The following is a 72,089-nucleotide window of genomic DNA, read 5'->3' on the forward strand; positions in this document are numbered from 1 at the left end:
ACTTCGCTGACCCCCAGTATATTTACATTGAGCCTTAGCATTTCCCTTTTCAGATTTTATAGCTTCCCTACCACGTTGAAGCTTCTGACATTCCACGCCCCGACTCGTACAACGTTATCCTTTCGTTGGTTATTCAATCTTTTTCTCATGGTAACCTCTCCCTCGGCAGTCCCCTTCTGGAGATCTGAAGAGGGGACTATTCCGGAATCTTTTCCCAAAGGAGGGATCATCATGACACTTTCTCAAATACAGGCTGCATGTGCTGTGGATACGCACTGTGTGCCTTTAATGCAGTGGTTTCTATTGCCTTCAGGGTCCTCAAGACGTTGATCATTGCAGATTCCTCCGCCTTTAGCGGCAGTTTTCCACCCCAAGGGCAAGAGAGTGCTCTGAAGGTCTGTTAGCTTCTCCGCTCTCTTTACCAGGCTGTTGGCAGAATGAGGGTGACTTCTTATGCCGGAAACTTTGGGCAACCACTGCTGATGATTTTTTATTCAAAGTTTAAGCGGTGGCAAGGTTAAAAAATGGTTCAAATGGCTCTAAGCACTATCTGAGATCATCAGTCCCCTATACTTAGAACTACTTAAACCTAACTAACCTAAGGATATCACACACATCCATGCCTGAGGCAGGATTCAAACCTGCGACCGTAGCAACAGCGCGGTTCCGGACGGAAGCTCCTAGAATCGCTCGTGACAAGGTTCGAGCCCAAAACGAATAACGTTCTGATTAATAATCAAAGACACTTCCCTTAACCACGGGTGAATCCGTTACTACAGAATCAATAAAATAGAGTGAAATTGGTAAAAATGTGTTATGAATAGGAAACGGTTAGTTGTCAAATCGCAAATCGTACGGAAGTCAGCCTGCATCCTGGTTACCAGCTTGACTTTTGTACGATTTGCGGTCTGAAAGTTAACTGTTTTCTACTGGTAACCAGCGTGTTGGTTGGCTTTCGTACGATATGTGATTTACGATTTGACAGATAACTGTTCGCTACTCATCGTCCATATGATATATTTATACGGGGTTGTTACAAATGATTGAAGCGATTTCACAGCTCTACAATAACTTTATTATTTGAGATATTTTCACAATGCTTTGCACACACATACAAAAACTCAAAAAGTTTTTTTAGGCATCCACAAATGTTCGATATGAGCCCCTTTAGTGATTCGGCAGACATCAAGCCGGCAATCAAGATCCTCCCACACTCAGCGCAGCATGTCCCCATCAATGAGTTCGAAAGCATCGTTGATGCGAGCTCGCAGTTCTGGCACGTTTCTTGGTAGAGGAGGTTTAAACACTGAATCTTTCACATAACCCCACAGAAAGAAATCGCATGGGGTTAAGTTGGGAGAGCGTGGAGGCCCTGACATGAATTGTTGATCATGATCTCCACCACGACCGATCCATCGGTTTTCCAATCTCCTGTTTAAGAAATGCCGAACATCATGATGGAAGTGCGGTCGAGCACCATCCTGTTGAAAGATGTCGGTCTCCAGTTGTGGCATGAGCCAATTTTCCAGCATGTCCAGATACACGTGTCCTGTGACGTTTTTTTCGCAGAAGAAAGAGGGGCCGTAAACTTTAAACCGTGAGATTGCACAAAACATGTTAAATTTTGGTGAATTGCGAATTTGCTGCACGAATGCGTGAGGATTCTCTACCGCCCAGATTCGCACATTGTGTCTGTTCACTTCACTATTAAGAAAAAATGTTGCTTCATCACTGAAAACAAGTTTCGCACTGAACGCATCCTCTTCCATGAGCTGTTGCAACCGCGCCGAAAATTCAAAGCGTTTGACTTTGTCATCGGGTGTCAGGGCTTGTAGCAATTGTAAACGGTAAGGCTTCTGCTTTAGCCTTTTCCAAACCGTCGGCTGTGGTACGTTTAGCTCCCTGCTTGCTTTATTCGTCGACTTCCGCGGGCTACGCGTGAAAACTTGCCCGCACGCGTTCAACCGTTTCTTCGCTCACTGCAGGCCGACCCGTTGATTTCCCCTTACAGAGGCATCGAGAAGCTTTAAACTGCGCATACCATCGCCGAATGGAGTTAGCAGTTGGTGGATCTTTGTTGAACTTCGTCCTGAAGTGTCGTTGCACTGTTATGACTGACTGATGTGAGTGCATTTCATGCACGACATACGCTTTCTCGGCTCCTGTCGCCATTTTGTCTCACTTAGACTTGGCCACTGTTTCTATGTTTCGATACTGTGTATCGATACCTGGAACTGTTTCAGTGTTTCGGAACGGCTATGGTTCACTGTTTCGAAACAGTGGTGTTTCATTCCGCCCCTGTCTCGGATCTCGAGCCAGACACAGAAACTGTATCGTTGTTTCAAAATAAGACTGTTTCAGTCCACCTGCGCCTGGAACGGACTAATTGTATCGAAACAGTGATGTTTCATTCCGCTCTGTGTCGGACGAGATTCGGGCTCGGCATAGGTACTGAAACACAACATACCACTTCATGAAACACTTTCAAGAGTGTCGAAATCTTTTGACAAGCAATAGCATGAAGCTTAAGATATCCGAAAATAAAGCTTCGTTTCTTGCTAACTGTCCTATTCCGAAATGGCGTAACATCTGCTTTATAAACACTAACCAAACAATAAAACAACGCATACTATTCGCATTCAAAATAATAAATATGTGAAAATCATTCAGTTAAATTACACTTTTTTTACAACATACGCTTCTCTGTTCATGTACAGTAATCATATTAAGAAACGCAAGTAAGACTACAACATTTTAAATAAATAAAGGCGTAGAGTGACAGTTATTAGACATGTACATAAATTTGATGTAGGTATAATTGCAAGCAATCTGTTTGACATATCACTGATAGTGTAATGGTGAACGGGAAGCATCGTAAATTTATAGTAACGGTTCTAAACACCTTGAAACACAAATTTTTTTTTGTTATATTTTATTATTTGTTGGAATTATTTGGCGTTATTTGTGAGTCTATAGTCACTGTGTCTATTATCCACAATGATTCCCTTTGTGTGCATGGAAATTAGCAGGATGGGTATATTAGCCATACTAATGGAATGTGGGAATCCCAGTAGCATATCCGTTGTTTCTGCAGTTTGCTCCCACCTCCAGTTCCGTTCGTGGTGGTTCTTCTGCCTTCAGCTAAGGCTTTCCTCAGCCAATTGAAAAGTATGAAAGTCACATGACACAAAAGCAGCGCATTTGCTGCAGGAAATACGAAACTGCCAAGACGCCTAAGTGATAGTTTCATACTTTTTGCGATATGATTAGCGCTCTCGCACCTCATTTGTGTTTATATGGACATACTTATACAGTAGACATTCAAGATGATAAAATGTGTAGGTTTATTAGATTACAAAACACTAACTGTTTCGCTGTTTCGAAACACCGTATCGAAACATTACATTGTACTGTTTCATTTGTTTCGAAACATTTACGTGTTTCAGTTTGCCCATCTCTAGTCTCACTGCGCTCTTGAGCGCTCTGGCGGCAGAAACCTGAAGTGCGGCTTCAGCCGAACAAAACTTGATGAGTTTTTCTACGTATCTGTAGTGTGTCGTGACCATATGTCAATGAATGGAGCTACAGTGAATTTATGAAATCGCTTCAATCATTTGTAATAGCCCTGTAGCAATGTCACTCTATTTTAAGGTTTATATAGCAAAGGACACTACCGTCCGATTCTTATTTGGACTTTAGCTCTCCAGTGATTTGAGCCTATTTCTACTGGAGATGCCAGTGTAAGCTGTTGAAACTGGTAAAGTGATTCAAGTAAAGATTTTCTTGTGCAGTTGACGACTGGCTTTTTATCTTTGTTGAAAAAAGAAACACTACACTTTATTTTCTAATCCTCTGCAAGTTGTACAAATTAGGAATCTGGTTTCCTAAATTACACCAGTGAGTGCATGTGCATTACCACCATTATAGATCCCTGAGGTTAAGATACGTACTAGTCTAAGTTCAGGGAAATGTTTCGTATTTTAGTTCGTATGAGGCTGGTGTGATAAGTTTGGTAAATTTCCAGAAAAGAATGAAATATTTTTGTTTTGCCTTCGTGGTTGGTAAGCTTGATTATTCCAAGGATCGTACAAAGAATTTCAACAGCGTTGTTGTCAGCACTCTGAATTTGGCTGTGTGTCGACCGCGCTTGAAAAATGGAGAAAACTGAGTTTCGTGCTGACTGGACTGCCTCATCAATCAAGAAAGAATTGGATTAAATTCACGCGGTCTCTGCATCATCACTGAAGATTATTTGCTTTTTAATTAATGAATTGAAGCGTCGTCGGACAGTCGCTAAAGACGAACGTGCTCAGGCCGTCCAATTGAGGTCACCACAGAGGAAGCCATCAACAAAATCCATGATATGGTAGTGCAATTGCTGAGCCTGTAGGCATCACAACTGAGCGACTATTTAGTGTCCTGCACGGAGGATTGGCTATGAAGTGTGCGGGGTGGGTGGCGCGATTGCTTACATTCGACCAAAAGGGCACTCGGCACAACATTTCAGCACAATGCCTGGCGATCTTTAATCGCAATCCACATGTTTTTTGCGCCAATTTGTGACTGCAGATGAAAACTGCGTCTTTCACCACACACCAGAGTCAGAATGACGGTCAAGATAATGGACAAAGACTGGTGAAAGTTCACCGGATAAGACACAGACTATAATTAGATTTTTACTCTGCAGCGGAGTGTGCGCTGATATGAAACTTCCTGGCAGATTAAAACTGTGTGCCGGACCGAGATTCGAACTCGGGACCTTTGCCTTTCGCAGGCAAGTGCTCTACCAACTGAGCTACCCAAGCACGACTCACGCCCTGTCCTCACAGCTTTACTTCCGCCAGTACCTCGTCTCCTACCTTCCAAACTTTACAGAAGCTCTCCTGCGAACCTTGCAAGCAAAGGTCCCGAGTTCGAGTCTCGGTCCAGCACACAGTTTTAATCTGCCAGGAAGTTTCAAGGCACAGACTATTTTGTCAGCTGGTAAAGTGATGATCACTCCTTTTTTTTGCGGTTCCCAAGGAATGTTATTCATACCTTACTTGGGTAAAAAAAGAACCATAACTGGACCCTATTATGATTCATTGTTGGATAGTTTGAAACTTGCGTTGCGTGAAAAAAGAGCAGGGTTGACACGCAAAGAATCCTCCTTCACCAGGATAATGCACCATCCCACACATCAGGGATAACAATAGTAAAAGTGTCTGAATTAGGCCTTGAACTGCGTCCTCATCCAACCTGTTCACCACATTTAGCCCCAAGTGACTTCTACCAGTTCCCTAACTTGAAACATTGGCTTGCTAGCAAGAAATTTTTATCAAATGAGGAAAAGATAGTTGCCGTCAATGAGTATTTTGCATAGTCTGACAGAACATATTTTACCGATGGGAGCTGAAGGCCACTGAACCAAGTGTATATCCCTCAAAGGAGACTAAGTATGTCGAGAAGTAAGGTGAGTTGTCTACCAGACAAAGATTTTTTCTTGGTTTTTTTTCCTTTTTTTACTGTCAGACTTACCAAACATACCTATATCACTATTTGCAGGAACTGCGACGTGGGTCACGAAAAACTTGATTTCGGTGTTAGAGCTCATATTCTACTCCTCTTCATGATCACATTAACCATGAGAATCACAACTGGTTTGAATAATACTGAATAAACAGTATGCAATAAGCTGTACTGAAGAATTCAAACAAAGTTGGATGGAGAAAAATGTTGGTGACAATGGATGAAAATGATCCTTATTATTGACTGCCGAGAATATTCACTAAATTTGTCCATTGACGTTATGAACAATGATTTTCTGTCAGCGTCTGGGCCTGCATTGTTGGTGACTGTTCGATTAGGCATCATGTTCTTCCACGCAGGCTCAACAGAGAAACTTACAATGTTTTCTTAGAGAACACCTATTCTGCTAGAATACGTGCCTTCACGAGAGCGACATAACATGTATGTCATGAACGTTGGAACTCCTCCTCCCAGTTTCAATCTACATCTACATCTACATCCAATATTCGTAGGATTGTAAATAGTGGTCACCATGACAGATTGGTAGGTGGTGGTGGAGGAATTCCCTGTTTTCGACGCTCTCCAGATACGTCCTCGGTCTGGAATCTCATTGACAGTAGTAGAATTGTCTTCACTGATGAATCATATTTCTAACTGAGCCCCAGTGACCAGTGAAGACATGACTGGAGGCGCCAGAGACAGTGGTGGGGTACCAACCTCATTGTCGCCCGCCATACGGCCCGACAACCAGGAGCGATGGTCCGGGGTGCCATTTCTTTCACAGCAGGGTCCCTTTAGTTATCATCCGCGGCACACTTACAGCACAGCGCTAGATCGACGATATTCTACCCCCCGTTTTGTTACCACTCGCGACAAGCTGTCCTGCGCTTACAAAAAAATGGCTCTGAGCACTATGGGACTTAACATCTATGGGCATCAGTCGCCTAGAACTTAGAACTACTTAAACTTAACTAACCTAAGGACATCACACAACGCCCAGTCATCACGATGCATAGAAAATCCCTGACCCCGCCGGGAATCGAACCCGGGAACCCGGGCGTGGGAAGCGAGAACGCTACCGCACGTCCACGAGCTGCCTGCGCTTACATTACAGCAAGATAATGCCCGCCCGCACATGGTGAGAATTTGTGCTGCTTGTCTTCATGTATCCAAAATCCTACCATGACTAGGAACTTCGTCGGATCTCTACCCAATTGAGAACGTTTGAAGTATTATGGATAAGGCCTTGCAGCTGGTTTGGGATTTTGACGATCTAACGCGCCAGAATTTAGCATCAACCCTCAGGAGGACATGAAGCAACTCAATCTGAAAAGTGCAGCTTAAGGAGCAAAGGTTGACCAACGCCCTAGTGGCTTGCTCAGTCTGTGAACGTCTTTCTCTTGAATAAATCATCCAGTTTTTCTGAAACTGTGATCATTTGTTTGTCTGTAAATGTACATCACGTCGACCGATTTCCATCCCACTGAGATAACTCCTTCATGGTGTGTCTTTTTTTTGTGTCTAAGAGGTTACATCCACCGATGGTGAGTACATGTACGAAGCTACATTGCCATATGACCAAGCCTTCTAAGTGCTTAATTTTTTTTGTAATGTAGCTCAGATGAGATAAGGTATGTGACCAGTCACTAAATGGCGTCGTTCACCTACGCTCTAAAGGATGTCGGAAAACTGTCTGGCTGTAGAAACGTAGTTCCATTCAGGCTGCCACTTTCACTGCCTTCTTACTTCAAACTTTGAGCCGTGCGCGGCTCGTGTTTGTGCCGTTTATTGCTTGACATCTTGTTTTTGCGGAACTGCTGTCCCGTTTCTTATTCGATTTACTGGAGTCCTTCAGTTGCTGGCTTACCTGCCTATGAGTGGCAGCAGCAGCACTTATCGATGAGAGCACTGTCCTACTATCTTTGGAGCGACCGCTTGTATTTCCAGGTCGTCGTTTGTCGGAAGTTCATTTGGGATGGAGCATCAGTGAGGTCCTGACATCCATGACTCACCTGATCATTGCCGACACATATGACTTGAGTGGGGACGACCTTCGTTGGTCGTTCAGTCGGTAGTCTCATCGGACAACGTGTATTTGGTCGCCGACTGCTTCTGGGTTCTCTGTGTGTGTCGACTTGTGATTCGCCCTTATTGTTCCACAGTCATTGATTTTAATATTGTTCGAGTTGCTGGTGGAGGTGGTTTCGTGAACCGTGTGTAGCTTGTGTGGTTTTGACTGGGCAGCTATTTTAATGCTGTCTGCGTGCTGCATGTGGTCATTCGGTTGGGATGGAGCAGCGAGGAAGTCTCAGTGGAGCGAGGCCAGGCCGGGACAGCTGGCGGCGTGCATGCGCTGTCGGATAGTGAGGCGCTAGCTGCGAGAACAACAAAGTTCGTTGCCCACCGAACCTGGACGCTGAAGCTGAGTGATCGTTAACCTCTTATCAAGCCTCAACTATTGTGACATCTCTTCATTCATTTGCGGGTTGTTGCTCCCTGGGCCGTTCGGGCTAGCAGCAATGTATGATGTACTGGAGTCAGCGAAATCTTGCAGCCATCTTCCTATATTGCGATTAATTATTAAATTGACTGTTACTCGCCAGTGAAGTGCACCAGCGGTATTTTCTGCCCTGTGACCATTGATGCCCCGGTTACCTGTCCTGGTCCTCAGCGTAATTTTCTGGCAGTGTGCCTTACCTCGTCGTGCTGATGCTGTCCGGCACGACGTGCAGTTCGACAGCCTTTTAAGTTGTTTGGTTCATATTTTACTTAGAGTGGTTATTGTTCCCTTGGCTGTTTTTAGACGCCAATTTCTGAAGACGTAGCGCTGTTCGTATCCTCGTCCTCAGCCCATACATTTCATCATTGTGCCACTGGTCGGATGGAAGGGAATTTGTTAAATTGTTGGTCGGTCCTTGGGCCACCCCTAGTTTGGGTTGCCATCCATTTATTTTAGCTTCAACTCTTGGCTGCCTGTCTCACCTCACCTTGTAAGGTGGTTATAATTTCGCACCTTACAAGCACTCATCCACATACTTTACCATGATCTCCAAACGTAATTAGGTATCATGTGATGGGAGTACATCGTATATATGAATATATAAAGGATACTGACATTGTCATGTACGTCTTTTAAATAATTGTTAACGCTTATTGCATGAAAGGTGACGAAGTGTCTTTATTATAAACAAAGTGTAATGAATGATTGCCTATATTAGTAGAGGTTGGAATGCCAGTGGAAATGAAATGGCTGGTGGGACTGAAGCCTTGGGGAAGGCCCACGCAGGTGTGTTGGTCCTGCCTAAACACAGGAAATAGCAAGACGGACGTTGTAGCACCTACGCGCTGGAGCACAATAGAGTCGCGACCGGCCAGTTTGGAGCCGAACAGGAAAGATTAAACTTCGGAAACGCTGTAAATCTTGGCTGCAGGTGAGACGAACGAAGAAGCGGCACATCGGAAACCACGCAGGCTGGGTTATTTCCAGGGATTTTTACTCAAAAGCGTAACATCGTGCGAGTATAGGCTTTTCCTGGGAAACTTTCAGAGCTGGACGACAAAAGGCTAAAATATGGTTGGTCGGCGTTCGGAAGAATCTATAGAAAGGGAGAATATTCCGTGGTTTCGGGAATATGACTCGTTTTCGGAATTACGAGGGTGGGGAGCCAAGCCTTGCTGGGAAGCCAGCGGTGGAGAGACGCGGTCTTCCGTTGTGAGCGCCCATGTGTGACAGTCGCTGGTCATCAGTTTTTGTTGGTACAGACGGACTTGCTGTCTTTGCTCTCAGTAGAGTTTATAGTTAGAACAGTTAGGAACCGTACTGTTGCGAACCTATACGATTCTGGACTGCACCTCCGGGTTGGAAGTCATCATTGAGTACGCAGCGTTCAGTAACTGGGAGCACTTCCTTTGCCTGTACGTATGTTGAGGCGTTATCTGAACTCTGTCCTTTTGGTTGGGATTTCACGTTTCTCGTCCGTAGCACACAGAGAGGAGAAGACAGTATTAGAGTATATTAGTCAGAGGACCGCCTTCTGCAGTCCTAGTATTTGAAAGAGTTTATTTGCTGCTGGAGTCCTTCCATCGTCGCAGACTAGTACGAGAACCATCACTTCAACACACCGGATGCAGTACACACGGTGATATCGCAAACTGATTCGGCTTATTAGGGCTATAAAGCTAAACAGCTGTGATCACGCTAGTTTATTTCCACTGAGGTTCCACACCACCGTAGATCACCTTTGAAAGTAATGTCTTCTAGTGTTTGGTACGTAGATGATGTCAGTCATTTCGCGTTATTGATATTAGATCGCGCAGTCATAATAAGGGGAAAAGTTGGGCAATTGATTAGTAATTTTACTTAGGGAATGTAAACTTTATAATATAAGTTTTTTTAAAATCTACAATAAATATACAGGGTTATTACAAATGATTGAAGCGATTTCACAGCTCTACAATAAATTTATTATTTGAGATATTTTCACAGTGCTTTGCACATACATACAAAAACTCAAAAAGTTTTGTTAGGCATTCACAAATGTTCGATATGTGCCCCGTTAGTGATTCGGCAGACATCAAGCCGATAATCAAGTTCCTCCCACACTCGGCGCAGCATGTCCCCATCAATGAAAGCATCGTTGATGCGAGCTCGCAGTTCTGGCACGTTTCTTGGTAAAGGAGGTTTAAACACTGAATCTTTCACATAACCCCACAGAAAGAAATCGCATGGGGTTAAGTCGGGAGAGCGTGGAGGCCATGACATGAATTGCTGATCATGATCTCCACCACGACCTATGCAGCGGTTTTCCAATCTCCTATTTAAGAAATGCCGAACATCATGATGGAAGTGCGATCGAGCACCATCCTATTGAAAGATGAAGTCGGCGCTGTCGGTCTCCAGTTGTGGCATGAGCTAATTTTCCAGCATGTCCAGATACACGTGCCCTGTAACGTTTATTTCTCAGAAGAAAAAGGGGCCGTAAACTTTAAACCGTGAGATTGCACAAAACACGTTAACTTTTGGTGAATTGCGAATTTGCTGCACGAATGCGTGAGGATTCTCTACCACCCAGATTCGCACATTGTGTCTGTTCACTTCACCTTTAAGAAAAAATGTTGCTTCATCACTGAAAACAAGTTTCGCACTGAACGCATCCTCTTCCATGAGCTGTTGCAACCGCGCCGAAAATTCAAAGCGTTTGACTTTGTCATCGGGTGTCAGGGCTTGTAGCAATTGTAAACGGTAAGGGTTCTGCTTTAGCCTTTTCCGTAAGATTTTCCAAACCGTCGGCTGTAGTACGTTTAGCTCCCTGCTTGCTTTATTCGTCGACTTCCGCGGGCTAAGCGTGAAACTTGCCCGCACGCGTTCAACCGTTTCTTCGCTCACTGCAGGCCGACCCGTTGATTTCCCCTTACAGAGGCATCCAGAAGCTTTAAACTGCGCATACCATCGCCGAATGGAGTTAGCAGTTGGTGGATCTGTGTTGAACTACGTCCTGAAGTGTCGTTATGACTGACTGACGTGAGTGCATTTCAAGCACGACATACGCTTTCTCGGCTCCTGTCGCCATTTTGTCTCACTGCGCTCTCGAGCGTTCTGGCGGCAGAAACCTGAAGTGCGGCTTCAGCCGAACAAAATTTTATGAGTTTTTATACGTATCGGTAGTGTGTCGTGACCATATGTCAATGAATGGAGCTACAGTGAATTTATGAAATCGCTTCAATCATTTGTAATAGCCCTGTATAAGCAGGAACAACGTTTATCATTTAGTAGGATTAGTTGCCTTCATCATTCATCTATGTTAGGATTTTAATTTATAGAATTAAGAGATCCTAAGATCTGGTTCAGGGGGTAGTCAGACAGGGCCAAATCTTCATTTTAGAGTTTATTATCCTCCGTTGTGCCTATTCATTTTACACTCGCCTGGAGTAACATCTTGGAACGTTATGTTTGAGCTACCTTCTCAGGCCGATCCTTGGAACACTTCTGAGCACCACTTGTTCTGTTTGTTTTAGATTGTGATTTTGTTTTTAGTTTGAAGTATTGTGCGAGACCTTCGATCATGTACTACTTCAGTTCCTTCAGCCGTGTTAAATTAAAATTTTGAAGATTGATTTACTAAAAAAAATCTTTTTCCCTTAAAATTTGTTCTGCCTTAAATTGTTTGTAATACAGGCCCTAAGCCGTTAGTTGTTTGATGTGTTATGTGTGGCCTTCAGCCGAGAATTTACGTGAACCCCTTTTAATAAGGCCTTCAGCCGTGTGTATTCTTTAAAGGAAAATTTTTTTGTAAGAAGGATGGCGTTTATTTTAATTGTTTGTCTGACTTGTTGTTCAGGCGTTCAGCCGTTGTTTCAAATTTGTTTGTGGCCTTCAGCCGTGCAGTAAGTTAATATTTCTTTAATTAGGATTTCGGCCGTTCTGTTGTAAGTTTAAAACGAAATTAGAAAAAAATGTTTTAATGATGGTTTTTAATTATAGTTGTCCTTTAGCCGTGTAGTGTAGGCCTTCAGCCGCTAATTGTTTTCAATTGCATGTTATTTTCAACAAAATTACCTTCTATTTTAATTTCTTTTGATTTTTAAGTCAGGTCTTCAGCCATTCCTGTTTTTGGTGTGGTTTTGGGCCTTAAGCCCAGAAAGCATCTCAAGTTTTCTTTAACCAGGCCTTCAGTCATATTGTCTGTGATCTTTTAAAGCAATGTGTAAGTAAGTGGTTCTTAGAAAAATAAAGTTGTGTGTTTGATTGTGCAACTGACAGTAACTGTTTACGGACCCATCCTGTGCGCTCTCTTAGTACCTACCAACCAGGTTTCAAACTTAACTGCCAAGTCATCTCATGTACTGCGACCTACGGAGGCAGGTAGCACAGTAGTAAGACACTGGGCTCTCTCTTTGGGGAGGTTTCCGGATGCAGTCCCCATTAAAATTTAGATTCCCTGTTATTTTACCTATCAATGCTAGTGCTCTGTGTCCAATGAACTCACCATCGATGGATTGTTAAACCCTAATCTTCCTTTTTATATCGTTTTCCCTGCAGAGAGCGTTCACAACAAGGTGCAAAGCGGGAATTAGTTATTGTCTCACCCTGTAAACAGGATAGGATAAGTTAAAAGTCTGATGATAAAAAGCACGTCGTGCGGCCTAAGCTGAATCTCCATATGGTTGACGTGGAGTAATAAATTACGAAAGGAAAGAAATCGGCCACAAAACTCATTCTTTCGGCACACACGCTGGTATAAGTAGGTAGTTGTACCCATTTGGACAGTGCCCTGAATTACTAGCACTTGATTCGGAAATGGCTTCCTCCCCCCCTCCTCCCTTCCCCATCCACAGGGGCCACACAGGTTCAACAAGGCAGCCGTGGTCCGTGAACAATCAGCATATGGTCATGATATCTGCATGTGATTTCTTTTACACCACTCTCCAATGCTCGGGAGAAAGTTGTAACCACTTCTGCCTGTCGCAACACTACCCTGTTCAGTTTACCACTCGTTATGAACTCACCTTTTTACTTCCAAGTTATTATGGAGTCAGCTTTCTACACTGTAACTGAGTAGGAAGGGTTAATTTGTGTCTCATGCTGTAGGTAGGAAAGGTAAACTGAAAATCTGAGTAGTCTAAAAAGCACGTCATCTGATGCAAGTGTAACCCTCCGTCGGTCGCAACCTTTTCGTAACTTCGTTCAGTCGCAATGCACCAAAAAAGCACACATTTCAAATTTCCATAAGTCCCATCTCGATTTGGATTAGGTGGATATCCCTTTGTATTGACCGCCTTTAGGATCTAGATTAAGAGATCAAAAAAAGAATTGAAGGAATGAAGATTTTTACTACCTAAAACATACGATTTTGAAAACAATCATTTTTTAGCCCTCCACCGTATTTGAGTCACAAATACACAGTTTCAGTCGTGCAAGGCACACACCTACGCCTCTTGAAGAGTGGTTCGCCTTTATCAAAATTAATTTTGTGGTTGAACTTCCTCAGGCGGATTTGGAGGCTGGAGGGGATTGCATGCCTCTTCTGGCTCCTTCTCTGCAGCTCTGGGAGAGTAAGCTTGGGGACCAACTTTCTGGGAAACACCCACCTGCGCAATGGTTCAAGGTCATTGCCAAGATACACGAGTAGAGAGTTGATCCCAGCCAAATTCATCATCGAATAAAAGATTACCATTGGTCAACGATTGTTGTTTCTACATACATCATAAGTTGAACACATCTGGTCTGTAGTATCCATTCCACCTTTTGTGGAGTTGTAGAATGTTATGATCTCTGGCTTCTTGACCTGCCCAGATGAAGGATCAATAGGATCGTCGTTATGAAGGGAAGAAACGAGGAGAACATTTTTTTTCTCTCTCTTGGAATGTGCGAGACCAGAGTTTTCCCATCGTTGAACCCGAACATATTGTCATACTGTTTCCTTCCCTTCACATTCACAAAGGCTGGAGGCAACTCTCGTGTTTTTCCTTACCGTACCAACATAAGTGAGCTTATGGCTTTTGAGCACATCAACAAGCGCAAAGTCTGTAAACCAGTTGTCTGACGTGATATTTCGTCCACTTCCCAGTAAGCGCCGAACCATTTGTTTGACGACCGTAGGTGGTTTGTTGCTCACCCTGAAAGGACCGTCAGGCTGCGCACCAGTGTACACTTACAAGTTGTATGTGTAGGTCATCTCTGCATCCACGAGGGCGAACAGTTTGATCCCGTACTTGTTGGGTTTCGAAGGAACGCACTGACGAAAGGGGCATCTTCCTCTAAACCTGGGAGCAGTTCGTCTCTGGTGACGTTCTCTCCAACAGAGTTTTGCCAGTTCTCGACAAATACTTGTAAGATTTCACGAAAAGGACAGAACCTGTCAATCTTTTCCCTTTGCTCTCGAGAATTACGATCATCAAAGCGAAGGCACCTGATCAAGGTTTTAAAGCGTCTTAGGCTCATACCCAGGCCAAATTTTTCAATTACATCTTTTTCACGACCCCAAAGCTCTTCTAAACTTTGACGATTGGCGTTATAGGCTTCTGCAAGGGACAGTAAACCAATAAACGCCCGAACTTCAGTCGTATCTGTTGACGTAGTGTCTCTCGCTCGAGCAAAATTCCACTTGATGCTCTCGATATACTGATTGGTGTATTTCACCATCGTTTCACGCAAAGCATCAGTGAAAAAGTGATTCCATCACTCAGCTGGAGTTTTCGCCAGTCTGGCTGCTCCTACGACTCCTGGAAGGTGAGTGATAATATTTTCTGGTCCTCCGCGCCTTCCCATATTCGGTGTCTTCTTGGTCCATTAGGTCTTCTTATCTTTCTCTAATAGTGCCTCTTCTTCTTCAGTATCACAAGCCTCTTCATCGTCAGGATTGTCAGTAAACTCTTGCTCAGAAGCCGTATCATCTTTTCTTTCTTCAACTCCATCATCTGACGCAATATCGCTTTCTTCAGCTAAATCTTCTGCTAGCATTGTATCTTCATCATTATCAGCTGACAAAAGTCTTATTACCTCCTCGACATCTTTCTCGTTACTCAGATCGAACATTCTCTTCGCCATAGTGTCCAAAAATCTGGAACAGAGGACAAACTAAATACGTTAGTTTCGCCACAACGAGTTCAGCCGCAAATTGCAAATTTCGCACACCTCATGGAACACCATTGTTATCTAGAAATACGTCAAAATAACCTTATAAACTAATAAAATGAATAAAGATGAATGCAAGACAAAAATTCAAAATACGAACCTTGGAAGGTGTGACGTCTTCGGCCGCAATGTGCTTTTTTGACCACTTTCTCTGGCTCCGGCTCCAGTGTCGAAGTAACAACAACAATGATGGGAGGTCGGTAAGACCTCCCGAGCCAGGAGGGTACTGGGGAAGGAGCTCCACTGTTCGCCTTTAAGCAGGAGAGCCAACCAAAAAATTGTGGCTGTGCTTTTTTCGTCCAAGTGCGATCGACGAAGGGTTAATCTCCGTGTGGAAGACATGATAGATTATGAAAGAAAAGAAACAGGCCCCATAACGCATCCCCGTGGTACATGCGCCATCAATCAGCCTGGAGTGCCACACATTTGGACAGTCACCGCATTATGAGGACATGGCTCCACATGGTTTTGTTTCTCCCATCCACTGAAAACACACAAATTCGAAAAGGGTGGTGCAGTTTATGAGCTGTCAGAATATGGATGACAATCTCCAACACTCGGAAGAAAGCTGTAACCGTTTCTGTCTGTTGTAACACTGCCCCATTCAGTTTACCACTTTCCATGATGTCAGCTTGTTACCTCATCTGTATTCTATACTGTAACCGAAGAGCGGGATTGATTTTTTGTCTCATCCCTTAGGTAGGAGAGGAAAACTTATACCAGCCAGTAGACTAAAAAGCACGAGACATGGAATGAGCTTAATTTCCATGTGGAAGACGAGGAGAAATGGATCGCAAAAGATAAAAAAAAAAAAAAGGAAATAGCCCCAGAACGCACCCCTGTGGCACACTCGTTGTTATTCACCCTGGAGTAGCACACATTTGGACAGTGCCTCGCATTACGAGCACTTGGCTCCGACATGGCTTTGTTTTACCCCATCCACAGAGGACACGCAGATTCAACAAGCGAGCGTTGTGGGGTGTGGGTGGCGGTGTATTTGTCAGAAACTGCGCGCCGCGGAACAAGGAAAATATTTTAATCCTGTGTGCGTTGCGCTTGCCCTGCGAAGGAAAGAAAACAAAGGGCCGGTGGCGCTGAATTCCCTTTGTGTCGGCGGCCCGGCTGCACCAGCGTCGGCGCTCCGTGTTGCGGTCGTACGCGGGAAGTCCTCAAAAGCGCAGTGAGTCCGCAGCAAACTGCGGTTCTGCTTCACTTTATGCATTATGCACCGCTTGGGCCAACACCAAGACTGTTGCCGCTCAATTTTAATGCAAGAGTATTGCCGGGGAAGTGTGTGTATTGGTCTTTACTATATACACCCCTGAAAAAACCAAATTTAAACCTACCCGCTATGCAGGGAACTTGTTCTCGTTGTTGGCAATACTCACAAACTAAAGTCCCAAAGAAACTGGTACACCTGTCCAATATCGCGTAGGGCCCCCGCGAGCACGCAGAAGTCCTGCAACATGTCGTGGCATGGACTCGACTAATGTCTGAAGTAGTGCTGAAAGGGATTGACTCCATGATTCCTGCAGTGCTGTCCATAAATCCGTGAGAGTACGAGGGGGTGAAGATTCTTCTGAATAGCACGTTCCAAGGCATCCAAGATATGCTCAATAACTTTAATGTCTGGGGAGTTCGATGGCCAGTGGAAGTGTTTAAACTCAGAAGTGTGATCCTGGAGCCACTCTGTAACAATTCTGGACGTATAGGGTGTCGCATTGCCCTGCTGGAATTATCCGTCCATCGAAATGCGCCATGGACATGAACAGATCCTGTTGATCAGACAGGGTGCTTACGGACGTGTCAACTGTTAGAGTCGTATCTAGACGTATAAGGGGTCCCATATCACTCCGACTGCATAAAACCCACACCATTACAGAGCCTCCACCAGCTTGAACAGTCCCCTGCTGACATGCACGGTCCATGGAGTCATGAGGTTGTCTTCATACCCGTACGCGTCCACCGGCTCGATGCAATTTGAAACGAGACTCGTCCGACCAGGCAACATGTTTCCAGTCATCAACAGTCCAATGTCAGTGTTGACGGGCCCAGGCGAGGCTTCAGGCTTTGTGTCGTGCAGTCATCAAGGGTACACCAGTGGGCCTTCGGTTCCAAAAGGCCATATCGATGATGTTTCGTTGAATAGTTCGCACTCTGAAAATTGCTGATGGCCCAGCACCGAAATCTGCAGCAGTTTGCGGAAGAGTTGCACTTCTGTCACGTTGAACGATTGTCTTCAGTGTTTGGTCCAACTCTGCAGGATATTTTTCGGCCGCAGCGATGTTGGAGATCTGACATTTTACCGGATTCCTGATATTCGCGGTACGCTCCTGAAATGGTCGTACGGGAAAATCCCTACTTCATCGCTACCTTGGAAATGTTGTGTCCCGTCGCTCGTGCGCCGACTATAACAAAACGTTCAAACTCACTTAAATCTTGATAACCTGCCATTATAGCAGCAGTAACCGATCTATCAACTGCACCAGACACTTGTCTTATATACGCGTTGCCGAACTAGCGCCACACTCTCTCTCTTTACATTTGAATAGGCATGCCTATACCAGTTTCTTTGGCACTTCAGTGCTTTACTCACAGTGTCTAGAACTCCAGGAGTTTAGGGCTGCCGGTCGGTGTGGCCAAGCGGTTCTAGGCGCTTCAGTCTGGAACCGCACGACCGCTACGGTTGCAGGTTCGAATCCTGCCTCGGGCACGGATGTGTGTGATGTCCTTAGGTTAGTTACGTCACCACCTTCTCTGCTTTCAGCTCTTGAGAAAGAATGGGCTGCCACTCTTCCACAGACATTCAGATACCTCTCTACAAGTGTCCCTAGATTTCAAGACGTCATGGAAGGTTGGACAGTTAGGTGTTTGGATATTTTTCAGATACCGTATTGTAGACACTAGAACATAGTCCTTGAGATTGAAGAACATTGTGTGAAGATTCGTGTCAGCTACTGAATGGTAGGATTCTCTGAACACAGAAAAAGACCATACATGAAGATTCGACTTGAAGAAACTGAATTTATTGTCTTCTATTAGACATCACCAACTGCACGTTATTCGACAAATAACACATCCACCTAGCTAGTGGCTCTAGGCTCTATTGAGTACATGTACCGCCCTTTACAGCAGCACCCGCCCTAAAAATCGGCAATCGACTGCACTGGCTGTCGCACCCACGTACTCTTCCACGACTTTCCGCACAGACAGAACCAGTTTACTGGTCGCTGACTGCCGACTTTGGAAATAAACACGGCAACACCATATTCAGTCCCGAGGAAGCAGAACACCCCCTGCACATCATAGTGCATCCTGGACGGACGGCCGGGGTGGCCGAGCGGTTCTAGGCGCTACAGTCTGGAACCGCGCGACCGCTACGGTCGCAGGTTCGAATCCTGCCTCGGGCATGGATGTGTGTGATGTCCTTTCCTTAGGTTTTTTTAGGTTTAAATAGTTCTACGTTCTAGGGGACTGATGACCTCAGAAGTTAACTCCCATAGTGGTCAGAGCCATTCGAACCATTTTTGCATCCTGGACGACTCCACGATATTGCGCGTTCCATGCTGCTTCACGAAGCGTAGTTTAACATTTAGCCATTGTAGCCAATCACTGTCAGTAACAGAATTTGGGCATTTCACCTGGATTCGCAGGAATTTACTTCCAGAGAGCATCTCTGCAAAACTAACTATACCGGAAAATGGCATGCCTCCGATCCAGCAATGTGGGCTCCGGCCATAACCCATTTATGAGGGTTAAGGGAAGACGGGTCCGTCCTCAAGCTGCAGAAACCCTCTTTTCCCCGCTAGCCGCGGTGGTCTCGCGGTTCTAGGCACTCAGTCCGGAACCGCGCTGCTGTTACGGTCGCAGATTGGAATCCTGCCTCGGGCATGGATGTGTGTGATGTCCTTAGGTTAGTTAGGTTTAAGTAGTTCTAAGTTCTAGGGGACTGATGACCACAGATGTTATGTCCCATAGTGCTCAGAGCCAACCTCTTTCCCCCGGTTGGCTACGTCGGCTTTCCGACTGTAGTGTTCCCGAGCCTTTTGTGCGTAGCTCAGGTACTGAGAGTCTTCCGATCAAGCAGTTTCGCACCCTGGATGTTCCGACCACAGCATCCTCCATTCTCATTTACGTCGATCGTTTACCACCAGCCGATGGGTTGTCACCTTCAGGCGACAGCCTTCGCTTCCATAAATTTTCGTAGCCCTAAGCTCAAAAAGTGGTTCAAATGGCTCTGGGCACTATGGGACTTAAGAACTGAGGTCATCAGTCCCCTAGAACGTAGAACTAGTTAAACCTAACTAAGGACATGCCCGAGGCAGGATTCGAACCTGTGACCGTAGCGGTCGCGCGGTTCCAGACTGAAGCGCCTAGAACCGCTTGGCAACACGCAAGGAACACGCCGCATGTGGTCAGAGGAATTTTCATTCCTCAGCGCCATCTACCATGGACGCAAAGCAATCCGGATATTTGTACATAGGACCTTATTTACAGTCAGGAATCCGTTGCTGCAGTTCTTCGATTTTATTGGTGTTCACCCTGTATTGGTGGACACCCTCGTGACATTTAGTTGCCAATTACACTGTACATGAGAGTGTCAGGATGGTTTTGTTGAGATGTATTATAATATTGGTATAATAGTTACAGACTATTACGGCTATCAGACGTCAAACACGACCTCAAATTTGTAAATTTAAATATTTATCGAGTGGAACGTGGGCCTAAGGGCTCAGAACTTTCGCAACTGTCCCATAGTAATAAGTCCACGTGTAACAGCAGTTGAAGTATCACATTCCGCTGAATCAGGTTGTGAGTTTTAGAAAGTTGTATTACTAGTTGGACGCTGATCCCCGCTCTTACCTAGATCAGCTCCTCCTGGACACACAACGTCCACGTCTTGTGTACACGTACTTGAGCAGCTTCTTCACCTTTGCCTGGTAAGGAAAAAACCAAGGGTTCCAACCACCAACAGCATTGGACCCATTTATGGGACACAAGTTTAGAAGCTGTCATTTCATAGTGCCCTCATCCTTTTTGATTACAAACTGTTATAGACTTTCGTTTGTGGAGGACATTAGCGTAATGAGATCCAAGCTAGAAATCTGAGACACTCCAACGGCTATTACCTTATTAACTATCACTTAGTGTCTGTATAATTGCAAGTACATAACTCAGATCCGGCCGCTATACCAGAAAACGAACACCGCAAACAGTTACAACACCGTCTTTAACTCCTGTTGCAGTGTCTTCTTCAGTTTCGAGCAATATCAAGTTGATAATTACTGTCACTTTATGTCGTCTAATTACTAGCGAATAAAACGTTTCGCCCTTATTATATGAAAGCCATCATCAGTAGCGCAGAGCGGTTTCTCTGTGCTAATGATGATGGCTTTCATATAATAAAAGCGCAACGCCTATAGGAGAAAAACTCGTTGTATTTGCTAGTAATTAGACGGACATAAAGTGACAGTAATTATCAACTTGATATTGCTCGATATTGCTGAAAGCCAGCTGTTGGTGAAGTCAGCACATGAAACGGTAAGGAAAGTACAGTGGTGTGGAAAATGTAAGTGACCCGTGCAGGGCTCGCGTTTATCCCACTTATTATTTCTCATCTTCTATTACGTCCACCCCGATAGCTGAGTGGTCAGCGTGACGGATTGCCGTCCTACGGGCCCGGGTTCGATTCCCGGCTGCGTCGGCCATTTTCTCCGCTCAGGGACTGGGTGTTGTGTTGTCTTCATCATGATTTCATCCCCATCCGGCGCGCAGGTCGCCCAATGTTGCGTCGAATGTAATGACCTGCACCAAGGCGGCCGGACCTGCCCCGTAAGGGGCCTCCCGGCCATGACGCCAAACGCTCATTTCCATCTTCTATTACGGTACTGCAGCCTCGTTTTCTTATTCCAATTACTGGCGTCACTAACTTGTGCCTTACTTGCCCGCGAGCGGCAGCAGCAGTGCGTGTCGATAAGTGCTCTGTCGTACCATCTCTGGAGCGACCGTCGTGTGTCTGGCAGTCAGTTCGGGACGGATCAGCAGTGAAGTCGGAGGCGGAGCACCGGTGAGGCGCCGACAGCCAGTGTTCTCGCCGACCACTGGCGACACACGTGATCTGTCCGACGGAGGGAGATTGGAGCGGTGCGACCGTTGGTTGGTCGTTCGGTTGGTCGTCTCATCGGACGACGTATACTTGGTCCTTTCACCGTTTCCGGGCCTGGGCAGTCGGTCGGTTGGCGTGGAGCAGCGACGAAGTCACCGTGGCGCGTGTCTGGCCGGAGCCACGTGCAGCGTCCACGCGCGGTCAGAGGGTGAGGGGCTGTTCCCATTGCTACGAGGTCCGTGGCCCACCGATCCCGAACACGAAGGTTGAGCTTTACTTAATGGTTCAAATGGCTCTGAGCACTATGGGACTTAACATCTATGGTCATCAGTCCCCTAGAACTTAGAACTAGTTAAACCTAACTAACCTAAGGACAGCACATAACACCCAGTCATCACGAGGCAGAGAAAAAATCCCTTTACTTAATCTTCCAGCCAGCCTCAACTGTTCACATTATGTCGTTTGAATTTCGTTCTGGGCTGTTGGGACATTCCCGTGAGCAACAGCGTGTGTTTTCAAGTGGCGACATTGCAGCCGCCCTCCTGTGGAGTTTAACTTAACTTGATTATTTTGGAATTGAAGTGCACCAGCGGAATCTTCTGCCTTGTGGCCGTTAACGTTCCGCTTACCTGCCCTGGCCGTTGACGTAAACTCAGGCAGTGTATTTCCCTCGTCGTGTTGTGGCTGTCCAGCACGGCGTGTAGTTTGACAGCTGAATGTGTAATGCGTTGTGGGCGCTGATACCTTCTGTGTTGTTCCATTGAACTCCTTGTTATGTGCTGGTCGGGTGGAGCGGAAGTTATCCTGTCGCTTGGTCCGTTGACTGTCTGTCGGTTGGGTTGCCGTCGGATTGAGAATTGTTAGGCCGACTGCCTGTCTCACCTAAGCGAGCGTTAGTGCCTGAATTTCAGGCCGACCCTTGGAAACTTCTGAGCGCTGTTTGATGTGCTGCCCTTTCTTATTTGTCTTCGTTGTTTGTTTATGTGTGGCTTCTAGCCGATTTCAAATGATATTTGTTTTGCCCTTAAGGCGTGAGATTCGGCCTTCAACCTGATTTAAACAAATTTTAGGAGAAGGTCTTCTGGCTTTTAAATTTCAAATTCCTGTTTTGAGTCTTAAGTGATTGGCCTTCACGCGGTTTTAAATTATAGTTGTTTTGCCCTTGAGGCGTGAGACTGATGGCGCATTTAGCCGGGAATTAAGTTCTAAAACGAATGTTCGGCTTGCTCTGTTTTTAATGTTTTCCTTACTCTTGTAAATGTTTGTCAAATGAATAAAGTAGTATGTTCGAGTACAGCTGACAGCCACTCCTTTTGGCCCCTTTCCACAAAGTAAACTGTCTGTCCTGTCCTGTCCTGCGGGTATACCAGGGGGTCTCAGTAATGTCGAAGCTCGCTTTCGCATGGTATGTCACTTCCAAGTAACACTGCTCGATAAAAGTTGGACCGCACATAGAAATAACTGCCACAGACAGAACCGAAGGTAACTGAAGAGAAATGCGCAAGGAAGCGAACAGAAATGAAGCTTTTATTCAAAGACAATAATTAGACTGAAGTGACTGCGATTCATGATGTTCCCCGGAAATTACAAAAGACGGGACACGGTTCTTAATAGCGTGTGCTATCATGAGGGCTGGCGTTGCACGATACGCAACGGGCTGCCGCGAGGCTGCTAAGAAGTTGTTCTGGCAGGGCGTCCCATTTCTCCACCAGTGCAGTTGACTGACATCTGTTTCCCAGTCTCGACCCCGCCCTTCCTGCAGCTTTTGTCCACGTGATCGTTCCAATCTAAGTCGGAACTGAGCAGAAGTCGGACAGCGCTATATCTAAGACCTCCTGCAACCCGTGGAGAAACAGCGTGAGCTGAGTCAATGCGACATGGCCTTTTTCATTTGACCACTCGGTGCAAATGGGAACATGTTGTAGCTCTCCCAGCTATATATGATGTGTAAGGCCAACGCCAAACGAAGCACTCTCCTCCAACACGAGGTAGTAGAAAAGACAGTACAAGTAGTTACGGGAATTGGAAGAAGGACAAGGACTTTTCTACTGAACTGATGCTTCTTAAAACTACATACAGGTACTGCAGTCCAAAGGGGATCTGCATCCGTCAGGGTGCGTTCACGTCTGTCACCTAAACATTCTCTCTACCATAGTTATCTTGTACCATCCAACAGAGATAAACTATGAACTAAAAAAACTCCGCTAATCCATTGGAGCAGGCAGTCACCTGCACAAACCAGTGTAAATTTCATCGCCTGTGCTGTAAGAGGACCATATCCGACAGACTGTCAGTCACAAGAGAGGGTTTAGGTCGGGGAAACGGGCAGCCCAGTCCTTTCGCCGAACATCTTCAAGTTCCAAGAGCGCTCCAACTGTGCACTTAGATGCAGTCGCCAATTGTCATTGATAAAAGGGGATTCAGGGCCGAACGCACCTCTGAAAAGATACACATGAGGAAGGAGTACATTGTCGCCACAACGCTGACCAATGAGTGTATCTTGTTCAGAGTTTTGGAGTTCAGTACGGCCATGCAACTTCGTGCCTCCCCATAGCTTGACTCCTGTACCATGTTCGAAATTGTTCCTGGGTGGATTATGTGTCCTGCTGTGTGTGATGTCCAGGGCATCATCACGTAGGGTCTGGCTGCAACCCTTTTAGAAGAATTATGGAGAGGAGGGCTCATCTTCAGGCTGCAGAAAGTCTCTTTTCCCTGGTGGGCTACGTGGGCTTCCTGACAGAGGGCTTCCAAGCCTTTTGTAGGTGCTGACCAAGTCTCCCCCTTTGCTGCTTTAAACCAGCCATTCAAGAGCAGCGGATGTGATATCACAAACGGTCAGGCACGCACTCGCCGACAGCCTTCACTTCCATACAGTTTCGTAGACCTAAGCTACTGCAGTTCCTTGCACTGCGACTAGTAAAACAATTACAACAACAAAAAGGGGCAGCTGTGCCTTCTTGAGGATGTCTATCGCTACCTGGTGCACAGAAAATGTGATGAGTATAGTGCGTGAACTCCGAATCGACCAAGTGCCGGTGCCATTTAAAAATCGCAAATGGCAGAATCATGGGTGAACACCAGCATTCTTGTCCACCTCACGAAACAGATGTTAAGTTCGACAATCCTTCTGTGTATATTACGTATTCCCTTCTAGAGAGAGTGCGTCCAGCGTCGTCGACAGTGATCGTTTTTGTGGTCCAGTTGTTCAGGTGTGGGGAGGCATAACATTAATGGACGTACTGTTCCTCAACTCTTTGAACACGGTACATAGTCAACACTGTACTCCTTCTCCACGTGCGTCTTTCCAGGAGTGCATTTGGTTCTGATTCCACTTTCATCAGCCGGCCGCTGTGGCCGAGCGGTTCTTGGCGCTTTAGTCCTGAACCACGCTGCTGCTACGGTCGCAGGTTCGAATCCTGCCTCGCGCACGGGTGTGTATGATGTCCTTAGGTTAGTTAGGTTTAAGTACTCCTGAGTCTAGGGGAGTGATGATCTCAGATGTTAAGTCCCATAGTGCTTAGAGCCATTTAAATCATTTGATCCACTATCATCGTTGACTATGCTCTACCGTATTAGCAGAAGTTTTGGGACGAGAACATATTCAGCGAATGGATTGACCTGTAAGTTCCTCGCCTCAGAACATATCAAGCCTGTCCTGTATGGATGTATCGGGGAGACGTACTACACGATGTCTACATGCCCCAAGGACCACCCAGCAGTTGTCAGACGAGCAAGTGGGCGAAAGGATCGTCTTACCACAAGAACTCCTCATTAACTTTCTGGCTAGAATGTGAGCACGTTGCGGGACATGCATTGCCGTCCGTGGTGATCACAACCCCTATTAAGAACCACGTCCTGCCTTTTGTAATGTCCAGGGGACCATCATAAAAGGCGACGACTACAGTGTAATTATTGTCTTTGAATGAAAGCGTCTCATTGCGTATTCATTTCAGTTTCCGTCTTAACTATACTGTTTGTGTGTATGTTCCAAGCTTCATTGAGTTATGTAACTTGTCAGTGACATGTAATGTGAAAGTTACCTTCGGCCGTAAGTTTTGCACAACTGTGTAGATAAACAAATGTAAGATCGACCAGGTCCTTGGGACCGTCAGTTAGCTGGAACAAACAAAGCACAACGAATCTACGAGGGTCATTCCAAAAGAAATGCACACAATTTTTTTTTTTAAATCCATCTTTTATTGTACATGTTTGAGTTTTACAGTGTGTAGATACATCCTTTAGGAACAATATTTTCATTTCTTCACCTGATTTCCATCCCTCTCAACTGCCTTACGCCATCTTGGAACCGGCGCCTGTATACCCGCACGGAAAAATTGTGGACCCACCTATTGGAGCCGCTGTTTGGTAGCGTGCACAAGGGAGTGCAAACCTTGTTCCAAGAAGAGAGTCTTTCAGTTTCCCAAAGAGATGATAGTCACATGGAGCGAGTGAGGGCTGTAAGGTGGGTGTTTCAGTGTTGACCATCCGAGGTTTGTGACCGCTTCCATGGTTTTTTGACTGGCATGTGGCCGTGCTTTGTCGTGCAACAGCAAAACATCCTGCTTTTGCCGATGAAGGCCTTATAACAGGTCTAAAGTTGGTTTTTCAGTTTATAATTAAAGTATTTTATACAATGATGCGATGTAACACACACAAGAATTTTAATCATCATATTACTATTATGTTTACATATTATTTTCTTTGTGTTGTTTTATGTATTGTTTCCCCGCGCTAATAGAATCCAGAATTGCGTACTGATGGCTTCCCATGTATGAGACCAATATTCAAATTTTGGATTCGACTGTAATGCCTCTGTCACTCGTCTGTAGCCCTCCCTCCTGTCGCGAAGAAACTGAGATACGTCACTATCGAAACACTTGTAGGCTGCAAGCCGCAGAGCTCAGGGGTCGATGAGAGAGGCAGATTTTTAACACAACTCGGTATTTATCTGGTAAATTGCAAGCATGAGCAGCAGAGCTTCAGGTACACTTGTGATCATTAGAAATCAGTCTTACTATTTACACATTAATTTAGAATTCTCGTGAAACGATTGCATTTTATCTTTTTCATATGTTACCCTCCCCGCGAGTGGTGATGAACTAACGCCATACGTTTTGCCAAGGCTTCAGGAGGCTGGAACATATGCAAGTGCAAGTAACATAATCTAACACCTACATCAACTGCAAATAAAATTAGACCTATAAATGCAGCTGAAGGTGTCATCACTACTACATGAGGAAGCGACTGCTACATTGTGGGAACGACTCGCATAGCCAGAAGCGTCGCAAAGGCGGAGACTCCCGTGTGGAGTCTAAAGGGATACACGGCAGTCACCCCCTCGTGGATTTGCCATTTTCGCTTGGACCAGTAACGGTGGAATTCAGCAGTCGAAGCACCTTGCGATGTGGAATGGGCTGGGGTAGACGTAAGATCCGTTCTACATCAATTTGGCCTTCCATTTTTCTTACCGGTCGGTATCCTGCAATCAGCCCCAAATAAAGTTACCTCGGTCGAGAGGGGTGTGGGTGCTGGGGTCGGCTGTGAGGACAGGGGAAAGGGTGAGGTAAAAATTCCGGAGGATCAGAGAGACGCGCTCCGCGGAGGAATTGGCGGGGCGGAGGACAAAGGCAGAGTGGGGAAGAGGAGGTGGGAGTCGTGGGAGGGGGAGGAGGGGGCGTCGGTGAAAGGAAGAGAAAGGAGAGGAGAGGCGCAAACAGGAGGAGGGGGTGGGGGTGGGCCCGGGTCCAAACAGCGGTGCGTCTCGAGCTCTGCAGAGTGCACAGTGCAGCAAACCAAGTGTAGGTCACGTGAGTCAAATTTTGCTGTGTCAGATACGAACACTATGCAGCGTGCAAACAACATTCTGGGGAGGGCAACCGCAGCTCAAAGACACTGTAACTAACAGTAAGAACACGCAATAACCATACAAATTATCATAAAAAGTATAACAATTAGAAAATTCAAGAATGGTGTATTTCCAATAGCCACAACTATATGAAGATGCTCCATTCGTAACTACCGCTTTTACGTCAGTGTCGAGGTATTTCAGGTTTATAGCAGTTATATTTACGTCGTGTAGATGGACAAATACGGAGTGTCAGCTTTCAGGTAGTTGTTCACGTTAAGACTCAAAGCACAATGGTGGGTTGTCATCATAAACTTGAGCACACCCAAAAGATGCTTGTCAAAATGTACGAAGCATGACTGCTGAATAAACGAAGACGCATAACAGCCAGTAGGATATAAGATCCAGTGGGTACGAGCTGTATAAAATCAATGAAGTAACACTGGAAATCGCACGTAATGTGCGTACCTCCGCTGTATTGCTAACGGGCTGAAGTGGTGTGAGCGGCAGCCCGTGGAGGCTAGCAGTTCACTGCAAACGTCACATCGGCCAGTTAGCAATACGGCGGAGGTACGCACATTACGTGCGATCTTCAGTTGTGCTTCGCTGATTTTATACAACTGATGTCTATCGGATCCCGAAAGCTGGGTCTCTGTAATTGTCCATCTATATTATCCAAATATAACCATTAAAAACCTGAAGATGCGTCTATGCTGACGTGAAACCTGTTGTTGCGAAATAAAACAGCTCCATACAGCTATGAGGCTTTTGGAACCACCTCACCATTCTGGACTTCCTAATTGTTATAATTTTTATGGTTATTTGAGTGGTTATTGAGTATGGAGTATTGTTAGCGTTATTCACTATGAAGCGTGCCAATTACTGGTAACTAGCAGACAAATCTGGCACTGCTAGGTATTCATTTTTCCAATTTTCTGTCAGAAACGAAAATTAAAGTTTGTAGTGTAATATCGAGAAAATTTCATTTCTATGTATTTCTGAAAAAAACCTACGAAATTATGAAAAGGTCGTACAAAGAAATACGCATAAAGTACAAATGTTTAAGTAAGCACCGTATCCCGGCAGTTTCTCTACACTGGGCGAAACTGCTTCGCGTCTCTACAACTTGATGTTGTAAACGCCTCTTCATAGCTCTACAGACGCCTGCAGCTTTTTGGCTACAGCCGTCCCGTCTTCACATTTGAAAGCTGTCAAAAGCGCTGCCAGATGTCAGGGATTTCCTTAAGTTGACTTGACTAGGAAAGTCTTAGTACTATAGATTAAATGTATTTAATCTTCGTGCATGGTGCGAAGTTTTTTGACGCTTCTCAGTGTATAAAATGTCATATCGTTTGAACTATCTGTCGTACATTGACATACCGAGTGGTTATAATTAAAGTTTCCCTGTTTAACAATTACCGTACGTGGACGGACTTGGCAACATTAGTGTCAAGGACATGGGGAAGAGAAATAATGCAGAATAAATTCAACTGAAACATTTTTAACGTGCTGCTACATCATACCATTACATACCGGTACCATTACTACTAAAAAGGGGCTCAATATAGGACCTATCAGTGTCCAGAAGAGTTTGAAAGCGCAGGATTGCATTCTGCACAGCAGAACGAAGCACGGCTTCAGGTATACTGGCCACCTCTCTTCATATGCGTGAATGTTCCCCCGGTAAACCCTGTCCTTCAGTTAGCCCCACAACCAGAAATCACAAGGAACGAAAATAGGCGATCGTGCCGGCCAATCATTCGGAAACGATCAGCTGATAATTTGATCGTTTCCAAATGTGTTTCAGAGAAGCAGGTGAACTTCACGAACGATGTTCGGTGGACTCCATCTTACGAGGTGCATTCAAGTCCTAAGGCCTCCGATTTTTTTTCTAATTAACTATTCACCCGAAATCAATGAAACTGGCGTTACTTCTCGACGTAATCGCCCTGCAGACGTACACATTTTTCACAACACTGACGCCATGATTCCATGGCAGCGGCGAAGGCTTCTTTAGGAGTCTGTTTTGACCACTGGAAAATCGCTGAGGCAATAGCAGCACGGCTGGTGAATGTGCGGCCACGGAGAGTGTCTTTCATTGTTGGAAAAAGCCAAAAGTCACTAGGAGCCAGGTCAGGTGAGTAGGGAGCATGAGGAATCACTTCAAAGATGTTATCACGAAGAAACTGTTGCGTAACGTTAGCTCGATGTGCGGGTGCGCTGTCTTGGCGAAACAGCACACGCGCAGCCCTTCCCGGACGTTTTTGTTGCAGTGCAGGAAGGAATTTGTTCTTCAAAATATTTTCGTAGGATGCACCTGTTACCGTAGTGCCCTTTGGAACGCAATGGGTAAGGATTACGCCCTCGCTGTCCCAGAACATGGACACCATCATTTTTTCAGCACTGGCGGTTACCCGAAATTTTTTTGGTGGCGGTGAATCTGTGTGCTTTATTGAGCTGCCTGGCGCTTTGTTTCTGGATTGAAAAATGGCATCCACGTCTCATCCATTGTCACAACCGACGAAAAGAAAGTTCCATTCATGCTGTCGTTGTGCATCAATATTGCTCGGCAACATGCCACACAGTCAGCCGTGTGGTCGTCCGTCAGCATTCGTGGCACCCACCTGGATGACACTTTTCGCATTTTCAGGTCGTCATGCAGGATTGTGTGCACAGAACCCACAGAAATGCCAACTCTGGAGGCGATCTGTTCAACAGTCATTCGGCGATCCCCCAAAACAATTCTCTCCACTTTCTCGATCATGTCGTCAGACCGGCTTGTGCGAGCCCGAGGTTGTTTCGGTTTGTTGTCACACGATGTTCTGCCTTCATTAAACTGTCGCACCCACGAACGCACTTTCGACACATCCATAACTCCATCACCACATGTCTCCTTCAACTGTCGATGAATTTCAATTGGTTTCACACCACGCAAATTCAGAAAACGAATGATTGCACGCTGTTCAAGTAAGGAAAACGTCGCCATTTTAAGTATTTAAAACAGTTCTCATTCTCGCCGCTGGCGGTAAAATTCCATCTGCCGTACGGTGCTGCCATCTCTGGGACGTATTGACAATGAACGAGGCCTCATTTTAAAACAATGTGCATGTTTCTATCTCTTTCCAGTCTGGAGAAAAAAAGTCGGAGGCCTTAGAACTTGAATGCACCTCGTACACGAAAACTGTCGAGTTCAATGCGTCTCCCTCCTGTAGGGCGGGTATGACATGCTGGCGAAGCATATCACAGTAACGCTGGCCAGTCACACTGCACGTCTTTGGTCCTCGAGCGCCAACCTGTTCAAAAAACAGTGGGCCAGAGATTAAACGGTGCCGTGAAGCCACACCATACGGTGACACGTTCACCAATCACAGGAACTTCATGCACGGTGAGTGGAGGTAAAGATCCCGAGACTCGGCAGTTCTGTGTGTTGACCTCACCCGTCAGAAAAAAAGGGCTTCTTCTGTCCGTAGGATGGCCCAGGGCCAGCTCTCTCCAAACTGAGGAGGAGGAGGATATTAGTGTTTAACGTCCCGTCGACAACGAGGTCATTAGAGACGGAGCGCAAGCTCGGGTGAGGGAAGGATGGGGAAGGAAATCGGCCGTGCCCTTTCAAAGGAACCATCCCGGCATTTGCGTGAAGCGATTTAGGGAAATCACGGAAAACCTAAATCAGGATGGCCGGAGACGGGATTGAACCGTGGTCCTCCCGAATGCGAGTCCAGTGTCTCCAAACTGAATCCTTGTGAGAAAGTGAAGAGCGAAGTCAGCACGTCGTTGTGCGTACTGTTATGCAAACTAATGTACGATATGGATCTTGTGCAGATACCACAGAAGAATGGTTCGAAGCACCTGCCGTACAGTGGATGTTCAACTGTTGTTACACGCGCACTGCCCGACGATCGGAAATTGCGAGCAGCGTCGTGTGCTGTAGCAACAGCGATTTCATCGTCCACCTGTGGTGCAACCGGTCGTCGGCTATTCTCAGAGCGCCGCCCATTTCTCTAGTGATTCGAACTTCTTCATCATGCTCTTCACAGCAGGTGGGGGAAAGGGGACCCTTCCGTAATCATTTCAGTCGCCGATATTCTGTAAGTGCAGCTGCAGCATTACTGTTGTTTCCATAATAGACCTTCACCAGTAATGCCTGGCTCCTTTTGTCTAAGCTCACGTTGACACGTCAACAAGTGCACTGCGATTGGCCAGTTGTGTGAGTCTAGAAATCACGGCACCTCGTGGCCATAGTTGGAACTGGACGGTGGTGCTGTGACGCATGGAAATCATGCACCCCATGCTCTGGACATTACTGCCACCAAGTTTGGTGCTCGTACGGTTATTAGGTTCCGTGTTCTAACGTGTTGAATAGGGCAACTTTAATTATAACCACTCGTTATTTATATAGGTACATTCAACGGCATATGTGGATACCGTCTGTGAAATAAGTTGTACCGAAGAAGTAAGAAATTTAAACGTCATGTACGATGCGGCAGTTTTTTCACGGATCTCAGCGTTTATGACATCATATCTTCTGACCTATGTGTCATACAGAGATATGGTTTTGTAGGTACATGCAGCGAAATATGCAGATTCTGTCTGCGACATTTGTTATGAAGAGACTTAGTAGCACATAAGTAATAAATTTAAACAACGTGCATGATGCGGCAGGTTTTCACGCATCTCCTGAGGTAAGATAAATAGTTGATTGACGGTAAGGCATATTTGTAGCAAGTTTGGTTGATATCGGTCGAGTGGTTTAGGAGGAGGGAATGTAAATGATTACATTTACAATTCCCTGTGATAGCTAGAATGGTCACCGTATCAGTGGACCTCGTGTTTAGTTTTGCTACACGGTGCCCTGTGCCAAATGGCTTTGCCGTATAAAGGTGGTTAACTAGTCGCCTCCTCCTATTGCAAAGTTCCATGAGTAAACGTAAAAGAAAAATTTTTGAAGGGAGGTTTCAGATCACGGAGGAGTTGTGCAGAGTTTAGTTTAAAACTGATTGTAGCGTACTATATGAAACGGAACAAATCTCTTGCAACAACATTTGCAGACTTTAAGAAGGCAAAAATGTTCAAATGTGTGTGAAATCTTATGGGACTTAACTGCTAAGGTCATCAGTCCCTGAGCTTACACACTACTTAACCTAAATTATCCTAAGGACAAACACACACACCCATGCTCGAGGGAGTACTCGAACCTCCGCCGGGACCAGCCGCACAGTCCATGGCTGCAGCGCCCAGACCGCTCGGCTAATCCCGCGCGGCTTGAAGAAGGCATATGATTGCTTACATATACCTTCAGTACTAGAAATTTTAAGGTAAATGGGACTCCATCCAAAACTAATTAAATTAATAGGAATCACTCTAACCAACAGCAAATCGAAAGTGAAGTTTTGGGGAGAAATTTGCGAATAGTTCGTTATAAAAACAGGCTTAAGACAAGGTCACTATCACCATTACTGTTCCACTGTGCCCAGGGAAACACAATGAGAGAATGGTACAAGGATAACCGAAAATGCATAAGAGTTGGAAGTGCTAAAAATAATATAAATTTGAACTGTTTGGGATTCGAAGATCTTGCTCTCCTAGTCAACAATTTTCAAGAAACCAGATAACAAATTAAATCACTACAGGAAATAGCCCAAAATATTGGCCTCAGAGGATCATTAGAAAAAACTAACTGACTCACCGCTTGGAAACAGAAATAGAGTAGGAGAACAAGAAATCAAAGTCGTTGACAAATTTAAATATTTAGGTGAAATTGTAACTTACAATCTAAATGAGAAACCATTATGGAAAAACAGAATAAAAAACCCAACAAAGCAAATGACATTGCCAAAAACGCATACAACAAAAAGATCCTATCCATTGATGCAAAATTAAAACCTTATAGAACAGTTACATAACCAGAAATAACGTATGGAGCTCAGACCACCTTCAAAACAACTAATACAGAAGGAATTGACAAAATACTAAAGACAGAAAGAAGAATAATTAGGACGTGCATAAATAAACAATATACAGCAAATGGGCATTGGAAAATAGTTTCACATGAAACAGCGTACAAGGAAATAGAACCAGTAATGATTATGATCAGGAGGAATTAGTAAGGGAATATTAGAAAAATTGTGGAATAGTAAGAGCAACATTAAATGGATCACTGAAATTAAGGAAGATATAGGAGAAATCGAAATTACGGTAGATGACTTAAAAAATAAAACAGAGAAAACCAGAATACTGCAAGACAAACATACAAGGCTACAAACGAAGATCAATAAAAGGGCAACGGGAAGAATTGTCTCAGACGAAATAAGAAAGAAAATAATCGAAATAATGAAGAAGTGTTGGGCAGACAGAAGAGCAGAACACTCTTCATATAGTAATAAACTGTAATAATCCCTGTATAACCACTGCACTATTGAATTAGTGTTGAACTGTATCGCATTACTGAATAACGATATTCCGCACCAACCTTTGTATAACTGGTTAGATTGGTCCAATGAAGACCATAAATATAAATAAATAAGGAGCCGCGCGGGGTAGCCGTGTGGTCTAGGGCCCCTTGCCACAGTTCGCGCGGCTGCCCCCGTCGGAGGTTCGAGTCCTCCCTCGGACATGTGTGTGTGTGTGTGTGTGTGTGTGTGTGTGTGTGTGTGTGTGTGTGTGTGTCTGAGTGTGTGTTGTCCTTCGCGTAAGTTAGTTTAAGTTAGATTAAGTGGTGTGATGACCTCAGGAGTTTGGTCCGATAGGAACTTACCACAAATTTCCAAATTTTTTAAATAATAAAGCGAAATGTGTGAAGTGGTAATTGCATAGTTATCTAATTAACCGTTATAAATACGTTGTAGAAGTTCAACCCTTGGATGGCTGTACGTTGGCACTGAAGCAGTAAAACTGACAGTGTGCAGCGGCGACAGCTGATGACAGAGGCCGCACAACGGCCGCGACGAGAAGCTGCTGTGGCCACCACCTGCAATGATTTTTTTATTACAACATTACAAAATTGACGAATGTTTGTCTCGAAATATGGTCCAGGCTGCGATTATCGTGGAGAGATGGGCAGTTCGTTTTTTATTTCATCAGTTGGATCTTCAGATCTTGTCTTTCTTTCCGTATTTGCAATCAAATTATAGGTTGTAGGTTCCGCCTTTATGCAAAAACACTGTTTATTGTTTTTACCGAAACGTGTTTCGGCACCTACGTGCCATCATCAGTAGAGTGCAAAAAAAGTTATTTAGTTATTTTGGTGTGGCAAAATGTTTTGTTATTACTCATGTTTTGTTGTGATTGATCCTTCTTCCACTACGTTCTCTTTTTTTTTTTTTTTTTTTTTTTTTTTAATCAAGGGATGTGTTAACTCGCCGATAAATTCATATTTACATCTTTCGGTTTGCAGATGACAAGCTATCAGTGCAGGAAACCACATACATGGTCCTACAATAATGTAAAATCACGTTAAGAAGCAAAACGAACGAACACGTTCTGTAAGCCTCATTTTGTTAGATCAGTTATAACCTCAAATATGTTCACTTTTTACGGTTTTCAGTAAACAAAACCGACTGATGATGGCACAGAAGTGCCGAAACATGTTTGGGTAAAAAGAAAGAACAGTGTTTTTGCATAAAGGCGTATCCTATAACCTATAAGTTCCTTTTATGTCACGAACCAAGCGATATCATCTAGTAGGGAAGACGATGTTTAAGTACTACTCGTCTCACGACCTAATTCTAACTGAGCGTAGTGAATGCGGTACCACCTTTTGAGCGATAATGCTAACTTGGAATTTTATTGTTGCTTCCGGTTGTCTGTTTTTAGGGAAGTTAGTTCAGAAGTGGTTTTGAAACCGTTGGGAGAACCATTAAGGGGTAACACCACTGTAACGGCCTTAAAAAAAAGCGCTTCCCTGATAATTCTTTTGGGTGGAAGAAAGGTGATAATACTTGGGGTGATTACTGACAATATACTTGAATATATTACAAGATTTTTGGAGTAAGATATTAGAAAATGGCGACACAGCTACAATTCTCCCGAGACATGTTGAATCTGAGCAATCTGCACCACGCACTGTAACTGGTGCCAACTTGATTCTGGAAAAAAGGAAAAAAATTGTTTAATCTACATGAGTGTATTCAGTGAACCACGTAGGGGATTTTATAAATATAGTTTTTTGCGTAATTGGCGAGTATTTGACTAAAATCGTTCAATTTTCACCAAAAAGGACGGTCATTTGTTAATACATATTGTTTAAATTAATTAATCCAAAATCCCCTGCGTGGTTCACTTAGAAATGCTATTTCAAAGTTACATTCTTAAATAAAAAGATTGGAAATTGGTGGAGTTATGCTGCGTGCCGTTTTGGAAAATCATATTCCGAGTAAAACGTGTTTGAAGTTTTGGCTTTAACCTATAGAGTATAGACTGAGATGTCTACGGATTCATTGCAGGTTGTACAGGAACACAGTCAGGCGAAGTACTTTTGCACACTTTTCTGAAAACTGTGTTGAGCAGCTAGTTAGGCAGCGCATACGCACTGAAGGTATGTTAGACCTTATAGTTACAAATAGATCGGACCTTATTGACAATGTCAGTATAGAAACGGGGAATAGCGATCATAATTATAGCAACTACGAATACAAAGGTTAATAAATCAGTTAAGATGGCAAGGAGAGCGTTTGTTGCTAGAAAGAGCAGACAAGCACTTGTTAGTATCTCACTCAGACAGTGAACTGACACCACTTAATTCCAGTAAGATGGACGTAGAGAAATTGTGGGCAAAGTTTAAGCAGATTATAAATCGTGGTTCGAGAATTATGAGCCTAGTAAGTGAATTAAGAAGGGATGCTTATTACTACGTCGTCCATACTGGACTCTGTTTGATGGTCAAAAGATGGTGTATTTGTACAATTCTCCTGTGTTACGGAGATTTCCGGGAAGCGTTGGAGACGGTGCCCCATTGCAGGCTGTTAAAGAAGGTATAAGCATGTGGAATAGGTTCGCAAATATATGAAGTGCTCGAAGACAGCGAACATTCATCAGAGGCAAGACTATTATGATATCGAACACCCCAGGGAAGTGTGATAGGACCGCTATTATTTCCTGTGTTCATGAATGAATGTTGAAAATTGTAGGTGAACTGATAAGGTAAGAAATGAGGAGGTTCTGAGCAGAGTCGGAGAGGAAAGGAATATGTGAAAACACTGATAAGGAGAAGGGACAGCATGATAGGCTTAAGGTAAGCCTAAGGCTGTTAAGACTTCAGGTACTAGAGGGTAGTAGTATATCATGGTACTAGAGGAAGCTGTAGAGGGCAAAAACTGTAGTGGAACACGGAGATTGGAATACATCCAGCAGATAACAGAGGACGTAGGTTTCAAGTGTTGCTCTCATATGAAGAGGTTGGCACAGGAGAGGCATTCGTGGCGGGCCGCATCAAACGATGACTCAAAAAAAAAAAAATGATTTGGCAGACTAGGTGGACAGCAATTTCTGAGTGTTTGCCGATGATGCTGGGATGTACTGTAAGATGTCGTCGTTGAACGACTGTAGGATACAAGATGCCATAGACAAAATTTCTATTTCGTATGATGGATGGCAGTTGCCTGAAATGTGGAAAACTGCAAGTTAGTGCGGATGAGTAGGAAAAACAGACCCGTAATGTTCGGATAGAGCATTAATAGTGTGACACATCGTTTAAATATCTGGGTATAACGTTGAGAAGCGATATGAGATGCAACGAACGTGTGAAGGTTTATGGTAAGCAAGGTGAATGGTCGGCTTCGTTGTATTGAGAGAACTTTGGGAAAATGTCGTTCATCTGTAAACGAGACCGCATATAGGACGCTGGTGCGACCTGTTCTTAAGTGTTGCTCGAGTGTTTGGGATCTGTACCAGATCGGAATAAAGGAAGACATCGAAGCATTTCGGATGTGGGCTGCTAGATTTGTTACTGTTAGGATCGAACAACACGCATGTGGTCCAGAGATGCTTCGGGAACTCAGATGGGAATCCCTGGAGTGAAGGCGACGGTCTGTTCGAAGAACACTATTAAGAAAATTTAGAGGACCGGAATTGGAAGCTTGACTGCACAATGATTTTACAGCCGCCAAAATACATTTCGCATAAGGACCACGAAGATAAGATACGAGAAATTCCGGCTCGTACGGAAACATATAGATAGTCACTGTTCCCTCGTCCTACTTGCGAATGGGACAGATGAAGGAATGATTGGTAGTGGTACAGCAGTACGGTGGCTTGCGGAGTATGTATGTAGATTTAGATGTAGATGTACACAGAATAAGTAGAATACATAAAAAGAAAGTCATGTAGAAAGCATGAAACACAGATGTAAGAAGAGAATGAGGTTGAGAGTAATAAGTTGAAAGTAATGATTAGAGAAGAGCCGCAATGGAAAGAAAAAGATAAGAAAGCTAGTAAGATAACGCTCGTAACGTTCGCAATAGAGTTATTGTTTGTATACATTGAATAATGAATATCATATCGGCTTCTGACTTCTACTGCAACTCTGACAAAGCAACTGTGCACCCTCGAGCTGCAAGTTCAGTTCTGATAACTCGACCGTCGTTACATCCCTACTTGGCTCGAAGCGAAATTCACCGAAAATAGATGGGACGTTGTCGAGTACGTTCTGTATAGTAATGGTCCGAAGACGGACCCTTGTGGGACACCGGGTGTTTCGGGGCGTATTGGCTGGCGCGGGCTATTTCTGCGGAGCGGGCTGGCGCCAGCCGCGGCGGTTCGGAGCAGAGCAGAACAGAACAGAACAGAACACGGCCGGGGCTGGGCTGTTTGTTTGCTCTGGCGAATATTTAGGGCAGCGATAAGCAGCGGCGGCGGCAGCGGCAGCGACGGCGCTAAATTACGGCCGCGATAATAAACCCAGAGAGCGAGCGAGTGGGCGAGCGAGGCGCGGTCCCGCGGGCTGCCGCTAAATTACAGCCGAGGCTGACAGCGGGGTCGCGGCAGCAGGCAGCAGGCAGCAGGCACCAGGTGCTGTCCTGTCAGCGCTGTCAGCGGGCGACAGGGGCCTCGGGCGTAGGCGGAGGTTGCGTGGGCGGAGGCGCCGCCGAACTCCCGGGCAGTGGGCGGGCTGAGCACAGTGCCGGGCTGCAGGGTGGGAAACGCAGACCAGACGATTAGCTCGCCTGAGGATAATAGATGATCAAAAGTACCCGGACATTTTAATGCCGTGACAAGTGCCAGAGTACTACATGAGGTGAGGAAAGAACTGTATACTAAGGCCGGAAAACTCCCAGTAGCCTATAGTTCAATTCTTTTATCTTGGCGGCTTGCGCATGCTCGCCCAGACGCGGGAGATTGCTGCGTTGCCAGTTGCACGTGCCAAGAGAAGCAACGCCATAGTATAGTATAGATCGCAAACTTACGTTTAGGGGGGAGCGCGCAGCTTATGAAGTAAAGCCACCACGGCCGCATTAAGCCTTTCGCTGCTACAGAGACGTGCTCCCAGCATTCCGCGCTGTGAGCGATTTTGTCATCACTGCATTGCTCGCCTGTGCAGACATATGGTGTTCTGACTGCTTTGACACACTTACCATTCGATTTCACAAAAACTATTTGGCCGAAAAATTTGATTTTTACGCATCTTGTTGACTGATACCTTCCCCCCATAAATGACTTAATTTTGTTTCGATGTTCAACGCAGTTATTGTGCAGCATTAAATGTAGTAAACCATTGCACGAAATTTTGAAGAGTTTGCAGAGGTAAAAAGTCCACAGCATATACTTTCCGTATGGTCGATTTTATTTGCCACTAGAAATTTCAATAAATTACATCCAAACGAATGAAATTCATAAAGTAAGACACTTCGAAAATGTTTCTAAATGAAGAAAATATTAAGCACCGAACAAGGTTTTTTTTTTAGCTTTGAACTCAGAACTTTTTGCTTAGCAGCCACACATGTTAACCATTACGCTGACGCAGCTCGTCATTCAACGCAATTCCTCGAGGAGTTTAAAGAATCACGCAAAATACCGACAAACACTATTGGTATGACTATGAATTACTCACGTTTCGTCGAAGTGCAATGGGAAATAAACAATTACCGCAGTTCTTTATTGAGAAAAAGCTGTTAGTGAGAATGAATTTCCTTGCTATTGCCTGAATTAGGAGGCTTATTGCTTGTTTGGTTTAATTAATTAATAGAATATGAAGCAATTGGTATAAAGAATGCTTTTTCCAAACTTTCTTTTATAGAAAGGCTGCTATCAAGAGATTGTTTTTGTTCAGTTACTTTATTTATGACTGAACATTTCTAAAACTGAAGACACTCGTCCGTGTTCTGCGCAGCAGTCGAGCTCTGGCAACGTCGTTCTCTGTCCATCGGCTGAATGTGTTTTGTGACGTCAGATGCGCAGAACGAACCTAAACTCGGCCGCCGTCGTAAATGACGCGCACTTTAGCAGCTCCCCAGACAGTCATCCGAAGGCAAGGATATAAGGCAGCAACGTTAACAAGAACATCACAATGATAAAAATAATACAGCACTGTTTAGAACACATGATGTGTTGAAAGTGTTCAATGAAAGGAGAGCTGCATCTTTGTTTTTATGTGCACCCTTTCAGATGTCTCCAATTCACTCAAGATTTACTGTTGCTACCGTGCATATGGAGTAAATGAAATGATTACGTTTACAGATTAATAGCACAAGCGGTTCTGGGGTACCAGGTATCCACCTGTGCTGAAACACTCATATTAGTGTGTGGTGTAACATCCGTGGTCGACAATGCAGGCGCTGACTCTGTCATCCAGTCGGTCGTATAGATGGCGAATACTGAGCTGGGATACATATGCCACGCCTACTCGACCTGTTCACATAGTTCTGTAAGAGTTGTCAGCTGATGAGTAGCACGAGTCACGTTTCGTCCCATCGTATCCCATACGTGCTCCATTGGAGATAAACCTGGAGATCGTGCTGGCCAGGGAAACTGCTGTACTTGTTGCAGAGCATGTTGAGTTTCACGGGAACCGTGGGGGCAATCGTTATTCTGTGGACAAAACCCATCACGTTTCTCTTACAACATTCTGCACGTACTAAACACTGGTCAGCGTCCCCTCCAGAAACATCAAAGGTGAACGAAAGTTGTAGCTTATCCCCTGGAGAGGGTCCAGTGTGTGTCTTGGACGAATGAACTCTACAAGATAGCGCTCACCAGGTCTACGTGGTAGCGTGCAGGCAGAATCTGTTTTCATCGCTGAAGACCACGTCACGCCATTCCATACTCCAATGATCTTCTAAAGGCACCGGACGAATCGTGTACATCGATGCTGTGGTTTGAGTGGAAGACGGGCTAGAGAAGTGTGTGCCTGAAATTCCACTGTTAATGACCGTTTTGCAACAGTTCGTGTTGACACGTCTAAGCTAAGAAGCCCTCTCATCTGTGCTGTGGTATGTGTACCATATGACACTGCCACCCTTAGAATAGGACGATAGTGGCGGGCTTTGGTGCTGTGTGACTGTAATCCATCGAACTACAGACGTATATCATTGACGTCAGTTTGCAGTAGGGTTTTGGAGCATATACTGTATTCAAACATTATGAATCACCTCGAAGGGAACGATCTATTGATACGTAATCAGCATGGTTCCAGAAAACATCGGTCTTGTGCAACGCAGCTAGCTTTTTATTCGCACGCTATCGACAGGGAATCTCAAGTTGATTCCGTATTTCTAGATTTCCGGAAAGCTTTTGACAGCGTTCCTCACAAGCGACTTCTAATCAAGCTGCGGGCCGATGGGGTATAGTCTCAGTTGTGCGACTGGATTCGTGATTTCCTGTCAGGAAGGTCGCAGTTCGTAGTAATAGACGGCAAATCATCGAGTAAAACTGAAGTGGTATCAGGTGTTCCCCAGGGAAGCGTTCTGGGACCTCTACTATTCCTGATCTATATAAATGACCTGGGTGACAATCTGAGTAGTTCTCTTAGGTTGTTAGCAGATGATGCTGTAATTAACCGTCTAGTAAGGTCATCCGAAGACCAGTATCAGTTGCAAAGCGATTTAGAAAAGACTGCTGTATGGTGTGGCAGGTGGCAGTTGACGCTAAATAACGAAAAGTGTGAGGTGATCCACATGAGTTCCAAAAGAAATCCGTTGGAATTCGATTACTCGATAAATAGTACAATACTCAAGGCTGTCAATTCAACTAAGTACCTGTGTGTAAAAATTACGAACAACTTCGGTTGGAAAGACCACATAGATAATATTGTGGGGAAGGCGAGCCAAAGGTTGCGTTTCATTGGCAGGACACTTGGAAGATGCAACAAGTCCACTAAAGAGACAGCTTACACTACACTCGTTCGTCCTCTGTTAGAATATTGCTGCGCGATGTGGGATCCTTACCAGGTAGGATTGACGGGGGGCATCGAAAGGGTGCAAAGAAAGGGCAGCTCGTTTTGTAGTATCACGTAATAGGGGAGAGAGTGTGGCAGATATGATACGCGAATTGGGATGGAAGTCATTAAAGCAAAGACGTTTTTCGTCGCTGCGAGATTTATTTACGAAATTTCAGTCACCAACTTTCTCTGCCGAATGCGAAAATATTTTGTTGAGCCCAACCTACTTAGGTAGGAATGATCATCAAAATAAAATAAGAGAAATCAGAGCTCGAACAGAAAGGTTTAGGCGTTCGTTTTTCCCGCGCGCTGTTCGGGAGTGGAATGGTAGGGAGATAGTATGCTTGTGGTTCGATGAACCCTCTGCCAAGCACTTAAATGTGAATTGCAGAGTAATCATGTAGATGTAGATGTACGGGTTCGAGAATGTTCGGCTGACCACTGACACCAGCATCGTTGCATAACCGTCGCAGCACATCCAACTTGTGTGGCAGTTCTCCGAAAAGACTTTCCCGCCACTCGGAGGGCCACAGTTTGACCCCTTTCAAACTCGCTCAGTTGGCTGTAGGAAGCACGAGTGTGTCTCCATGGCATGGTTCCCAGCTTGCTTCACAAGTTTGCACAACGCTGAGCCTTCTGGCTGTGAGCATTCCCTATAAACAGTCGACACAGGTGGCACTTTGGTAGCTATTCCACAGCGCTATCTGTTGACGGACGACATGAATGTTGCAAATCTAGCTTAACAACAAGTATAAATTAACAGTGGTAAGAATAATTGAGCTCTTAAAGCAACGAAGCAGCACGTTCCAGGACGGAAGCACTGCGGGTGTATTTGATGATAGCGTTTACCCAAGCGCCGACACAAGCGGCGCCAAGAGTCAAATAAGTTTATGTGACGAAAACAGGGAACCAAATAGCTGTCACGCGTCTCGTGATGATGGAAACGTACCAGTAAGTGTGGCCAGCCCAGCCTCTGAGTCGGAGATATTGGACCTTCCAGATCATTCTACATGCTTTCCGTGACGCACGAAGGTGGGATAAATAAGGGGTCAGGAGGACCATTCAAGCAGTCTCAGTGAAGTCGAGACCTGCCGAGTATACCGACACAGTCTCTGTGTCGTTCAACGGCAGACGTGGGGACTGCTATGCCTCGGCTCTTCTACAACCAGGGGGATAGATTCCAGACTATGAATTTCTGCTGATAGAAATTAGGGCGGGATAGTGCCAGTAGGGATCTTATGAATTCTGCTCTGCAGCAGTAACTACTCCTCACCGAGTTCCGTACCCTTCACCTCAGCAATAGCTTGTCCCTTCTAGCTGTCGGAGTTGCAGAAGCTTCCCACGCCTACTTCTACTGTTCGAGAAGATCGAACGAGGTAAGACCCCTGATTATCATTCGTGTCATTCTCACTCCCTCTCGGGACACGACATCAATGCATCTGCTATCTGCCAGGTGACATGTCCTATCAGCGTCTTTCCAGGAGTACCATTTTTTCCGGCAGGATATTTGCAATTTATAACGAGATCAACAGCTGCTAAAGGTAAAGGATATTAATCTTGTACGACGAATTAGACCTGATGCAAAGTACTGCGTCATAGCAGTCTGATTGCTGATCGTGGAAGACAGCTAGAAGAAACCATCATGAAACTCAATGTACAGATATTGAATACACTACGCAGTCCCCCCCCTCCCCCCCCCCCCCCCAATGAACCATGGATCTTGCCGTTGGTGGGGAGGCTTGCGTGCCTCAGCGATACAGATGGCTGTACCGTAGGTGCAACCACAACGGAGGGGTATCTGTTCAGAGGCCAGACAAACGTGTGGTTCCTGAAGAGGGCAGCAGCCTTTTCAGTAGTTGCAGGGGCAACAGTTTCGATGATTCACTGATCTGGCCTTGCAACACTAACCAAAACGGCCTTGCTGTGCTGGTACTCCGAACTGCTGAAAGCAAGGGGAAACTACGGCCGTAATTTTTCCCGAGGACATGCAGCTTTACTGTATGATTAAATGATGATGGCGTCGTCTTGGGTAAAATATTCCGGAGGTAAAATAGTCCCACATTCGGATCTCCGGGCGGGGACTACTCAAGAGGACGTCGCTATCAGGAGAAAGAAAACTAGCGTTCTACGGATCGGAGCGTGGACTGTCAGATCCCTTAATCGGGCAGGTAGGTTAGAAAATTTAAAAAGGGAAATGGATAGGTTGAAGTTAGATACAGTGGGAATTAGTGAAGTTCCATGGCAGGAGGAACAAGACTTTTGGTCAGGTGACTACAGGGTTATAAATACAAAATCAAATAGGGGTAATGCAGGAGTAGGTTTAATAATGAATAAAAAAATAGGAGTGCGGGTAAGCTACTACCAACAGCATAGTGAACGCATTAATGTTGCCAAGATAGACACGAAGCCCATGCCTACTACAGTAGTACAAGTTTATATGCCAACTAGCTCTGCAGATGATGAAGAAATTGATGAAATGTATGATGAGATAAAAGAAATTATTCAGGTGGTGAAGGGAGACGATAATTTAATAGTCATGGGTGACTGGAATTCGAGAGTAGGAAAAGGGAGAGAAGGAAACATAGTGGGTGAATATGGATTGGGGGAGAGAAATGAAAGAGGAAGCCGTCTGGTAAAATTTTGCGCAGAGCATAACTTAATCATAGCTAACACTTGGTTCAAGAATCATAAAAGAAGTTTGTATACATGGAAGAATCCTGGACATACTAGAAGGTATCAGATAGATTATATAATAGTAAGACAGAGATTTAGGAACCAGGTTTTAAATTGTAAGACATTTCCAGAGGCAGATATGGACTCTGACCACAACTACTGGTTATGAACTGTAGATTAAAACTGAAGAAACTGCAAAAAGGTGGGAAATTAAGGAGATGGGACCTGGATAAACTGAAAGAACCAGAAGTTGTACAGAGTTTCAGGGAGAGCATAAGGGAACAATGGTCAGGAATGGGGGAAAGAAATACAGTAGAAGAAGAATGGGTAGCCCTGAGGGATGAAGTAGTGAAGGCAGCAGAGGATCAAGTAGGTAAACAGACGAGGGCTAGTAGAAATCCTTGGGTAACAGAAGAAATATTGAATTGAATTGATGAAAGGAGAAAATATAAAAACGCAGTAAATGAAGCAGGCAAAAGGGAATACAAACGTCTCAAAAATGAGAGCGACAGGAAGAGCAAAATGGCTAAGCAGAGATGGCTAGAGGACAAATGTAAGGATGTAGAGGCTTATCTCACTAGGGGTAAGATAGATACTGCCTACAGGAAAATTAAAGAGACCTTTGGAGAAAAGAGAGCCACTTGTATGAATATCAAGAGCTCAGATGGAAATGTAGTTCTAAGCAAAGAAGGGAAAGCAGAAAGGTGGAAGGAGTATATAGAAGGTCTATACAAGGGCGATGTACTTGAGGACAATATTATGGAAATGGAAGAGGATATAGATGAAGATGAAATGGGAGATACGATACTGCGTGAAGAGTTTGACAGAGCACTGAAAGACCTAAGTCGAAGCAAGGCCCCGGGAGTAGACAACATTCCATTGGAACTACTGACAGCATTGGGAGAGCCAGTCGTGACAAAGAAAGCAGGCGTTGACAGATGTGAAAATTGCCGAACTATCAGTTTAATAAGTCACAGCTGCAAAATACTAACGCGAATTATTTACAGACGAATGGAATAACTGGTAGAAGCAGACCTCGGCGAAGATCAGTTTGGATTCCGCAGAAATGTTGGAACACGTGAGGCAATAGTGGTCCTACGGCTTATCTTAGAAGCTAGATTAAGGAAAAACAAACCTACATGTGTAGCATTTGTAGACTTAGAGAAAGCTTTTGGGAGTGTTGACTGGAATACTCTCTTTCAAATTCTAAAGGTGGCAGGGGTAAAATACAGGGAGCGAAAGGCTATTTACAATTTGTACAGAAACAAGATGGCAGTTATAAGAGTCGAGGAGCATGAAAAGGAAGCAGCTCTTGGGAAGGGAGTGAGACAGGGTTGTAGCCTGTCCCCGATGTTATTCAATCTGTATATTGAGCAAGCAGTAAAGGAAACAAAAGAAAAATTCGGAGTTGGTATTAAAATCCATGGAGAAGAAATAAAAACTTTAAGGTTCGCCGATGACATTGTAATTCTGTCAGAGACTGAAAAGGACTTGGAAGAGCAGTTGAACGGAATGGACAGTGTCTTGAAAGGAGGATATAAGATGAATATCAACAAAATGCAAAACGAGGATAATGGAATGTAGTCGAATTAAGTCGGGTGATGCTGAGGGAATTAGATTAGGAAATGAGTCACTTAAAGTAGTAAAGGAACTTTGCTATTTGAGGAGCAAAATAACTGATGATGGTCGAAGTAGAGAGGATATAAAATGTAGACTGGCAATGGCACGGAAAGCGTTTCTGAACAAGAGAAATTTGTTAACATCGAGTATAGATTTAAGTGTCACGAAGGCGTTTCTGAAAGTATTTGTATGGGGTGTAGCCATGTATGGAAGTGAAACATGGACGACAAATAGTTTGGTCAAGAAGAGAATAGAAGCTTTCGAAATGTGGTGCTACAGAAGAATGCTGAAGATTAGATGGGTAGATCACATAACTAATGAGAAGGTATTGAATAGAGTTGGGGAGGAGTTTGTGGTACAACTTGTCAAGAAGAAGGGACCGGTTGGTATGACATGTTCCGAGGCATCAAGGGATCACAAATTTAGCATTGGAGGGCAGCATGGAGGGTAAAAATCGTAGAGGGAGACCAAGAGATGAATACACTAAGCAGATTCAGTAGGATGTAGGTGGCAGTAAGTACTGGGAGATGAAGAAGCTTGCACGGGATAGAGTAGCATGGAGAGCTGCGTCAAACCAGTCTCAGGACTGAAGACAACAATAAAACGCAGTCCGTCAACATATGAAGGGGTGGCCGGAGCAACGTCAGCCATAGATGTCACTCTAGCAAATATGGCAGCTCGGTGCCTGAGAGTGGAATGATATCGAGTGACCACAATATCGTACACGATATCATCCTCGAAGGGAAATCCAAGATACTACATAAAACGTGCGCGTAAGACCGAAATAGAGCGTCAAGGAGGTTTACTGAGAAGATTTCTGAAGAGTGTTCCAATGCCAGGAAAGTGTATCGTTTGGTGATGATGTAGATGTTAAAGCTTAAGAACTGACAGCGACAATACATACTGCAATGGAGGGGTGTATACTTATCAGGAGAGGTCCTTTTAGGGGAGTACTTCGCCTTGGACTGAGGCACTGCGAAAGTTAAGACGTGAAATAAGAAGAGCTAGGAAGCTGTACCAGAGAAGCGTGACCCAAGAAGGAGCAATCTGAAGGCTGCACATATATGTTAAACAACTTTTTAAGGAAGAGTTATGGGAAAGAATCGATCCTTGGGGAATACTATACAAAATAGTCTGCGAGAAAATACGAAAATACGTCTTACCCACGTTCCAAAGGATGGTGGGATGGTGACTGTCAGCTGACATGCTAACGGTAACCTTGCTTCCTGATGATGAAGAAGCAATAACCTTATCTGCTATTTCAATAGGAAGAAATTGGACAAATAATTCTCAGGCTGAAAAAGAAAAAACTCTCCAGAATTGAATGGGATACCAGCCAAAATTATATAAGCTTATATGACGAGTTAGGCATCTACTTGTGTCAACTGTACAACGAATGTCTGTTGTAAGGAAGGGTCCCTGCACCGTGGAAGAAAACCGAGCTTGTAAAGGGGAAGACAAGGATCCGGTGATACCAATATCCTATAGACCAGTTTGTCTGATGAACGTTCTTGGAAATATATTAAAAAACTATTATGCAAAAGATTATAAGATCACAGACTACTACAAGGGCTGAATCCTCATCAGTATGGATTTAGAAGAGAGAAACCAACTGTAGACGCAATGAAGAAGGTGAGCTCGCTAGCTATATAAACTGATTTTACATATGCTCTAGGAACGATGTTACTGGCGATTTCGATAACCCCTGGTGGCCATCTTTGGCCATTTCTCTTTGGTGACAGGGAGTTAGTGTGTCCAGAGGTGCTGTCCAACTGTCTGAGAGGCTATTGCCGTAGGAAACATACAACTTTAATATTCCCAGGAAAAGAAATAACGAAGGCCACAACAAAAGGCTGTCCGGAGGGATCAATGTGTGGTCCAGAGTTATGGGATAGGGCATTAGAACCCATACTACAGATGACGGCGGTAACGTAACCAGACTGGAAGCATTTACAAATGATGTGCTGCTCTACGTAAGCGACGATTGCGAAAGAATGATAGAAGACAAATATGATACAGATCTCGAAGGGTGGTGTAGGAATGCCAAATTGTCACTGGCACCTCCCAACGCCAAGTATCTCTTGCTGAAAGAGAACTTAACAAGAAATCATAATATAAAATTAAACGCTGCAACTACTAGAAGAAGCGCAGAACCGAGGTATCTAGGGGTATTAGAGGATGATCGTCGTAACATGATATAGAGTAGGCAGGAAGAAAAACTATTAACGTGATAAACAAAATTATAACCATAGAAAAGATGAGAGTTTCCGTGCCATGTTTTGCATGTCGCCTCTCATTTTCATCAATTTTATTAATGTTCTGTCATTGTATGGTGGTAACAGGCCAAATAAGGTTATTGTAATAAGAGTTTGTGTACTGAGAGCTCCAAATACTTTTCACTTGATTCCTATGCATGTTGGGTTACTTCCCTGTGTGACCCATGCGAGGTGAGCATCTGAGGACGCGGCTCACTGCATTTCCAGTTGGGGACTGCACTTCCGCAAATACTGAGAGGGTCTTACGTCAGTGGACTTGAGCGCCTGGCGGAACGACTGACGTCGGTCGAGCTTCGCCTACTGTATGCAGGGCGAAACGACCTGCGAGACGTCTGAGTGTTCCCGCAGTTTATGTGTGTACAGTTCCGACGCGTCCAGAACGAAGACTGCCGGCACCGACTGACTGCATTGTCCTCATGATTCTGAGAAAACTTGTGGACTTTGCCCTGCTGGGTGCGACCACCTGGCGCCGGATGGCCGGTGGTCTAGGCAGGTTGTTGTCGTAGCCGGTCAAATGGCAAGTTCAGTGTCCTCAGCTGAATAGCAGAGCCATGATTGGTCAACTTAAACTGTGGCTAGTTGACGTCATAAAGCCCAACTCGAAATTGGAGGGAACGGTCGCTATTGGCGCGAATGATGTTCTGAGACGGTATGGGGGAATTTTGGAATCAGAACTGAATGCTGATTCGCGGTTTTCGAGGATGGGAGGGAGTTGAGCAATGTTGGCTTCGTTTCTGCGTTGCGCGGGCGCAGAGCATTCGGCGGAATCTGATCTTCGTCGGAGTCGGTCGGTCTTGCAACTTAGTCGCACTTTTTCCGCAGAATTTGGAATTCCTGGAGAGCCTTCGAGGCCATCGTTTGAAACAGAGTTGCTGCACAGCAGAAGTCGGCGCCTACATCACCAGAAGGCTGCCTACCGACGACGTGCTGCAGATTTCAGGACTGGTACAGTATTTTGCGGCTCCGGCATTGTAGGACCTATCAAATTTATACTGAAGTCCTCAACAGCACACGTGCTCGCTCTTACTGCAAGTCCACGTTGCCTGTTTCTCCATGTGATCCCGTTAGAGCTCTGACTACTAATCGTGATACTGCAATATAGTCGGGAGAGTAATACTTGATTCATTAGGACCTCCAGTCACCGTCGTCAACCTATTGCATCACAGAGTGTAGGAACCCCTTGTTCTCGAGCAAACTCTTATCCTCGTAATAGATCAGTATACCCTATCCTTTAACCTACTGTTTGTGTCGATAATCATGTGCCATTATGTTCTGATGTATAATAAATCTCATTGTAATATTTAATTCACATATAATTTCGTAGGTATACGCAGAACCCCATTTCCTGTTGTTTATTATGATAAAGTTCTCTTTTTCTTTCTGTCAGTAGATTACGATTTTTATTAAATTATTGTGAGTTTGCAGTCCGTATTTTACCAACTAGCAGGGTCCACCATCATTTCTTTCATTACCGTCGTGCGCATAATTAATTAGGTGGTAGATAAGGAAGGAGTCGAGTGGATGTCTCGTTATCATGCAAAATTCGTCTGAATTAAAGAGGTACAAACTCTCCTCCACCCCAGCACCTCGCGAGTAGGCACTTTCGACTTCCCTGGAAAACAATCGCAACACACCTTCAGTCTACATTAGCGTCAGTTGTGGGATATGGCGCTGCCATTTGGGATCATAGGCTGAAGCCTGTGAGGCCAGTTTCATCAATCAGAAGAGTTCAACGAGGAGTGCTACTATGATTAATGGGTGCCTACTGAAGTACTCCGAATGATGCGTTGTTAGTAACTGTGGGAATATGCACAGTGGATTTGGAAATTAGGAAAAGGAGAGCACTTTATTGGTTAAAGGAAGGCAATCAAATGGAAGTACGAAGGATATTTTGAATTGAGACCAGCACAGGAAAATTAATACAAAATCGCATATTAAAACTGTGGCATAATGAATGGCATTCTTCAGATACCGGAAAGAGTACATACGAATTTGTATATAACATTAGTGAGAGACTAAAAATGAGATTTCTTCAGCTATTGGAGAACACTGATAAATTATGTGGCTGGTAATTGTCCGTATGCTGATTACCTGTAGAAGTAAGAAGGCAGATTGGCGTTATCTGCGCCTGAGGCAATGTGGGCACTCTAGACCAGACGTTCTGGGACTGTGAGCTCTACGAAGATGCAGTCAGCAGTACAAGGGAAGAGGTAGTTGAGAAGGGAGTGAGACTAGGTTATAGACTATCCCTAACGTTATTGAATCTGCGCATTGAACAGGCAGTGGGGGGAACCAAGGAGAAATACGGAATATGAAATAAATTTCAGACAGAAGGAGTAAAAACTCAGAGGATTGCCTATGACATTGCAATTGTGCAAGAGATTTTAATGAGAACATCAAGAAAGGCAGCTGGATTAGGGTTTGTTTATTTACAGTCTGGCAATACATGTACACAAAGATTACGCAGCTACTAGATATTTCCATTGAAACACGCCTCTGCAGCATAAAATAACACATGGCAACAGCTATGTGCGTAAACCAAGGTTTCTTATACATTTTGTCACACCACTCATCGCTATCAGGAAATCTTGGAAAGGACCCTTGTAGTCACATGTTGATACAGCATGAACAACTTTGTGTGTATCCACACCACAGTCCCACGATGGCGGTGAAAATTTTCCTCACTCATGGAGGGTGTCTGCACATCTTCCACAGCCCGTTTGGATGCCGTTCAGGGTAGTCAAAATTGCCTGAGGCTGGTCAAATCCAGAGGGTTTCTTTCGGATGCAGGGGAGTTTCAGGCACTGTGGAGGACTTTTGTTGCCAGCAGCGTTTCCATTCATCGATGACACTGAATTCAATTTCTGTAACAGTCCTGGCTGTGACAAGAGTGGATGTTTATATCTTAATCTGTTAATCCTTTTGCCGGTTGGGGTGGCCGAGCGGTTATAGGCGCTACAGTTTGGAACCGCGCGGCTGCTACGGTCGCAGGTTCGAATCCTGCCTCGGGCATGGATGTGTGTGATGTCCTTAGGTTAGTTAGGTTTAAGTATTTCTAAGTTCTAGGGGACTGATGACCTCAGAAGTTCCATAGTGCTCAGCCATTTGAACCATTTTGTTAATCCTTTTCGCGTTCGTGACATTCCTCTAGTCACACTTGTCTGCGGGTGGTACTAGGGTAGAGCCACATACCTAAAGCAGAGTGGGCGAGGCAGCCAGATAACATCAAATACCTCCTGGCTGAAATGAATTTGTCACAAGACTTGTGTTAGAAATCAGATACTTGAAGTTATAACTTGTTTGTATAAAAATAAATAATAAGTTGAATATTGTGAACTACAATTCTACTGAACTGAATAAACTTACTATCTTCTAACTTCGTGCGGCGCGGAGTGGTCGCGCGATTAGAGGCGCCATGTACGGTTTCCGCGGCTCCTCCCGCAGGAGGAGGTTCGAGTCCACCCTGGGGCATGGGTGCGTGTTGTTCTTACCATAAGTTAGTTTAAGTACTGCGTAAGTCTAGGGACCGATGACCTCAGCACTTTAGTCCCTTAGGAATTCACCCATATTTGAACATTTTTTTAACTCAGTGTGTATGTGTCTGTTTTGTAATCTTGAACAATGCAAAAGGTGTATTTACAGAAATGTTGTCTGATAAAATGACTCGTCAAAGTGTCTGAACCTGTATAACTGTTGTCGTTAACGTCAACCAAATTAATTAGAAAGTTATGAAACGTCCCCTTTGAACAATTATACACGACTGTGCTTAAACTGACACACAATGTTTTTAGCGCAACGCAATCTGACTTTCAAAATTCCCTACTAAAGAATGGCCCTGACTAACATTAAACTATACCTTTCACAAATCACTTGCCTCACAAAAATCTTCGCTGCTCAAGCTACTGCAATACAGCGAGCGCCACTACTGCCAGCTAAATAAAAGATTCAAACTATGGAAGGCATATATAGGGATAGTTAGCAAATAAAAGATATTAATAGAGAACAAACAATGTATTTACCTTGATATCATCATATATAAATATAGCAGTTCATGACAAATTTCAAAACTCCGCCATCTCTCTCCCCACATCCACCACTGCTGGCGGCTCACCTCCAACTGCGCAACGCTACGCGCTGTTCACAGCCAGCTGCCGCTGCCCAACACTACAATGGCAGACAACAATGCAAACTAGCCACAGACTGCACACAGCACAGCCAGTGATTTTCATACAGAGGTGGCGTTACCAATAAAAAAACCTAAACAGCCTACTTACATAGAAAAAAAAACCTAAACAGCCTACTTACATAGCCCCCATGCTCCCCACAAAAATTTTTACAAATGGGCTTGGGCAGTGGCCAATACAGATTTGAAAAATTTTTTTTCATAATTACAATAACAAAGAAATCAAATGCACACACTTATTGATACAATGTTGGTCAAAAGCTAAAATTGTCTCACAGTCCATAAAGACAGTCCTAATCGTACATAACAGGAGAATAGCAGTGTTTTTCTCAAAGTCTGAGCAGTAAAAGAAAATGCACACAGAAGTAGTGGATTTCCATGCAGTCTTGAAGAAGTAGTGTTGTCCTTCCAATGGAAAGACAGTGCTGACTCTCGACATGCAGACAGGTAATGGGCCACAACAGAGCAAACCCACAGCAGAGTCAGTCGAAATTTTGAAGAGTATTGGTAGGTAGGTCATCACAGAGCAGACCCACTGTAGTCCTGGTAGAGATTACGGTATTGGTGGGCCACCAGAGGTGCAGACCCACTGCAGTCCTTGTAGAAATAATGGCATGGTGGGTCATCATAGATGCAGACCCACTGTAGTCCTTGTAGAGATAATGGTACTGGTGGGTCATCAAAGAGGCAGACCCACTGTAGTCCTTGGAGAGATAGCCAGCAGCCATCTGTTGTGACTGTGCAGGTGCACAATCACCGTTAAAGAGTCTTGCGGATAATATAGCAAGTCCATAAATCACCACTTGTGCACTCACAAAGTTTTTGAAATTGTCCTTAGAACCAGCAATGCTGTTATCCAGTCCCTTGCTGAATCATTAACACACGTGCAAACACTATCAGTCCCTACTTCTCACATATTGTCCATATACTATGACCAACAGAAACGTGTGCAGTGAAATGTAACTAACAAGTTAATAATATCATGAACTGGTGACAATTACAATTTTATAACATAAGAATACAATAACAAAGGTACAAAACACATCATTAAAAACATAATAATACAGATAACGTTTGTAGTAATAGGGGCTTTACAAAAGAATAGAAATAAACATATACATCAGTGTTACAGGAATTATGAAATAAGTAAATACATAAAAGATCAGAATAACTTTTGAAACATCAACTTTACACATGAGCATTAAAACAAAACAGAATTAATAATGTCTAACATCTTTACAAAATAAATAACATATTATTAATGCCAATTATATTCGAGGATAACAGTATTCCTCATCATAGTGAATGTAGCTTAATATTAAAAGAAGAAAAAATTCTATGAAACTACACAGAGACAGGAAGAAAACAAATACACAAGGGTACACAAACACATAGTGGGATAACACCAATAGGAAAGGACAGGGTTCGTTTTCAGTGTAACATTTGGTACTGCAGTCCAACCCAAAACTTCATATATCTTTCCTCTTATTTCATCCTTTGTTTCCACCAAAAAAATTCTATCTAAGCATGCTTTCTGTATTTATATGTTCACACATTTCTTACCTCAACATTTATTTCCAAGAAAATCCTACCTAAACCTGTTTTCTCAATGCATTTCTTCCAATTCATCGCAACTCATTCTCCTAGAGGCTACCCCCTCTTAAGCTAACTTAAATCTACTGAGCTCAGATGCTAAACTAAGGGACGAGGCAATGCAGCAGCACATAACACAATTAATATAAACAGCAATAAAAAAATGGAAAATCGCAAAGCAAGCTACAGTAAATATAAATTACCAAGCAATGCAACACTACAACTAATATGAGCCAATGTACAGTAGCAAGAAAAATAAGTCAGTAGTAAAATTAGCTTAACAGTTAAAATTCAGTAGCACTATGCCTGGCAAACAGCAGCAGCAAATATAAAAAATATAAAAAATATAAAACTTATATCTATACATGACAAAGCTCAAGCAGAAAAAATATTACAGCAAAAACGACAATGCAGATAAGGGAAATGTATATTCACATCTTAATATCTATGTAATTAAAGTGGTGCACCACAACAACTGATTGTAAAAAGAAATATTACCATGTACTTGAAAAGAAAATTATGTGTTACTGTTACTAGTTCCTTCTTATTGTTCTTTCCTTTCCAAGTGGTCCTTTTTTAAAGAATGTGGATCATAAAATAATTATTTAATAGATCTGTTGACAGAAAGTGTTCACATTAGCAAATGCATTTCATTTTATAAAAGCAATGCTGCAACACAGCTGGAAACCAGATATCAAATGAAATAAGCAATTACGCAAACCAAGGCATAAAAACATCATTCAATAGCTATGTGGCATTTCGTAAGTCAGTAGCTCTCAATTCTCGTAGAAAGACACTTGTCATTATCAGGTTTGCAGATGTAAGAATATTTCCGAGGATAATGGCCTCCCCTTTTTTTTTTTGTTCTACCTGTGCCGCTGAAAAGGGCTCGCAATAATGGCTTTTTCTCCAGGCGTCTGACACAGCTGGGTGCCCGCGACGCATTACGTGCAGGTGGTCACTTAACTTTCGTACGGAAATATTTACGACAGCAGTTTCTGCTACCATTGCAGTCTCATATAAAAATATTTCACAGGTCAAGAATTAGCATTGCAAATCTGTAGAAACAAAATCCTATAAATATAAGTGTCCAAATAAAATATTCGTCAGCATTGTGATACAGTCACGAATTTCATAACTCTTAAAGTACGTTTCTTGGTTTCCAGCATCCTTTTCATAAATCAGATTCCCTAAACACTACTCATTATTCCTTACCTCATTATACATATACATATTCGTCGACACTTCTTCAATATTTCATCGAGAGAAATACGTAGCATAATAAACATTCCTCAACAACATAATACACATCGTCGTCGTAATAATAACATCATAAAACTTCAGTCAAATCTCAAAATCGTCGTAACTTCCTCCAATAATTTCTAAGCCTAAAAAGAATTCTCTGCTCATTTAAATAGTGTCATCTACCTCAAACGTACTTTAAAAATCGTGATCTCATACCAAATACATCATTCAAAGCTCTCATAGTATCACAATGGTTCCGAAAAATATGAACAGTTTACAAAGTACAGACAAAATACAGTTTCATAAGTGTGAAGTTATCCAACTGTGTAATTGCGTAAACATGTGTCACTGATGTAGTAAAATAAATGTTTGTCTCTCTCAGTTAAATGATCAGATAGCTGTGTAATTTGTGTGTTAGAGAAATATGGTACCGATGTGTAAAGTTCTATAAGCAAAAACCATATTAGCTAGGGTTCCTTGTGCTTGCCAAACACATGGTACACAAAGTAGGCGTGTACCCCCCTGAGGATTAATGTAATTATACCCTCAGGTGTTACAGATAACACCAATGGAATGAAATATATCACGGAAAACTTTCTTTGTAATTCAAAAATCTTTAAAAATAAATGTTTTAAGTATAAAATTGATCACTCAAATACGTGTACTGTAGTGCTAAATATGCGTCTTGCTGTAAGATAATCTCTGTGGAAGTGTCGTAGTTATCGTCCTCCGAAAGCTAAGTTCTGCAGAAGACAATGTACTTACCTCATGATAAACGAAAGTGAAATGCTTTGCGTATAGATATCTTAGTTATTACGCTTATTGTTGTGGTGAAGAACGTACTGTGCTGTAACGTATTGTTGTGCTACGGAAAACCCTGTCTCATTGTAGCTATACTACAAAAGTTACTACTAAAACATGTTTTACTTTCCAGAATAAAACAGAAAAACTGTGCAGATATAAAACAGAAACACCGCAAAAGCAACATTGTATATTGTCACTCATTAGTAGCGTCGTGATAAAATCGTGTAGCTGTCACATAAACTAACCACTGTGTCATCTGGTATTTCACAGAAAGCACCTCAAATCCAGGATCCACTCTCAAGCAAACCAAAATGTTGCATGAAAATTTCATTAGCAGTGCTGGTATGTTCTAAGTATGTGAGCCTTATAGTTGTTACATAATCGTGCAACTAACAAGCAAGAATGTACACACGCAATAACACTGTGTCTCCTGTTCACAATAACAATGCATTCGTAATTTCTGTTTAAATAAGTACTCTTGGTTCTTGGCTGGATATTTAACTTCAAACATTGTTGCATGGTAACAGTTTCTAAAGCATACTAGTAACGTGAAGTGAAACGTTTTATGGCAAAGACAAAGTTAAAAGGCAGATTATCTGTCAATAAATGGTTTTACATGAGAAATGTGGTGTAAACCTTTACTCTTCCTAGTACTCAGAGTTTGAACTTGAATGCAATTGTCATATGGTATTCGTCGGTAAAGAATACTGGAATTTTTTTCTCAAGGTTAGCGCCTATGTTGTTTTTCTCTGAGCCAGCCGGCGCACGCGGCTGCCTGCGGTGCGAGTCATTGTCTGTTCCTTTGTTGGCGCGCGTCGTTATTGGGATTAGGAGACCTAGCTTCTACAAATTCACGTTGCCCAGATGGCCCAGCTCTGTTAGAAACCCGCCAGTTCTGATGAAATTCACGTCTGTCGTTTTGTCGGTAGTTTACATAGTTTCTTTCTTGTCTGTCACGTGGTGGAGAATTTCTCCCTGAGTCGTAACTGCGTACTGGACCGTTGCGTCTAAAGTTATTCTGTCTCCCATAGTAATAATTATTTTGGTTCCCATATTGTCTGTTTCTCTGATTGTCTCTGTGATAGTCATTACCGCGGAGAGGTGATCTTTCCCTGTAATTATTACTACTCTGCCAACGGTTGTCATACGGGTGGTGTCTGTTTTGGTCACGATTTGTGTTGTGAGAATAGCCTTGCCGCGTCCAGTTATTATCGAGGAATTGTGACGGATGTGACCTGTAATTGTTGTGTTCCTGTTTCCGCATTCCGCGATTGTCAGTGTCAATTTCCAATTCTTGTAACAGTCCCTGAAAAGCTTCAATGTCGTCTTTGCAACGTCCTGCCAAAATAATGTGTCGTAAATGTTCAGGCAATTTGATTAAGCAAATGCGGATAAGTTCTGAGGGGCTGTATGGGTTTGACAGGTACTGATTCTTGTGCAACATGTCTTCAAAATATTTCATAAGACTGGAAAATTCAGATTGTTCGAAACGTTTCATCATTATGATGCTTTGTTTTACTCGGTCTTGTGTGGCCTGAGACCAATATGCTGAGAGGAAGGCATGGTAAAACTCTCCTTCACTGTGGCAATCGTGAATGACCGACCGCATTCTTACAGCTGGTTCATTCTCTAAGTAGCCACACATAAATTCTAATCTGTGCTCTAATGACCAGTTGGGAGGAAAACAATGAGAGAATTGATGGAGCCATGCTTGTGGATGAATGTCGTTGGCAGAATTCTTAAACGTTTTGAATTTACGTGTAGTAATGAACAGCTTATAGTCAAAATCATCGTGTCGGCGAGTAGCATATCGGTCATTGTTACGTCGTGTCGGCGGTTCCATCTCAAAATTCGGTGTACCTTGCCAATTTCTTTCATAATTACCGAAATGCCCTGTGTTATTATTTTGTGGCTTTTGCGTATTTCTAAGTTCCTCTTCCCGTGTTGGAGCGCGAGTGTCCTCTGAAAAACGTAATTCTTGTATTACCTGTGTCAGCTGTTCTTGTACTTCCCGGATTTCTCTTTGGTGTTGCGTATCAATTTGATTCAGATTTTGTTTCAGTTTCCTAATTTGTTCGCTCTCTTCTGTGTTATTAAAGACTACCGGTTTTGTGTCATTCAGATTATCATCTACCTTCGTAGATAAATTATTTAGCTGATCCGAAAGTTCAACTACTTTCTCTGATAATGAACACATTTCCTCAGTGTGTTTTTCTGAACCAAGCTTCAGAGTGTCCATTTGTGTTGAAATCGAATCTACTGTGTCCTTTAAGTTTTCCTGAGTTTTTGCAAGTTGTGTAACCGAATCCGTAGATGCAACTGAGTCAATTTTAGCCCACAAGGTCTCATGATTTTCGTGAACAATGGTTTGCAGTTCTTTTATGGCTGCTTCGTGATTCTGTAATGCATTTTCATGCCGCGAAAAAATAGGTTGAAAATGCTCACAAATTTGTGTTTTTACGTCATTACACACTTTCTGACATTTCGATTCAATGTTATGTAACTCAGTGGTTAAATCTTCACGTGTTTGTTCAAGTGTAGTGTCTAACTTTTTGAGATTTTGTTCCATTGTGTCTAACTTTTGAAGCTTTTGCTGTGTTTGTCTCTGATTTTGTTCCATTGTGTCTAACTTTTGAAGCTTTTGCTGTGTTTGTCCCATTTGTTGTATTAACTGTAATAACAATGCATTGGTGTCTGAAACATGTTCCTCAGTGCTTTTCGGCAGTGAATTTGCACCGGAAACATTCACATTTTGACAAGCAGAAAATGTGTCTTGACTTATTTGAGAAAACGGTGAGGATCCAAAACCTGAATCTACAGTATTTGCGAAATCGTGTCGTGTCATTTCGGCTTCCTGAGGCGAGCTATTGCCGACCGATCGATCGATAATGCTTCCCTCTTCACTAATTGTTTCACTGTCCACGCCATTGTTTGCCGCCCGCTCCATTTCCCTATGCACAATTATCAAATTACTACTTTGAACATCAGTTAATTCATTACTCTGCGGCGCTAACACACTGCTTTCGTCTTCACTGTCATTTCTCAGTTTACTTTGGAGCCTAGTATTACGTTTTTCACACGCCATAATTGTCACAATATTTCACACGATAACACAGAAAAGCACAATTTGAAGAGCAAAATAAAATAACATAGCAATGCAAATAATGTCTACTTAATTGCCAGCGCAGCTGCGAAATACTTGGTGCAAATCTACATGCATGCCACAACTGTTTTACTGTACAACAATGAAAAACTACAACTACAAAGGAAATTCTCTCTATGATTACGCGCTATCAATAAACAAAATCTACACTAATTACACAAACTACAAGAAGAAAATCAGAAGATTCCAGTGAGGTATCCTCGGCTAAGGGTCGACATATGAAACGTCCCCTTTGAACAATTATACACGACTGTGCTTAAACTGACACACAATGTTTTTAGCGCAACGCAATCTGACTTTCAAAATTCCCTACTAAAGAATGGCCCTGACTAACATTAAACTATACCTTTCACAAATCACTTGCCTCACAAAAATCTTCGCTGCTCAAGCTACTGCAATACAGCGAGCGCCACTACTGCCAGCTAAATAAAAGATTCAAACTATGGAAGGCACTAACTACTGATAGGGATAGTTAGCAAATAAAAGATATTAATAGAGAACAAACAATGTATTTACCTTGATATCATCATATATAAATATAGCAGTTCATGACAAATTTCAAAACTCCGCCATCTCTCTCCCCACATCCACCACTGCTGGCGGCTCACCTCCAACTGCGCAACGCTACGCGCTGTTCACAGCCAGCTGCCGCTGCCCAACACTACAATGGCAGACAACAATGCAAACTAGCCACAGACTGCACACAGCACAGCCAGTGATTTTCATACAGAGGTGGCGTTACCAATAAAAAAACCTAAACAGCCTACTTACATAGAAAAAAAAACCTAAACAGCCTACTTACAAAGTGAAAACTGTAAATTAAAGAAACAATCCTTGGAAAACGTTATTGTGCAGTGCAGTCGGCACTGCTACAATGCATGACAGCACAATACGTGACTTGCAGCTTCAACACAAAAAAGGGAAAATAACAAAACTGCTTCATTACATTACAAAATGCTTTCTGAAAGACTAAATAACAAAAACGTTTCCCAAAAAAAAGCCCTGTGATTTTACTTAAGCAACAGAGTAAATAAAATTGAAAACGCTAGATAATAAACACGCAAATGTAACACAGCCCTGTAAGAATAAGTCTGTATACGTAAGAAATGAAATCTACACTTATCTTTACCTAATCTGGACCTGAAATTAATTTTGAAATTCAACACCTAACTGAGAATGATCTTATTATCATGACAATGATGTAAAACAGGCGCTAAAATGTTCATGATTTACATGTGGCAACGGGAACTTGGTATTGCACGAAGGTGATAAACATAAAAAAGTACAGTGCAAGATCTAACCGGCTACATAAAACAAAATTCTTGCAAAGTAAATGTAAGCACAATAGCCTTCAGCTCTACTTTGGTGCCACTGTGTTCCACTCAGCGCAGTGCGGCGACATACACGACCAAAAAATTGGGTTCGTGAGCAGACAGTAGAGGATACTGCACTTACTGAATAATGTAAGGAGACTAACATTCAGAAACTATATTGGAACTTCGATGCCTTCCTTAACAATTACAATGGTCTCTACAAAACGCATTTGTTATTCAAAATGTGACTGAGCCATCTAATTGATTACTGAATTGGTAAAGATGTGGATACAACTTCTAAGAGCATGGCATGTGAATAGATTACTTTACCTATTCATTTCTGAACAATGACACTAACTAACTCAAACCAACAAAGAAAAGCCCACTAAAACTTTCCGTTTTCCAAACACATCCAGGCGACCAAAGCAGGAACAGCATCACCTGAATGTCTTCATGCTTCTCAAATTAATATTCGCTAAATAACATTTCCAAAATTTCTACATCCTCTGTATCTGAAGCTTCCAGATAGATTAAACGTGTGTGCCTGGCGGGGACTTGAACTCGGGCCTTTGCCTTTCGCGTTCAAGTGCCCTACGAACTGAGCTACCCAAGCACGACTCACGACCCGTCCTCGCAGCTTCATTTCTGCCAGTTCCTCGTCTCCTACTTTCCAAACTTCTTCACAGAAGCTCTTCTGCGAACCTTGCAGAGCTAGCACTCCTGGAAGAAAGGATATTGCAAAGACATGGCTTAGCCACAGCCTGGGGGATGTTTCCAGAATGAAGGTTCGCAGGAGAGCTTCTGAGAAGTTTGGAAGGTAGGAGACGAGGTAGTGGCGGAATTGAAGCTGTGAGGACGGGGTATGAGATGTGCTTGGGTAGCTCAGTTGGTAGAGCACTTGCCCGCGAAAGGCGAAGGTCCCGAGTTCGATTCTCGGTCCGGCACACAGTTTTAATATGCCAGGAAGTTTCAAATCACCGCACACTCCGCTGCAGAGTGAAAACTCTCGTTCTGAATCCTCTGTATCCTTACTTGTACGCTCTGCAATCTATTTCCAGGCCAGTCAGTAGTGTGGCCAACTGCCAGCTCACTAACTGAAGGTGCGTTTACACCTGGCCGCCTTGCGGCTATTCGCCCTGCGGCTGTCGTGCCCCTCACGCACGCGGCCCACAAGCGTGCGTCTACTTGCGTCTGGAGCAAGCACAATCGCCCGGCGACTATGCGGAAGGTGCAAAGGTTTAGACGCTCCTTTACTTCTCATTGAATACTACTGAATGACCACAGTGCTACTGGCAACCAGCGATAACGTTGTTTGCACTCAGACCCTCTGTGGCGAAACATATCGACTATTGAAGACTGCTGTTTGGAAAATGTCCAGACTGCAAATATGCAGTATGACACCTCTAATGAAAATATGGAGCCAACGTCACTCTCATTGCCTACTGAACTAGGAAACTTACATTCAAATGTTCAAATGTGTGCGAATTCCTAAGGGGCTAAACAGCTGTGGTCATCGGTCCCTAGACTTTCACACTAATAAACTAAGTTATCATAAGAACAACACACACACACACACACACACACACACACACACATGCCCTGTGTGGTGTGAGTTTCCGGCATCGTTCATTGTAGGGTAGTATTTTTTAGAGGAGATCAGTCCTTTTGGTTCTGTTACCTGTACCGTCACTGGTAAACACTATGACAGTCTTTTGCGCACCAGCGTCATCCCAACCCCTCAACGGTTTGGACTTGTGGGCGGGAACATTTTTATGTAACATGGCGCTCCTCCGCACATTGCACAGCCAGTAAAGCAGCTGCGGCAGTCAGTTTGTAAATGCTAGAATTATCAGCAGTCATTTTCCTACAGGTGTCCGACCATATCACCTGGTGTTAATCCGCATGCGTTCTGGCTTTGAGGTAGTCTGAAAGATGCTAACTTCAGTCTTCCGCCGGCCGCTGTGGCCGAGCGGTTGTGGGCACTTTAGTCTGGAACCGCGCGACTGCTACGGTTGCAGGTTCGAATCCTGCCTCGGGCATGGATGTGTGTGATGTCCTTAGGTTAGTTAGGTTCAAGTAGTTCTAAGTTCTAGGGGACAGATGACCTCAGTTGTTAAGTCCCGTAGTGCTCAGAGCCATTTTTTGAAGTCTGTGACATGGCGCCTCAAACCGCTTGGCCACTCTGCGCGGCAGAATACTTACGAATTGTTACATGAATTTCCTTACTGGGGAAGCAAAATAGCTGCCATTGATCGAAGTAGACGATAGAAAGTGCGTCGGTGTGTGTGTATCTGGGTCGTGTGGATGACTGTGCTACATTCTTGGATATTCCAGTGCTAGGTTTGTGTTGTCATGGATGAAAGAAGGGGTGAGTGAAAAACCCGTGCCAACTCCAATCAAACATTACCAAGGGGCCGCCGAACTTAATGTCCCCATCCGACGGACAGATCACAAAAAAACTGTGTCACATGCTCTCACTTCATGAACACGCTGAAAATGGGTGTGGAATTTAATCCGGGACATTAGCGCGAAGTGTGGTAATCAGGAACTTTGCCTATGCATGATGATGATGATGATGTTTGGTTTGTGGGGCGCTCTACTGCGCGGTCATCAGCGCCCGGACAAAGTCCCAATTTTTTCACTGCCCAATTTTTTACACAGTCCAACCTAGCCACTGTCACGAATGATGATGATGATGATAATGAAATGATGAGGACAACACAAACAACCAGTCCCCGGGCAGAGAAAATCCCCAACCCGGCCGGGAATCGAACCCGGTACAACGGGATCCAGAAGCACCATGAGCTGCGTACTTGCCTTGCTGGTCAAGTACTGGCAGTGAAATTTTCATTCACCATCAAGATTCTGTAAGGGATCCGTGATACCACAAACATAGATATTAGTATCCGACAACCAGGTCGATAGCCGATAGGAGTCGATTGTCGAGCGCTGCGTGTCGCAGTGAGATGAGTGTCGAGTGAAAGCAGTACTGGAAAGACTGGAAAAAAAAAATGAAAAATGGCGGTCAAGCTGAGTACGGTGTCAATGGCGGATGTGGCGAGTGAGGAGTAAATTGTACACTCACCGGAGTGTGGCAGATGAGCGCTTCTCCTTATCGTCGTGGGGTTGACCCTCATCAATACCGATTCGCGAGTGATATAAAACCAAAAGTGCCGAATTACGTGTTTCACGTCAACCATGTCGGGCAGCAACAACCGTGGATTGCAGTGAGGATTGTTGTGAATGTTAACCATCAAAAAAATGGCTCTGAGTACTATGGGACAACATCTGTGGTCATCGGTCCCCTAGAACTTAGAACTACTTAAACCTAACTAACCTAAGGACATCACACACATCCACGCCCGAGGCAGGATTCGAACATGCGACCGTAGCGGTCACGCGGTTCCAGACTGAAGCGCCTAGAACCGCACGGCCACACGGGCCGGCTGTTAACCATCATCATTGCGAATGATGAAGTACTTGAAATCAGCGATCAATAAAAGATATAATGGTTCAAATGGCTCTGAGCACTATGGGACTCAACTTCTGAGGTCATTAGTCCCCTAGAACTTAGAACTAGTTAAACCTAACTAACCTAAGGACATCACAAACATCCATGCCCGAGGGAGGATTCGAACCTGCGACCGTAGCGGTCTTGCGGTTCCAGACTGCAGCGCCCTTAACCGCACGGCCACTTCGGCCGGCCCAATAAAAGATATAACCGTAATTAAACGAGTAAGGCGAAGGTAGCAACTGCCTCAGAATTTGTGTGTTAATAGAAAATACTTATCAGTTTGTATATCGCAACATTTGTGGTCTTTAATAATAGAAAAACTTTCCATTATTAACTATTCCGTCTCAGAACAGCCGCACTCTGTTGAAATAACCCCGAAACCACAGCAGAAAAACCGATGACCTTTCATCCATTAAGCACACGGTCATATATTCATAATAATTAACTGTTTGGCGGCTTCGGTAAATCACAAAAAAGCCAATAAAGGATATAACAGGAGTGTTTCAACTCGAACTGGCTTACCTACACTACTGGCCATTAAAATTGCTACACCAGGAAGATGACGTCCTACAGACGCCAAATTTAACCGACAGGAAGAAGATGCTGTGATATGCAAATGATTAGCTTTTCACAGCATTCACAGAAGGCTGGCGCCGGTGGTGATACCTACAACGTGCTGACATGAGGAAAGTTTCCAACCGATTGCTCATACACAAACAGCAGTTGACCGGCGTTGCCTGGTGAAACGTTGTTGTGATGCCTCGTGTAAGGTGGAGAAATGCGTACCATCACGTTTCCGACTTTCACAAAGGTCGGATTGTAGACTATCGCGATTGCGGTTTATCGTATCGCGACATTACTGATCGCATTGGTCGAGATCCAATGACTGTTAGCAGAATATGGAATCGGTGTGTTCAGGAGGGTAATACAGAACGCCGTGCTGGATCCCAACGGCCTCGTATCACTAGCAGTCGAGATGACAGGCATCTTATCCGCATGGCTGTAACGGATCGTGCAGCCACGTCTCGATGCCTGAGTCAACAGATGGGGACGGTTGCAAGACAACAATTATCTGCACGAACAGTTCGTCGACGTTTGCAGCAGCATGGACTATCAGCTCAGAAACCGGTTACCCTTGACGCCGCATCAGAGTCAGGAGCGACTGCGATGGTGTACTCAACGACAAACCTGGATGCACGAATGGCAAAACGTTATTTTTTCGTATGAATCCAGGTTCTGTTTACAGCATCATGATGGTCGTATCCGTGTTTGGCGACATCGCAGTGAACGCACATTGGAAGCGTGTATTCGGCATCGTCATACTGGCGCATCACCCGACGTGATGGTATCGGGTGCCATTGGTTACAATTCTTGTTCGCATTGACGGCACTTTGAACAGTGGACGTTACATTTCACATGTGATACGACCCGTGGCTCTACCCTTCATTCGATCCCTGCGAAACCCTACATTTCAGCAGGATAATGCACGACCGCATGTTGCAGGTCCTGTACGGGCCTTTCTGGATACAGAAAATGTTCGACTGCTGCGCTGGCCAGCACATTCTCCAGATGTCTCACCAATTGAAAACGTCCGGTCAGTGGTGGCCGAGGAACTGGCTCGTCACGATACGCCAGTCACTACTCTTGATGAACTGTGGTGTCGTGTTGAAGCCCAGACGTATCAAGGCCGTTATTACGGCCAGAGGTGGTTGTTCTTGGTACTGATTTCTCAGGATCTAGCACCCAAATTGCGTGAAAATGTAATTACATGTCAGTTCTAGTGTAATATATTTGTCCATTGAATACCCGTTTATCATCTGCATTTTTTCCTTGGTGTAGCAATTTTAACGGCCAGTAGTGTACGAGTCGAGTGCTACCACACTGACGTGCGTTAGAGACCTCTGCTACGAAGGCCGGTGTACAACATCTTTACTATATTTAAGTAAAGTATTGTTTGTACTACTTTGAAAACACCTAATATTAGTGATAAACATCATACAGGCATTCTCACAACCGTAGATAGGCATCCCACGCGCTTTCCAGGACTACCGTATTGTAAGGGCAACAGTGGCAGACCGTACAGTCTCCACGGCACAGATAAGAGGGCTTGTGCGTCCAGACGTGTCAACACGAACGGTGGCGAACTGGTTATTAGCAATGGGACTACAGGCACCTCTAGCCCCGCTTCCACTCACGCCACAGCATGGACGTGCACGGCTTAACTGGTGCTTGGAATATGAAATGGCGCACCGTGGTCTTCAGCGATGAAAACCGACTCTGCACGCAAGTGATGGTGGTGTGCACGTATGACGCATACGTCTGTCTCGTAGAGGGAATTCATGCAAAACCCACCGTCCCCACCCCAGACATTATGGTGTGGGGTGCGATAAGTTACAACACTCGTTTACTTTCGGTGTTTCTGGAGGGGACGCTAACCAGCGCTAGGTACGTGCGGAATGTTGTTATACCCGTTCTTTTGCCAGTTTTGCAACATGAAAGTGGTGCATTGTTCCAACAGAATAATGCTTGCCCACACTGCCCGTAAAACTCAACCTATTCTGCAAGATGTGCAGCAACTTCCCTGGACAGCACAATCTCCGACTGGTGCAACTTGTCAACCAACAACTCTTACAGAACTATGTGTACAGTTCGAGCAAGCGTCGCGTATAGTATCCCAGGACAGTATTCGCCATCTGTACGATCGACTAGGTGCCAGACTCAGCGCCTGCATTAGCGCACGTGGAGACTACGCCACTTACTAATATGGGTACTTCAGCATGGGTCGATACCTGATACGTCAGAACCGCTTGTGCTATTTATCTGCAAATGTAACCATTTCATGATCTCTATATGCACCGTAGCAACAATAAATCTTCAGTGAATTGCAAATCTCTAAAAGTATGTACTAATGCTTTTGCGACAATGTACTTGTACTAATTATTTATCTGTAGCAGCGTAGCAGAACACATACGACACCCACAATAACGATTTTTTTAAATTTTACATCCTTTCTGGTGTTGGGAATTTTATGGTCGACAGTCTATGGGCCATTTATAATTACAGTTCCAGTTTCAAAACGCGGTTAAAAATGAATCCCTGCTCGGTATGACGTCAAATTTGAATGGAATGTTATCGAAGAAAGCTAAAACGTTAAGGAAAAAAAAATTAAGGAAAATTTTCCCACTATGCAGGGTGGTCCATTCATCGTAACCGACCCAAATATCTCACGAAATAAGCGTCAAACGAAAAAACAACAAAGAACGAAACTTGTCTAACTTGAAGGGGAAACCAGATGGCGCTATGGTTGGCCCGCTAGATGGTGCTGCCATAGGTCAAACGGATATCAACTGCGTTTTTTTAAAATAGGAGCCCCCATTTTTATTACATGTTCGTGTAGTACGTAAAGAAATATGAATGTTTTAGTTTTTCGCTTTGTGATAGATGGCGCTGTAATAGTCACAAACATATGGCTCACAATTTTAGACGAAGAGTTGGTAACACCTAGGTTTTTTAAATTAAAATACAGAACGTAGGTACGTTCGAACATTTTCCTTCGGTTGTTCCAGTGTCATAGATGTACGTTTGTGATCTTATCATTTCTGAGAACGCATGCTGTTACAGCGTGATTACCTGTAAATACCACATTAATGCAATAAATGCTCAAAATGATGTCCGTCAACCTCAATGCATTTGGCAATACGTGTAACGACATTCCTCTCAACAGCGAGTAGTTCACCTTCCGTAATGTTCGCACATGCATTGATAAAGTGCTGACGCATGTTATCAGTCGTTGTCGGTGGATTGCGACGGCAAAAATCCTTCAACTTCCCCCCCCCCCCCCCCCCCTTACCAGAAAGAAATCCGGGGACGTCAGATCCGGTGAACGTGCGGGCCATGGTATGGTCATGAAATATGCTATTCAATACCGCTTCAACCGCACGCGAGCTATGTGCCGGACATTCATCATGTTGAAAGTACATCGCCATTTTGTCATGCACTGAAACATCTTGTAGTAACATCGGTAGAACATTACGTAGGAAATCAGCATACATTCCACCATTAAGATAGCCATCGATAAAATGGGGGTCAATTATCCTGGGACAAGCGTAAGATATGCTCAGTGTCATGTCCACCGTTACTAGCCGGCCGAAGTGGCCGTGCGGTTAAAGGCGCTGCAGTCTGGAACCGCAAGATCGCTACGGTCGCAGGTTCGAATCTTGCCTCGGGCATGGATGTTTGTGATGTCCTCAGGTTAGTTAGGTTTAACTAGTTCTAAGTTCTAGGGGACTAATGACCTCAAAAGTTGAGTCCCATAGTGCTCAGAGCCATGTCCACCGTTTCCTGCCACAAGTTGAAACTGAATAACAACATGTCGCACAACAGGTCGGAGTGTCCCAGAAGTCACCTTCAGAATGTTTAGAGCAATGTGTGCCATCAATTCAGCTACGTTTGTAATGCAGCACTGAACCTAGCATCTTTCAGGTAACCTCAAACCCAGACGTCATGCGGTTTAAGACCAGGTGATGTGGTCGGCCAGCTGTAGGAAAATGACTGCTGATAATTCTAGCATTTACAAACTGCCTCGGTCGCATCTGCTTTACTGGCTATGCAATGTGCGGAAGAGAGCCATCTTGCATAAAAATGATCCTGCCCACACGTCCAAACTGCTGAGGCGTTGGGATGACGCTGGTGCGCAAAAGATTGTCATAGCGTTTACCGGTGACGGCACAGGTAACAGAACCCGAAGGACTGATCTCCTCGAAAAAATACAACCCTACAATGCCGTAAACTCACATCACACGGTTACCTCCGCAGAATGAAGTGTTCCCGTTTGATGTGCCAGCGCATTTTCCGTTGCTCATATTCGGCAGTTCTGATTATAGTAATGTATCTTTGGAAATGGAAATGAGCTCCACCTGTCCACAAAATGTTCCAGGGCCATTCACTGTTCTCTTCCATGAGTGCAACAAGTTCCAGAGCGAACGTTTGTCTTGCTGGCAGGTCAGCAGGAAGCACGTTTCGTAGAATTTGGTGCAGTGTGCTCCCAGGTATGCTCAAAGTTCGCGCAACTTCAGAGAACTTCCTTTTGGAATTTCGTAATCATTTTCTCCATACCCTTCGCAGACATCGGACCAACTCATTTTTCATGCCCTTGAGTGTCCAGAATTTCTGCAGAGCCACTGGCTCACAGTTACCGTTCTTGTAGAAGAGGTTTACCAACAGAGTGCGATCCTTCATTGAGACAGTCATGCTGAACATCTCGGATGCAAATTGAGGAACAGTTGTGAATCCACGTCTGTTATTTTGCATGCTAACAAACTGACAGTGCCCGGATATTCATTTTGCCATTTTTCTATTAGAAACGAAAACAAAGTAAGAACTGCATTTTTAGTGAGGAATAGAAAAAAATTTCATTTCGGCGTATTCATGAAAAAAATGAAATGTCCATAAATGTACAAATTTATAAATGCAGTATCCAAATTAAGAAACATGATCCGGGAAGTTTCTGCACATTGGGCGCATCTGCTTCGCGTGTCTGTGACTCGATTTTGTGAACGTTTCTATGCACGTGCCTCTTCGTAGCTCTATAGGCGGCTACCGTTTACGTCTACAATCGTTTGCGCCTCGCAGTTGAAATCTGTTAAAAGGTGTGTCCAGTGTCAGGGATTTCCTTGAGCTGATTCTACTGTAGGAGTGTATTGGCAGTAAAAGGGTACATCTATTAAAACTTCATGCATAGCACGTCATTTTGTCACGTATTTTAGAGGTTACGACATCGTATCTCTTGAACTATGTATCGTACAACGGTATATTTTCGTCGGTACATTCAGCAACATACACTCCTGGAAATTGAAATAAGAACACCATGAATTCATTGTCCCAGGAAGGGAAAACTTTATTGACACATTCCTGGGGTCAGATACATCACATGATCACACTGACAGAACCACAGGCACATAGACACAGGCAACAGAGCATGCACAATGTCGGCACTAGTACAGTGTATATCCACCTTTCGCAACAATGCAGGCTGCTATTCTCCCATGGAGACGATCGTAGAGATGCTGGATGCAGTCCTGTGGAACGGCTTGCCATGCCATTTCCACCTGGCACCTCAGTTGGACCAGCGTTCGTGCTGGACGTGCAGACCGCGTGAGACGACGCTTCATCCAGTCCCAAACATGCTCAATGGGGGACAGATCCGGAGATCTTGCTGGCCAGGGTAGTTGACTTACGCCTTCTAGAGCACGTTGGGTGGCACGGGATACATGCGGACGTGCATTGTCCTGTTGGAACAGCAAGTTCCCTTGCCGGTCTAGGAATGGTAGAACGATGGGTTCGATGACGGTTTGGATGTACCGTGCACTATTCAGTGTCCCCTCGACGATCACCAGTGGTGTACGGCGAGTGTAGGAGATCGCTCCCCACACCATGATGCCGGGTGTTGGCCCTGTGTGCCTCGGTCGTATGCAGTCCTGATTGTGGCGCACACCTGCACGGCGCCAAACACGCATACGACCATCATTGGCACCAAGGCAGAAGCGACTCTCATCCCTGAAGACGTCTCCATTTGTCCGTCCATTCACGCCTGTCGCGACACCACTGGAGACGGGCTGCACGATGTTGGGGCGTGAGCGGAAGACGGCCTAACGGTGTGCGGGACCGTAGCCCAGCTTCATGCAGACGGTTGCGAATGGTCCTCGCCGATACCCCAGGAGCAACAGTGTCCCTAATTTGCTGGGAAGTGGCGGTGCGGTCCCCTACGGCACTGAGTAGGATCCTACGGTCTTGGCGTGCATCCGTGCGTCGCTGCGGTCCGGTCCCAGGTCGACGGGCACGTGCACCTTCCGCCGACCACTGGCGACAACATCGATGTACTGTGGAGACCTCACGCCCCACGTGTTGAGCAATTCTGCGGTACGTCCACCCGGCCTCCCGCATGCCCACTATACACCCTCGCTCAAAGTCCGTCAACTGCACATACGGTTCACGTCCACGCTGTCGCGGCATGCTACCAGTGTTAAAGACTGCGATGGAGCTCCGTATGCCACGGCAAACTGGCTGACACTGACGGCGGCGGTGCACAAATGCTGCGCAGCTAGCGCCATTCGACGGCCAACACCGCGGTTCCTGGTGTGTCCGCTGTGCCGTGCGTGTGATCATTGCTTGTACAGCCCTCTCGCAGTGTCCGGAGCAAGTATGGTGGGTCTGGCACACCGGTGTCAATGTGTTCTTTTTTCCATTTCCAGGAGTGTATATAGGATACTGTCTGCAAAATGTGTTGCGAATAGAGTTATTAGAAAGGAGCCAATAATCTTAAACGTAATGCACCTTGCCGGCTCAGTGTTCCTTACGTCATATCTTCTGAACTATGAGTGGTACCACGATATACTTTTATTGGTACACTTAGCGGCTTACATGGATTCTGCGTGCGAAAATTATTGCGAATACGGATAGTAGCACAGAAATAATACGTTTAAACGTGATGCATGATGCGGCAATTTTTCACGCATCTCATTGTTTATTACGTCATGTGCCCTGAACTATGTTAGGTAGGTGGTTTTTACACCAACAGACACTGTTACCTGACAGTGATGAATACCTTTACCAGTTTTGATTGAAATCATTCCAGTGATTTAGGAGGAGATGTGGAAAACACACACACACACACACACACACACATATATATATATATATATATATATATATATATATATATATATATATATATATATATAGGGGAATCGTTATCAAAATAAAAAAATTGTTACTAGAGGACGCTGTAAGCGGAATAATCCACAGGTATTATACGTACGTATATAATACGTAATGTAATCCATATATATAATATGTATAATACCTTCAATAATAAACTGAGGTGGCAAAGTCATGGGATATCTCCTGATAGGGTGTCGGACCAGCTTTTGGCAAGTGTAGTGCAGCATCTCGACGTGGCATGGACTCAACAAGTCGTTGGAAGCCCCCTGCTGAAATACTGAGCCATTGGGCCTTCATAGCCGTCCATAATTGCGAAAGTGCTGGCAGTGCAGGATTTTGTGCACAAACTGACCTCTCGATTGTGTCCCAAAAATTTACGATGGGATTCATAATCTGGATGGCCAAATTATTCGCTCTAGTTGTCCACAATGTTCTTCAGACTTGTCGCAAACAACTGTGGCCCGCTGACATCACTGTTGGGGAACATGAAATCCATGAGCGCATATTGTCTCCAAGTAGCCGAAC

Source organism: Schistocerca piceifrons, chromosome 9 (assembly GCF_021461385.2).
Source record: "Schistocerca piceifrons isolate TAMUIC-IGC-003096 chromosome 9, iqSchPice1.1, whole genome shotgun sequence".
Classification (NCBI taxonomy): Eukaryota; Metazoa; Arthropoda; class Insecta; order Orthoptera; family Acrididae; genus Schistocerca; species Schistocerca piceifrons.